Source organism: Suncus etruscus, chromosome 5 (genome assembly GCF_024139225.1).
Source record: "Suncus etruscus isolate mSunEtr1 chromosome 5, mSunEtr1.pri.cur, whole genome shotgun sequence".
Taxonomy (NCBI): Eukaryota; Metazoa; Chordata; class Mammalia; order Eulipotyphla; family Soricidae; genus Suncus; species Suncus etruscus.
The window spans coordinates 109,193,013-109,262,701 of NC_064852.1; the positions used below are offsets into that span (position 1 = coordinate 109,193,013).

Sequence of the window (69,689 nt, forward strand, 5' to 3'; positions counted from 1 at the left end):
AGCCTGCAATGGCAGCTGGTTGACTGCATGTGCCAGGCACCAGTCCTGAGCTCAGGGCAGGCCAAAAGGGCACAGGGTTGAATGTGAAGCCAGAGTGCTGCCCAGCAAGAAGGGGCCCTGGCTGGCCCTGTACAGTCACCCAGCACAGGTGGTCCACCATACCCCTTAACCTCCACCTGCCTCTCTTCCCCCAGTATCTCCTCTCCCTCCACCCTCACCTCGTGCCCTAGCTCCTCCCTCCACCTCCCACTCCTGGACCCACAGGAGCTGGAGGAAGAGGAGGCGGAGTGGGGCGTGTCTATGAGACAGCGGGACTTTCCTTTCCACTTGTCACATCTGCTGCTTGGTGGAGAAGGCTGGCTGCGCTCTGGGCATGGGGACCCCATGGCTGCCCTGGCCCTTGCTCTGGGCCCTGCTGCAGCTGGGCTGGAGGCCAGGATGGCTCCTAGGTACGTGAAATAATACATCAGACCTGCTGGTGGGGAGGGACTCTAGGCCCCACAGCTCAGCACCGCCCTGATCGGTACTGTGGGGGTCCAGACTGGGGAATCTGGAGAATGCTGGTCTGGGCATAGAGGGCCCTGAACCTCGACCTCTAGAGCCTGTATGGGGGCCTGGGGTATGGTCTTTCAGCTGACTTATTTCTGGGCAGCCCAATGTATCAGACAGTCCTGCCACCCTGTGTGCCTGGGATCTCTATGCTAGCCCCCAGTTGCTGCAGGCATCTTGTACCTCAGCATCTCTAGCGGGTAGCAAATCCTTCAATTAGAGGAAAACGGGTAACACAAGCAGTTAAATATGAAATATGAAATAATGAAACCGCACACAGAGTATGTGGGGTCAACACATCTTCTGGCAGAAGTGGGACATGTTTAATTTTTTTGAGCAGGGAGATTTATAGGGGTAAAACTAGCCATAGGTGTAAAGAAAAATAACTATAATCACAAAGCAAACAACACTAACAATACCTAAAGTATGGGTGTGACTGTAAAAATTCTAGGTTACAAAGGAGAAGGTTACAACTCAAGGCAACTCTTTGCAAGTTTACTTTAAATGCAAAATTAGGATTAGGAGGGAGTAGAAAATATCTAAGAACTTGATCTTTACTGGACTGGACTCTATTGTTTTAGAGGTTAAGTAAAGGGAGGAGCCAAATTCCGAAAAAATGAGTTTTCCTATTTCTAAAGGAGAGTCAATAGTCAATAGCCAGGATCTGCATTCTGACTTCACCCTTGATTACCAGAAACTGCAGCTGCAAGGACATATTATCTTTGCTTTAGGTGCTAAATGTTATCCAGAAAGGGGGTTCTCTTAGTATCTTTGATGCTGGAATTTCTGAGCCAAATTATTTGATAGAGGCCATAATTTTGCCAGATATTTACAAAGAAGAGATAGCCAAATACTGACTGAAAATGTTATGCCAAGCATCTCTTTGGAAATTCCTCAACCATCCATGCAGGGGAAAAGGCATCCAACGCGGGCCTTTTGAGGAACCCCATGGGGGTTATTTTAGTTTTCCCCACCAGAAAATCTGAGGATACATTTGGTGGGCTGAGCCCCCCTAAAAGTTTATGTATGCCGTGGCACCCAGGTACACTCAGCCTGGATGGGCCCTGGTGGAGACCCTCCACTGGGGGGACCCTGTGGCATTTGGTCAGTCTGATGGTCAGGAAATAGAGTTCCTCCTGAGTGCCTTGCTAGCATGCGCTTACAGACCCAGGTAAGGTTGAAGGACTCTCTTTCAGGACAGTTGACCTTCAGAACAGCTTCAGAAACTTATAGTGAGGACTAGAGATGGGCCCAGCCATGACAAACACCTCCTGGGAAGCCTTATTGGGGTTTAATGCCCAAAGGCCATCTCAGGGACTTCTCTCAGAGGAGGGAGGGAACTCAGAACTGGAGACAGTGGGCAGTACTCCCAGCTGTAATTATGAGTGTCCTTGGGGGTGTGGAGGCCAGGCAGTGGGTGCTGAGCACTGTGGGAGGAGTGTATCCTCCATAAGGAGCAAGATTCAGGCCAAAGCATCAAAGAAGACTCCCAACATTCCAGATGCATTACCTTGTACTTCTGTGTGCCTCGGTTTTCCCATCTATAACAGTGCCACCCCTGCCTTCCCCCACCTCCCTTTGTGACACCTCCTTTGGATTGATTTCCATTGGATCACCTATCTCAACACCTGTTTTGTTTTGTTTCTTTTTTCACAATTTTCAGAAATGGTCTAAACCCTATTTACCTCTGTAGAGAGAAGAGGTGAGGGAGGTGCCAGGAGTCCCCGTCAGCTCACTGGCACAGCTCCCATCTTCTGCAAGTGTGAGGAAACTCTCTAGACCCAACAGGAGTGTAGCAGAAGCCCAAGACACCTGCATTTTCTGCCTCAGTTTCCTGGGCTGCATTTCCTGAGCTTCAGACAGGGTATCTGTGAGTGGCACTGGTGGCTGGGCAGTGGCCTCTGCTGTCCTGCTGACTGCTGCCTTGGGGTCTCCTCCCTGATGCCACAGAGCCACCACTTGAGGCTGCTACAAGCTTCAGCATTTGTCTTCACTCACTCTCTGCACTGTTGTGATCCAAAGGGTCCCCACAACCACTTGCAGGCCACTGTCCTCAAGCCATGCTCTGGAGCAGCCCCATCCTGGAGCAGTTCCTGCAGCCTGATGTTCAAAAGGAGCCTGAAAGGTGGCCCCACCATTAGTGTGTTTGAGATTGATGCGCAGAACAGGGACATGCTGTGACATCGCTGTCGATGAGGATGAGTAAATGCCTGATGAGTAAACATCCAAGAGGTGGGGCCCCTGCAGGCTCCCAAAGCATGCTCAGCAAGGCTCTGTCTCAACTGCTCCCCTGTCCTGCTCCTGCACGACACCTACAGGCTGTTGTGACCTGGCCAGTCTCCCCAATCCTGGGAAACCAAGTATAGCAACCCATACAGGAAGGGATCAGGGTACCTGTAGGGCAAGGGGCTACTAAGCCTTTTCACGCACAGGTGGGAAGAGTCCGGCATTTGGCTGCCCGCAGGAGTCCCCACCTCACCTTCATGTGGTGGACTGCTAAGTGTCCAGAGGGTCCCTGGGCCCTGAACCTTGGTTAAGCCTCTCAAACCCTGGGGTTCTGGTGCACTGTGTCTCTAGGGAGGCAGCTACCCAAGGGACAGAAAACATGCAAGTCAAGTCTGGACCTTGAGACCCCATAGACCTCACCCTGACCAGCCTAGCAGCTGCACCCAGCCCAGGCCCCTTAGCATGCACAACAAGGTCAGGTCCTTCAGCCACTGGGCAGGAGAAGTCAAGCAGTCTAGGTATGGCAGAGAGCAGGGGAGAACCAGCTAGTACCTTGTTTCTGAGATATGTGAGATGGCCACATCAACAGGCTGGGTACCCATTCTCATCCACTGGTTCCCTTTCATCTGGAAACTATAGGGCCAGACACAAGGCACAGAACTTGTCCAGGTCAGTATCACTGTATGGGAGATCTCTGAGATCATCTACAGGTCTACAGGTGACAGAGTTGCAGAACTCTCTGCAGGAAGCTGCTGTGTTCAAGGAGCTGGACAGTGGGACTGAGCTGGGGTCAGCTGCAGGTCCAGAAAGCTGGACACAGGCTGAAGAATTTGAGTGCTTGTTAGCCAATGTGGCCGCAAAGCTTTGAGTTGTGTGGTTCAGAGACCCCAGCGTGACCTGTGCCCTTCTGCCTCTCAGATACCCCAGACAGAAACCCAGTCCAGCTCTCAGTGCCTGAGGGAGCAAATGCCTCCTTCACCTGCTCCTTCCCAAAGTCCATGTCCCTGACATTCAACTGGTACCGCATGGGCCCTGGAAACCACTCTGAGAAGCTGGTGGCATTCCCCAAGGACCCACAACTTGACAGCAGGCGCTGGCACATCATACCCACCTTCTCGGCCACCACCCAGGACTTCTACATGCACCTCTTCAGTGCCTGGCAAAATGACAGCGGCCACTACGTCTGTGCGGCCATCAACTTTGCCCCTGATATCCACGTCTCTGAGAGCTATAGACAGCTCAATGTCACAGGTGGGTCCTGGGCCAGCAGCGATGACATCAGGGACCAAGATAGGACACAGGTCAGGGACCAGGAAAGGGGCCAGAACAGGGACCAGGTTGGGGACTAGGAAAGGGATCAGTACAGGGACCAGGACAGAGATGAGGACAGAGACCAGAACAAGGACACAGGCTACAACTTCCCTCCATTGTCCCATGTCTGGGTCCCCATATTTTTCACCCCCAGAGAGAGTCCTGATGCTGCCTACTGAGCACCCCAACCCCTCGCCCAGACCCACAGGCCAGGCCCAGAGCCTGGTGGTCAGTGTCACAAGTGCACTGGGGGCCTTCCTGTTCCTGCTGCTGCTGACCTGGATCCTGGCTACCACCTTTCTCCAGACCACTCAAGGTAACACAGCCAACCAACCCTCAAACCCTTCTACACCCCAGGACCCACAAGGGACATCCTGTCCCTCCAATCAGGTGGCTATGTCCTCTCTCCCATATGTAAGAAAAGGGGAAGTGATGGTCTCAGGTCACAGAAAGTCCCCTCCCCCAAGTTGTCACCCTGTGCTATATGTTGTCCCAAACCTCACACCACACTTCAACCACAACTACAGCCTCGGTGGGCTCGTGGTCACAGACAGGGCCATGTAGGGACACACTCTGACCACCTTAGGTCACATGGAAGTATAACCCAACCACACAGACCATGTAGACAAATTTACCTTGACAACAGAGACCATATAAACAAACATCCTGACCATCACAGACCATGTGAACATATACACACACCCAGTCATGTTGGGTCACATGGACATACACAGGTTCAGACCCAACCAGAACACTTTCCATTCAGTTTCTCACATGGGTCCATGGCTGGAGCAGGAATAGTTCAGAGAGAGATCCCAGGCATGATGACACCAGTTTGCTAGACAGTCTGCAGCTGGTCTTCCAGCAGATGGAGATCATAGCTAGTGCCATGGCATCAGGTGAGTGGGAGACAGTCTGGCCTCCAATGGAACACTGGGAAGCCTGCCTGGGACTGCTCAGCACCAAGCTTGTTTCTCTGCAGGATGCTGTGCCGGTAGAAGTCAGGACACATCGCTGGTAAGTGTTCACCAACTGGGCAGTGGGCAGCCAGCTGTACTATCCTTCCTGGTGTGGACACTAGGAAAGGGGAGTGGAGTATGGCCACCAACTGATACTTCCTCCATCCCCCAAAGAAGGAGGACGACCCAGTGGCCCCTGTGTTCACTGTGGACTATGGGCAGCTGGACTTCGAGTTGAGAGAGAAGACCCCAGAGCCCCCTGTGCCCTCTGTCCCCGAGCCCACGGAGTATGCCACCATCGTCTTCACTCAGGACACACCAGGCTGCCCCGGCCGCAGGGCTTCGGCAGATGGCCTACAGAGATTCCGGGCACTGCCGCCTGAAGACGGACACTGCTCATGGCCACTTTGACCTACCACGAAAGCCCAAGGTTGGCTTCCCTCCAGGTCAGGCAAGTGTAAGTGTGGGTTTAACCCTTCACAGTGGCCACTCACACACATCCAGGTGTGCCCCAGCGGGTGCCACTGCTCAGGTGATGGAGCATCCCAAAGGCCACCCTGAAGGGCTCCCTCAGCAGGGCCTGGAGGCCCAAGATGGGACACAGGGACTGTGGAATCTTTCCGTCAGAGACCAGGGAGGGACTTGCAGAGAAGGCACTAAAGCACAAGATGCTCCCAGAACTGAGGCCAGTGCATAGATTGGATGGAAGGGTCACAGGGAGCTGGTGGGTGTCCAGGGCCATCATGAAGCTGGGGAAACTGAGGCAAAGAAGGGCTAAGGCAGGTGAGGTCCTCCTTACTTGTCAGCTCTTGGAACTCCCTCTTGGTGCTCCTATGGTCCTTGCACTCTGCCCTTGGCCATCTACACACAGCCAGGACAGTGTCCTTGTGGTGCTGGCCCTAGCCCATGCTGCCTCATTAAAAAATGACCAGCTCTGAGGAAAAATGCCTCCAGATCTCAGTATGCCTGGCCCATCGGTCCCCATATGACAGTTGTCCACACAGGAAACCCTCCAGACTGGTGCCCACAGGCACTTGCATCTCCAGCGATATCCAGGGTTGTCGTGACCTGAGAGTCCCTCCTGGCAGCATAGGTGAGTGGTTGCTGGAAGCAGGAGCAGCATCGGTTGGTGGATGCTGTCCTTTTTCCTGAAGCAGCACTGTAGAGTGGATGGGCCTCAGTGGATTTCACTGGTTGCAAGCCAATCCTCTAGTCTGTCCTTGGGCCTCATCCAGGCTTCCTGAGGCTGAGCACACTTAGCCTAGGCTTGCTCTGGACCCTATCCTGGTGTGGGTTATGCTGAGGCTCCTCTTGAGAAGCCAGGCAGGGTCACACACCAGTGAGGTGCTGCAGGGAAGTGTCTGTGCCCAGAAACCCTGATATTCCTGCGGCAAAGTTCCCACAGACCGAGAGACTGGGGTCAGATGGCAGAAACAAATTTACCTCCAAAAAGTATAGGGCTGCAGTGATAGCACAGCAGGAGGGCATTTGCCTTGCATACAGCAAACCCAGGATGGGCCCAGTTTAGATCCTCAGCATCCCATAGGGCCCAGAGCCTGCTAGGAACGATTTCTGAGAGTAGAGTCAGTAGTAGTAACCCCTAAACACCATCAGGTGTGGCCCAAAAATTAAAAACACAAAGTGCAGGTGGTCCAGTGGGGAGGCAATGTGGCCATTCTGTCATGTTTCTGAGGAGCACAGTGGCTATGTGGATGTGGGAGCATGAGTGGGTGCAGCATACTGAGTTCCCTCCCAGCAGCACTCACATTTCCACCAAGGGCAAGTCCCTCAAATCCCAGGTGCCACAGAGGTCAGCTGAGCAGGCAGACAAACTGACGGTTCTGAAAACAGGTTGGCCACTCCCAGGAGAGTGAAGATCCCAGGCGGCTCTATCACGCACTTTAAAAGAGACACTGAGATGCACACACTTAAGCCACATTGCCAATAGCCAAGCCATATCCTGTACAGTGGGCAAGTGTAGCGTGGAAGGCAGCATTCGAGCAGTTTTCCCCAGAGGCCAGAAATGGGGATGGCACAGGGCTATGCTTGTAGAAACACACACACAAACATATATGCACACACATGCCCACACATGTGCATGTATATGTGTGGGCACAGCTCAGTCCTCAGCCGGTTGGTGGTGGTTTTGATCAGATAAAATGCATCTCAGATGGGGCTGACTGCCTAAGCAATCCCTTGATATAGGGTGAAGGATTCAACCAGTAGGAACTGGGGATCTGTTAGTAACCCAGTTATCTTCTGACTCATAAACCCGTGTGGAACAGCACCCCTGGCCTGGCAAAGACCTGCCAGAGCAGGTGCACTGAGCTTTTGACTAATCAAACAAGGTACTGAGGCTGCCCATGGCTATGTGCTACTCATCTGTCCATGCCAAGCCCTGCCAAGACACTGCTATCTGCTGGACAGGCAGCACAGTACAAGGAGGCTCCCATACCCTCTTCCAGTAGGCAGCGACCAGCCCAATGACAGAGCAATTTAAATACTGAAAATCACAAGATGGAATGGTTGTGCTGCTCTGGTAGTCTCCAACCCTGCATGTTACCATGACAACCAGCCAAGAGCTCAGAGTGGACACTGGGAAGCTGCAAGTCCACCCCCACCCAGCCCTTCCTGGCTGGGAGCTACCCTAGGGTGTCAGCAGTAAGCACCAGCCATCTCAGCACTGTTGGCTAGCCGCACCCCTCCCCCCAACTGTGAGGCACAGCCTGCATCACACACTCACAGGCACAGGTAGGCTGGTCCCCACACCTGGCCCACAGCTGCATCCTGGCCTGCACAGACAGCAAGAGAGGCAGAGTCGGCCACACATGCCCAGCACCAACCCTCCCAGGACCCCCACTCTCCTCGGGGACACCCCATTCCTCCTCGGACCCCCCACTCCTTCACAGACCCACATTCTTCCCCAGGACCTAACATTTCTTCCAGGACCCCAATTCTGCCCCCAGAATCTATCTCCATTTCTCTCAGGATCCTCCATTCCTCCCCCAGGACCCCACATTGCTCCCCAAGAACCCACATTCCTTTCAGAGCCTGAATTCAGTCCCCAGAAACTCATTCCTCCCCCAAGAACTCCCATTCCTCTCCAGAACCCTCCACTCCTCCCAGGACCTCTCATTACTCCCCCAGGACCCCCATTACTCCCCCCAGGACCCCGCATTCCTCCCCAGACCCTCATTCCTCTCCCAGGACACCCCCCATTCCTACCCAGAACCTCCCATGGAGCTCTCTGAGCAAGGGGACTCGGTTGGCTCATGTGTCTGTGCTCTCGTGCTCTCAGCGATGTCCGAGCCAAGCCTTAGTGCACTTCATTCCTTGTGCAAGCAACATTAGTCAGTGCACAGATACCTGGTGTGCAAGTGGTGGCCTGTGCCCGGCCTCCCTCTGGATGCCCTCCTCTCAGCATCTGGCTCCCCACATGCAATCTCACACCTGTGCCTGGGCCCTGCTGTTTCCTGGACTCTGTTTTTCTCAGAGCTTTTAGGTACAGCTCAGCATCACCTAGTTGGAATCTCATCTCAAAGCCCATTTTATTTTAAGCTTTTTTTTTTTTTTTTTTTTTTTTTTTTTGGTTTTTGGTTTCTGGGTCACACCCAGCAGTGCTCAGGGGTTACTCCTGGTTCTAGGCTCAGGAATCGCTCCCGGCAGGCTTGGGGGACCATATGGGATGCCAGGATTCAAACCACCGTTCCTCTGCATGTAAGGCAAACGCCACACCTCCATGCTATCTCTCCGGCCCTCAAAGTCCATTTTATCTCCAATCACCACTGGGGCATGGGGAAGGGTCTGGTATCACCCCAACTACAACTGGAGCTCAGTAGTGAATCTCCACAAGGTGACCTCACTGGGAGGCTGAGACACCTCTTGGGTGGACACTGAAATGGCACCGTCACCTTATGTGGTCAGATTGGAAGTCACCACGGGCCCCAAGGGAACTCCTCAAATCTGAATCATAACTAGTGCAACAAGGAGCCTCCATCAGCCACTTGGCCCCTGCCTGAAGTTGACCAATGGGAGCTCAGGGGACACCATGAGAGGTGACCAGAGAGAGGTACCAGGCTGTAGTGAACATGACATTAATTTTATTTTGGGGGTCACAGCATGTGGTGATCAGGGTCTACTCCTGGCTCTGTGCTCAGAGGCCCATATGCAGTGTTGAGGATCAATGTGGGGTAGGCTGCTTGCAGGGCAAGTGTTTCTTCACTTGAGGGCAGGTCTCTCTGCCCTCAACAGACTCTGTCGACGTCACCTCCAGAGGGACTGGGGGTTAGAGCTACAGGACCACAATTCAATGCTGACTCAGTGGTGTTGGGGTCTGAGGATTGAGCCCCCACATGCACATCTCACCCCTTAATTTCCCTTACTCTTTGCTACATCTCCCAAATTGTCTAACCCTGCTGCAGAAAGTGAGTGCTCCCCAGATCAGATCAGATCAGATCAGATCAGATCAGATCAGAGGGTTCCTATTCTCACCCAATCACCTACTCACCCAATAGCCCTGGAGCAAGGAGTTAGAAAAGGCCCGACACTGCCCCAGGTCTGAGAGAAAAGCAACAAGGGGCCTGCCTGGATCCACGCTGGGTTCTGGGCTCTGCCCACCCCTAGTTCTCTCCTGGTGATGACCCCTGCTCTGCCCAGGCCCACATCTGGGGCCATCAGGAGGGCTGGCAGTGGCCTCCAGGCTTGTCCTTGCCCTGGGGTGGTGGGGGCCCAACATGCTGCAGCAGCTGCTGCAGAGAGAAGAGACAGAAGGAAATCTCCTCGTAGGAGAGCCTGGCTCCACTCTCAAACATGCAGGCAAAGACCAGATCCCCCTGCGGCCAAGGCCCCAGGCAGGCCAGGTCAGAGTAGCCGCTGGGACCCTGGAAGATCACCCAGGGCTCCGTCCACCTCTGTGGGTCCAGGGGGGACCGGTTCAGGTACACGCCCATGTGTAGTCGAGCCCTACGTCCCACGGGGTGGGAATACAGAAGCCATGTGTCCCTGCCAAGACTGGCAGGTACCTCCCTCACACTGGGCCCATCCCCCATATGGCTGTCTCCAGCACTCCCTTCAGGGGGCCTTTGCACTCCTGGACAGAGAGAAGCAGGAAGGCCCCTGGTGCCCACAGCAGATCCCTCACTTGGGGGCCTGCTGTAGGAAGGGGCAGAAAAGCCCACAATGCTGCCCTGGCAGCCCCGTGCGGTCTCAGCCAGGCTGGGCACCAGCTCCCCAGGCAGAAAGGAGGCACCCTCATCGGTGCTGAGTGCCTGCACACGGCTGCCCAGGGGGCTCCGGGCGTTGCAGTATAGTACACCATTCACTGCTGCCAGCTGGCACTCGCCAGAGCGCAAGTTGGGCACCAGGCCCCCACAGTGCCAGGTGCGGCCATGGTCATCACTGTAGAAGGTGAAGGAGTGAGGGCTGGTCCTGCAGATGCGGCCAAAGCACTCGCGCCGGTTCACTCGGTAGGTGTAGGCTGGCACCAACAGGCGGCCTGAGAGCAGCTGCACACCATGGCCTGGGCCCACAGCAAATGTGGCCCACTCTGCAGGGAGGAGGACACTCACTAGGACAGCCAGGATCCCCGGTTCCACAGAGCAGAACAGGTAAATCTAGCATTCATGGGAGCCTCTTGGGCAGTGCTCAAGTGGCAGTGGGTGGCTGTCCCAGTGGACGGACATGTAAGACTATGTGAGACTTGTGAGATTGTCCCACAGCCCCATGTTAGACAGAGCAGAGGCCCAGAGGGGTAAGGCATTTACCAGGATGCAACCAGGATGGACCCAGTTTGACTTCTGGTATCCCGTATGATCCCCCGAGCATGCCAGAAGTGATTACTGAGCACAGAGTGAGGAGTAATCCCTGAGCATTTCTGGGTGCGGCCCCAAAATCAATCAATCAATCAATCAATCAATCAATAAATAAATAAACTGTTCAAAAAGTTTAGAGAGAGGAGACCCAGGGTGAAAAGGAGGTGGGACCCTTGGACAGGTTCCACTCAACCTATCCTTTCCAGTCAGTCCCCACCCCCCAGGGCACCCCACTTACCCGCCTGGGCACTGCCCACTGCCTCCTCTGTGAGGTCACGCACTTGGCCCCAGCTATGACCCCCATCATGGCTGGTCACACAGCAGAGACGAGCTGCATTTCGGCCTGTAGCAATCTGTGTGGCCTCAGGCGTGTGGCCCCAAACGGCGATGAAAAAGAGGAAGATGGTGGCCGTGTGTGCATCACGTACAGGACAGGGATTCATGGATCGATGACCTTCCAGAGCTGCTGTGCTCAGCACATGCAGAGGGCCCCACTGCAAGGAGGGGCCAAGGGGAGCCAACCTGAGGAGCCTGCCATGGCCAGTCCACTGCCAAGTTCTCCTCCTCTCCCCCCACTCACCTGCACAGACCCCCTGCTCACCTCCATAAACCCTCCCACTTACCTGCACAAATCCCCCAACCTCCACAGAGCCCCCTTAACCTCCACAAACCCACCACTCACCTGCACAGAGCTGCCCACTCTCGTGCCCCAGCGCTGTACCAGGAGGTGGGCATGCGAGTCGTCAGGGCTGAGGCGCTGCTCTGCGAAGGCCAGCAGGGCAGGTCCAGGAGGCACAGGCAGTAGTGCGGGCACACGGTACGTCAGGCCTGTCCTCTCACGCTGGAACAGCACAGTGCGCACAGGGGTCCCCATGCTCTGAAACAGAGCTGGGCTACATGGCCTGCAGGCAGGGAAGTTGCTCCCTCCTCAAGCACACACATTCACCTTGCTGCAGCCCACCAGCCACTTTCCACAGAAAGTGAACCCTAGGCCAGGCCCAGGAACTCCATCCCAGTCCTCCCCCAAAAGTCTTCCTTTCTTTATCCTCTCAACACAGCACACAAAACAGGATGATCCAGCTAGTGCCTGGTCAGAACCCCTAACCCTGCCAGGCCAAGTAAGTGGGTGAGCTTCCAAGGGGAATCCTGCTGGCCCCACATAGAGGTCTGAAGACCACAGGATACACAGGCATGAAAACATGAGGTATGCGCACACACACTCATACATATTGACAACATTCACGCACACTTGCACACTCAGACACACTTGTACTCATACACTTGCAAACTCGGTCACACTCCAACACACTCATACACTCACACTTGCATATTCACACACCCACACATTGTACAAGACACATTCACAGACTTGTACATAGACAGACACACACTGTACTCATATACTTGCATACTCAGTCAGACACATTCACGCACTCACACACTCATATACTTACACTCACACACTCACATTCACACACTTGTACAAGATGCATCTGCATACCTGTATACACTCAGAAACACATTTACACACACTCCTGCAAAGCTGTACACTCACTTAAACACCCTTGCTCACATGAACACAATTGTTCACGCACACACACACTTCCTTGGGACAGTGTCCAGCTGCCTTTACCACCTTCAGACCTTAAATCCTAGGTTCTTTCCGGGCATTGCCAAGAAAGGTGGAAGTTCATCTGCAGAATTCATGAGGGCCCCAGGTTTGCCTCTTGGATACCATATTTGCCCTGCACTTGGCAGAAAGGATTCTGACCCTCAGACCCAGTGCAACGTCTGTGAGGTCAGGGATCCTTGACTTGCTCATTGGCTATCTGAGCACAGCTGGGAGGCCTGGAGGTATCTGACAACTGTGCCCAAAAGAACCATGACCAGAGCAAGCCAGAGGGTCAATTAGGCCCCCAGGGCTAAGAACAGGGCCCTCCCTCCTATCCCATTGTCCTGCCTGGAAGAAAAGACACAGTGGGCTCAAGGTCCATCTGCACAGACAGTGGTGAGCCCCGAAAAAACACTGAGCCTAGCACTGTAGGGCAGGAGCTCTATGAACAGGCTCTCCATATGCAGAGCTCATAGGATAAAGCCCAGGGCCAGCACATGGGGATAACAGGACGTACAGCAGAATGTTGGGGCACAGTGCAGTCAGACACACACATGGTCCATGGAGGGGCCCCAGCCCCCTCAGCCTTGCTGAGATGCAGGAGGGCATCTTACTCCCCAGTCTGACACCCCAAGACAGACACCCCCTCACCCACCCCCACCAGGACCCTGGCCTGCCCACCACCTGCCTCGGAACTCAGAACAGCTGCTGTCCCCAGGGAGCTGTGCCCTGTCTCTTTACTCACTCAAAGGGCCACTGTGCTTGGGAGCAGGTGCAGCACCATGTGCCCTGCTGGGTACTGAAACATGTTCACTCTGCACTGGGTTTCTCCCAGGGTTGCCCTGGGATCACAGGAGCATGCAGGCAGAACAGGGGACAAGCCCAGCCCCAGTCCAGAGACAAATCCACAGGCTCCTTTCAGGCACGGAAGGGCAGGACTGTCGGAAACTTGGGTGCCTCAGCCAGGCTCAGACTTCTGCAAAGCTTCATGCCCAGGACCCCACAAGAGGAGAAACAGGGTCCATGGAGAGCTGGCTTGGCTACTGATCATTTCAGCACCTCCCAGGTGCATGAAGCCAGGCCGGGAGCCTCTTCAGTCTCACATCACAGAAAAGACAGAACTGGGGAGATGACGGCAGGGAACCAGCCCAGAAAACATGGACTCCTGGCCCTGGGCTTGCGCTTGCTCTACCTACACAGAGGTCTTTCTGGGTACTCACCACCCAAAGGACAAGCACTGAGGGGCAGCCACAGTGCAGGGATGCTTGCTCCATCACCAGGGGGTCTCCACTGCTCAAAGACCAAGCCCTGAGCATTGCCACAGCCCAAGTGAGGCTGCTGGGACAGGAACAAGAGACCCTAAGCTCTGTGTAAGACCATCCTCTCAAGGACCTACTTTTTTTTGGAACCTTCTGCAGGAGGAACCTGAGGAACCTGGAGGTGAACACTTACCTCAGCCCCAGGGACAACGGGAAGCGCAAGAGCTGGTTAGACTCCCCAGGCCAGCTGCAGGCTATGGATGTGGATGTGGATGTGGACAGAGGACTCCTCAGGCCAGCTGAGTTGGCTGCAAGGCGACTGCAGGAGCATCTGCTTGTCTGGCACAGTGTGGGCGATGTGGGTGGTGTGGGGAGCAGACAAGGGTGCACTGTATTGGGGGCCAGGCAGGCCAGCAGCCAGACCCTCCCATCACTCCTATCAGTGATTGGAGACAGCAGAAGAGGCCCCAAGTAGCAGACACCCCTGCTGCTTGTAATCTTCATCCAGGACCTTGGGACCAGGGGATCCCCAAAACAATGCTGAGCAGGGGGCTGGCCACTGTCCCAAGGTCTCAGCTGACCTCTGGTGTACCTGCCCACAGCTCTTCCAGGACCCTTCCAATTCCCCCCGAGAGCCAGGATGATCACCCACAGTTGGCTGGCCATTCAAGCTCAGGTCAGGAGGTCAGCATCTGTATAGACCCCTCAGCCCCCCACCAGACCCCACAAGCAGTCCCTCACCTTTGATTCACCTCCTTGTAAGTACTCACTGCCATGACCACAGCCAACAAGGACATGGTCTGGGTACCTAGTGCCCATGACCGCAGACCACATGGACATGGCCTCCAGTGTGCAGGTGTCCACCTCCAAGGTCATGGCCTCTGTGGACCACAGTGAAAGAGAACAGCCCAAGGTTTCCTTTGTCAGTTGTCAATGTAACATCTTAAGCTACCTTAAAAGCTCCCCCAGCGCCACCTACATGCTATGAAGTCCACAGCCTTGGGGCCTGAGGGGTCACCTGCCCATCCCTGCCCACCCAGAGGAGCTAGCCCATTAGGGCAGGAAAAGCAGGACAGAGCTCACAGGAGGCTGTGCCCAATGTTACTCTATCCCCTCTGTGGGCCCTAAGCTGCTGGGCACACAGGGAGGTCCCTGAAATGGCAGTGCCCAGAGACAAGGCCAGGAGTCTATTGTGAAAAAAATGGGTGGGTGAGTGGGACAGGAGCTGATTTCCACCCCAGGACACCTGCCCAGTCCATGCAGAAGAACCCTCTCTTCCTGGTCATTAGCCTGAGCTCACCACAGTCGTACCAAGCTGTGCACTGAGCACCAAGCCAGTATCTCTGAGCCCTCATCACTGGTCAGAAACCCGGAGTGGGCTGGACCATCTTACCAAGGTGTGGGCCATATGGCCACAGCCTTGTCTAAGGCAGAGCAAGAGTCCAGTTGTGAAATAAGTGGAGACAGCCGGAGACAATCTCCCACCCCCAGGTCTGGCCTCTGCACTCAGGTGGTCTCCCTGCTCCCCTTGTCTGAACCCCTCAGAGCTCCTCCTGGATCTGACCCTGGCTGACTGTTCCATCTGAACTCTTTCTCACTCCCCTGAGAGGCGGAGGAAGTAGGACCAGCTCTGGGGTTCTTTCGGACTGAGGCTGACACACAAGAACGGGACCAGAAGCACTGGACCATCAGCCTACTGCAACCTTTGAACTGAGTGAGAGCAGCGATTTATTGTCTTTCATGGCCATACATTTGCTAGCCAGCCCTAAGCAGCCAGTCACACCATCAGCTCCTCCCAGAACCACCAATAGGAATGCCTAGTGCCTGCATGCGGCACAGACATAAGGTGAACCTTCCAATTCACCTCGGCCCATTTCTCTTCTCCGTCCCTGAATCCTGGTGGTAGATCCCAGTGGGGTGCTCTGGTAAAATACTGGTCTCACGAATTCCACCTGTCCTAAAGGCTCTGAAGCAAACCTCCCAGGCAGAGGGCCTGCTCTCCGGGCATTCCTTGGCCCCAGCTCACAGGCTTCAGCCGCCGCTGGTAAACTCGGAGACTCGGCCTCACAGCAGAGCGACAGAGCGGCTGGGCACCCTGGCTGTTCTGAAGAGCAGCACCAAGCAAGGAGCCTGTGCCTGGCAGGGCCAGCTATGCCGACAACTCACACCCCTGCCTATCTCCAGCCGCATCCCAGCTCTCAGACTAGATTACCTAAGTCCTGCTGAGGCCACAGAGTCTGCTTGGGAACCAGTGGGTGGGTCTCATCACAGGGGTCTGCTCTGAAGGGCTTGGTCCCTCCACCTCATCCCCAGGAATGACAGGGGAAGGGTGGAGCTGGAACAGGGGCCTCTATACAAGGAGGTCCACCCGCTTGCGAGGTTTTTGCGGAAACTGCAGGCTGTACAGATGGGCCATGTACTGGAGCTCGGGCATGGCCATCCTCTGACACAGGAGCTGCGTGGCGTTGTCCAGGTCGGACCGGAGGCTGAAGCCCAGGATGTGGGCGTCGCCCGACTGGTAGGGGCGCAGGTGCCAGTCGGTTGTTTGCGTCCAGTTCGGGGATGCGCCTCCGAGCAGGCACCGCTCTGAGAGCTCGCTCCGGCGCGCCCGGAGCCGCTGCACGTCGCGCCGCAGCCGCTTGGGGCCCAGCTCGGCCAGCGCGCGCGCCCAGAAGGTGCGGTTGAAGTGCTGGTACAGGCGCCAGTCGAGCGCGCACCAGCGCCGCGCACGCTCGCGGGTCTCGGGCGACAGGCGGGCGACGGAGCCGCGGCTGCGCGCGTTGACTCGGAACGACACCACGTCGTCCAGCCGCCAGCGCAGGAGGTGCCGCAGCAGGACCATGGACTCGTCGAAGTGCTCGGAGATGAGCACCAGTTGGAAGCGCCGCTCCACCTCGGCCAGGTGCGCCCCCACGTAGCCCTCCTGCTGCGCGGGGCCATTGGGGTCAAAACCCAAGTCGAACCACATATTGTTTCGCGCGTGTGCGTTGAGCAGCCCAGCACTGGCGTTGTAGAAGGTGTGCGGCGCCTCCAGGAAGGCGTCCAGGCTGGCCACCTGCTGAAAGGCCGGCACGGCTCGGTGATAGTAGGTGAAGGAGGATTCGAGCTGGGACACGGGGTTCCTGAGGATGGTGAAGTAGAAAGCGTCCTGGTGCATCACCCTCTGCACCTGTTTGGAGGCAAGTTGAAGAGAGCAGGTGAGCCTGCAGACAGCGGTGGTCTCCTTTTTTCTCTTGCCCCCACCACCCTGCAGTACCCTGGGTCTTGCCTTCTGCCTCCTCCCAGTTTCTCTCCATCTGCCACAGCTCGGCACCTGTCCAGGGCACCATTCTCTAGCCCAGAGATCGTGAACCTAGGAACCGGCCTTCTCCTGTGTACTAGATGAAGAGCATCACAGCCAAAGGACCAACGATGCCAAATGTGTCTTGGCTGGGACAATGGGTGGCATCGGGACCTAAGGTGGGAGGAGGAAAGACAAGTGCCAAACCCAATGGCAGATAGATGAAGGGATCCCAAAGGGTGCTGCTGTCCTCAGCAGCCCCGTGCCAGTCCCTGCACACCTCCCAGCCTTGTCTGGGTCTCCAGCGTCTCCATGGTGCTTTCCAAAGCCCTAGGCTGTGAGGATGGTCCCCGCCTACCCTGAAAAGTAGGGACCTTTAGTGGCTGGAGCAATAGAGCATTAGTCTTGCACAGGGTTGACCTGCATTCAATCCCTACCATCATACATGGTCCCCCTAGCACCGCCAGGAGTATTTCTGAGTAAAGAGTCAAGAGTAATTCCTCAGCTCCACCGGATGGGCCCAAAAACAACAACAAAAAAATAGGACACCCCAACCTCTGCCCGGGGCATCGCCCCACCCCTTCACTCCTGGAGGCTTGGCCTTTTGGGGTAACCCCGCCCCATTGTGTGACCCGCCCCTCCATCAAAGCTCTACCCCATTGTGTGGCTTCACCCCTCAAGTGGGGCTGATTGAGGCCCCGCCCCTCTGGTGGAGTCTTGCCCTGTGCCCTCCATCCATCAAAGCTCCGCCTTGTTGTGTGGCTTCGCCCCTTGCATAGCCCCACCACCACCCACTCCGACCAACCACCCTCCATCCTGCCCTACACCAACTCTCTCCAGCTGATAGTCCACCCACCTCTGACTGGTAAAAGCGCAGGTGGTTGCACATGATGTTGAAGCGCCGGTGGGACTTCGTGTCCTCCACATAGCGTGCTAGGAAGAGATAAGGGTAGCCCAGGTGGTAGTTCGAGCCAGCAGGTAGGGCCACAGACAGGTTGTGTGTCTCAGCGAATCTGTAGAGCACATTGAGTACCGAGCTGCTGGCTGTCTTGTGCGTCTTGAGGAACATGACATTGGTGATAGGCAGACCCTGGTCCTCATCGTCGAGTAGGCTAGAGCAGAGCACAGCCAGAGTCAGCACAGGGGTACCCAGAGAGACCCCAACCTACTCCCCACGCCACGTAACCCCTCAACAGAGTAACCTAACAATCAGCAACACCAGGACCTGTCCTGTCACTGCGTGACACTGCATGAGTGCTCTCAGAGCACCACTATGGTACCTGCCCTCAACCCTGGCTCCTGCTCTGAGAACTGGGCCACACCCAGGCATTTCTCTGCTGACTCTTCACACGGCACCTGGCACCCACATGAGTGGCCCTCTGAGCCACAGAGGGCACCCATCTGGCTGTGGCCTCTGCCAGGAGACCTGTTTCCCACATGAGAGTCCTGGCCCAGCACAGAGGATGGTGAGGTCCAGAGACCTTTCTAGCTCCCCACCTATGGGTCCAAGCAGAGATGACTGAAGAGCAGGGCTTCCCTGGGTGAAACCACGTCACAGAGTTGATGCTGTGACCTCCCAGACCCTCAGGCAACTGGAGAAGTCACCTTCTCTGCCCTAACAGTCTCCCCACTGAGCCCTTCACAAACCCCTTGCCCATGTGGCAGGGCTCCCAGACTCCACTGAGTCCCCAGGGGGAAAGGCCCATCTCCTGTTACAACATAGACAGGCTCTGTCCCCCGGCCAGAAGACCACCCACAGCTGGTCTGGGAGAGTTCAACCCCCTGCCCAGACTTACGGCATGAGTAGTCCCATGTCCATTTGCAGGAAACAGGCCAGCAGGAGGATGGTCAGGGCCAGGAGGCCAGCCCAGAAGCACCTGCAGGCAGGGAGCAATCAGCAAGTGGATGCAGGACACCCCAGGGAGATTTCCTAGCTCTCAGATTTGTGGACACCCAAAGGAGCCACCTGCCCCTCCCTGCATAGGCTCACTGCAGGGGTCCTGAGACAGGGACAGAAACTTGTGTGGGTCACCCCACATTCCCAGCACTGCATGGGCTCACCCTAAATGTTCCCTGCAGCATGCAAAGGCATCAAGTGGTGATGGGCTTAATACAAGGACATGTTCTCTGTCTAAGTGACCCACTGCCCTGAGGACAGACTATCTGACATTCCTCGAAAGGCTCTGCCTTCGCAAATAGCATGTCAAATAGCATGTCCAGGGGCCGGGCGGTGGCGCTAAAGGTAAGGTGTCTGCCTTGCCAGCGCTAGCCTAGGACGGACCGCGGTTCGATCCCCCAGTGTCCCATAAGGTCCCCCAAGCCAGGAGCGACTTCTGAGCGCATAGCCAGGAGTAACCCCTGAGCGTCAAAGGGGTGTGGCCCAAAAACCAAAAAAAAAAATAAATAAATAAATAGCATGTCCGGGTGTTGGTGTGGCCAGGCTGCAGGTATCAAGAGGGGGGAGTGCTTGAGGGCCCCTCTCAGCCTGGGGGTGTCTTGCACACTCCAACAATGCCCTCTGGGAACTGCTCCAGAAGCTAGTTTTATAGGAGAGTTCAGCAGTTTTGCCACTTTGAAAGATACAGTTGGGATTATTCCCAGATCAGTGCTGGAAACCAAGTGGTTCTGGGACTGGAACCTGTTTGCAAAGCAGACAGGGCCCTGTATGCAAAGCAGCACTGGACCTTTGAGTATCTCCTCAGATTTTGGTAACTTTGAATGGGTGAATTACACATTTTAAAGCTATTTTTGAAAATTATAAATTGAAAGTAAGATTTAAAGTTGAGGAGCTGAAGGGACAGTACAGCAGGAGAACACTTGCCTTGTAAGCGGCTGACCTAGGCATCCCATCTGGCCCTTGCCATCCCCACAGGAGTGATCCCTGTGATCCCTGAAGAACCTCCTGAATACAACTGGATGTGGCCCCAAAACAAAACAAACAAAAATATTAACCAGTTGAACTAAAATAGTTTGCAGGATTAAGTTATAAGGGAAAGGAAGCCCCAGCACTGTAAACTGGGTTGGCCTCAAGGCTCTGTGCCCTTCTGCATCTGGGCAAGGCCAGGGGGCTATGCTCCCTTCCTTCCTCAATTCTCCCACTCCTTGGCAGTGACTCACCCTAGGAGAAATCCCAAAGGGCCTCACACTTCTGTGTTTCCCAGGACCGCCCACCTCCTGGGACTGGCTGGATGCAAGGCAGCTCTCTGATGATTGGAGTGGGGGGACGCTCTGGGTCAGGCCCTGCTTCTAAGCTCATGGTACAGGGGCCCCTGGCCAACAGCAGACTCTGTTCAGTTCTGGAAAGGGTTGGGTGGGAGCCAGTAAGGCATTTCCTGTAATGAAAGAGTTCCAATATTCGCTTACAATTACAGGAAAGCAATCAAGGATATTAGAGAATGGGCCATGAGGTTGATAATACAGATATGTAGCATTAAGGTAAATAAAGATAGCAGTGATAGGCCTTCTCACCCTTGGGTTCCTCTGAGCAGCAGAGGAACCTTCATATCCAGGGCCACACTCCAGTGTGAAGACACAGGCTCAGAGGCCCAGCTGAACTGTGGGCGTGTTGGACAAAACAAGGCATTCCCTCCTCGACCTGCCCATATGGCTAGAGCCAGGTCGAGGGGTGGGGGTGGGTTAGGGGGCTCAAACAGGGAACAGTGCATCAAGCTCAGGGTGGGGACAAGGGACCTGGCAGCTCCTAAAGCCTCCGGGGATCCAGTAGCCAATGTAGCCCCCTGAGGACAATGCAAGGTGGGGCTCTCTCATGCTGCCCTAGCCTTGGCTCCAGCCCTGGTGCTGTGTGGCTGTCCCACACCAGATTGACAAGCAGCCTGGAGTTATCGGGCCTATGGGCAAGGCTACAGCCCCTCACACATCTGTGAGGGGTGAGGCTGGCATGGTGGACAAAGGGTCTGGGAATGTTTGAAGAAGCTGAGCTCTGGGCGAGGAGGCTTAGCTCTTTTCTCCTGTACAGAAGGGTTCCATCCTTTCCATTGCAAGGCCAGAGAGGTGATGGAAGCGGGTGTCTGACACCCTTGCTCAAACCGTGGGAGGGGACCAGGATTGGGTGTCAGCTGGACAGGCTGCCAGAGCACATGGGTGAGAAGTTTTGACACTGGCATATTCACAGGTCAAAACTACTGAGGTCTCATTCATGGGGCAGCAGGGTGGAGGTTGCAGGGCATAGCATTCCTGCAAGAAATGGACACTGAATCCAAAGATGCTCCAAAGTCCTGATGAGAAGGCGTACTGGATGAGTTTCCCAATTTTGTCCCTGTATCCTTTGTTCCTGGCCTCCTCTTAGAAACTTGGTTTCTGGGGCTGGAGTGTAGGGTGTTTGCCTTACATGCAGCTGATCCAGGACAGACCTGGGTTCGATCCAGGGTCTCATATGGTCCCCCAAGCCAGGAGCAATTTCTGAGAGCATAGCCAGGAGTAATCTCTGAGCATCACCAGGTGTGGCTCAAAAACAAGCAAGCATAAAAGAGAAAGAAACTTGGTTTCAATTTCAGCTCTCAGATTTGTGCAGATTCAGGGACCTTTGTAGGTCAGGCAGGTAGCAGAGAGGCTGGTTTCCCAGGAGAGAGCCTTCCTGCCCAGTCTCGGGGCCAGCACTGAGGAATCCCAGGCTCAACAGTGCCCCCAGTGAGCCAATGCTCCCAGTGCGTGTTGAGCTCTAGAAGGAGCAGCTAAAGGTAGATTGGACAAACGTAAAGAGAGATGACAGGAGTGTGATGGGGGTACTAGCTCTGACCAGCCCTCTTCCTACTTGCTTCCCATAGTTGGGTGTGAGACCAGGGGGTTCAGGCACAAGGGTTTACTAAGAGGCTTTAAGACTTGGTTTCAGCCACACCCCCATGGTCCCCAGCTTACCCTTCAGTATTAGGAAACTACGCCACACACAAACTCGACACATCAAACATACCTGCCAGAAGCCACAATGGCTCCCAGGGTCTGACTTCCTCCCCTCCAAAGTCAGGGCCCCAAGCAGTGACCCCAGTTCAGCCTCATGCCACTTCAGTGTGACGATAGTGTCCATAGGGAAGGGATTCCAACTGCCTCCCACCTCTCAGAAGTACATGGGCTAGGGGCCGGGCGGTGGCGCTGGAGGTAAGGTGCCTGCCTTGCCTGCGCTAGCCTAGGACGGACCGCGGTTCGATCCCCCGGCGTCCCATATGGTCCCCCAAGAAGCCAGGAGCAACTTCTGAGCGCATAGCCAGGAGTAACCCCTGAGCGTCACAGGGTGTGGCCCAAAAACCAAAAAAAAAAAAAAAAAGAAGTACATGGGCTTCTGCTAGACTGTCCTCACCTATCAGGGCTACAACACTAGCCTCTTCCCAGACAGTGAAATGCAAAGTTGCTCGTCATCACTTATTCAGATGTAGGCATAAGAGCCACCAGCTCCCTCTGCTTACAGAAGTGCCACTCTGTCCCATAGGGCTGGTCGCCGACATTGGGGACTGAACCAGCCCCCAACCCAGCTTCCTGTAAGGATGTTGGTCAGTGCCCAGCTGGGCAGCTAAAGGTCCAGGCTGCTGAGCATAGGACAGGAGAGTCCGCCCTGGACTGGAGCTCCAGTCCAGGAAAGTCCACAGCTCAGCACTTCTACTGACAATTGGGTCGCTGCCAGGTATCCCCTGGGTACCCATGCCCAGCTCACCTCTGCGCGCTCCACAGCATGCTGGCAGGTGATCTGCAGCTGCAGACTCCAGCCCTCTGTAGCTCTCTGGTGACCGCAAGCTACAGACACTGGGCTGGATGTGGATCTGGGCAGAACCCAACTCCCAGAAACTCACTTGCAGCTCAGGTATAAAGCCACGCCCTGGCTCTTTTAGCCTTAACATCTTGCCCAGGCCTCCCCTAAGGCTCCTTGGCAAGGCCTGGTCTTTTCCACTGAGGCCTCAGGGTGCCTCTCAAAGCTTCCCAGCTGGAAGCCTAGAACCCACACATGTTCCGAGCAGGTAGATGAAGGCATGACTCCCCACAAGATCAATGGAAGAGGATGGGCAGGTTTGGTGTAGCAAAACTCATTTCTCCAGGGAGAAAGTCTGCACACAGAATACTGTGACCCCCAGACCCTCCCATCCCACACAGTCTGTGTGCCAGCAAACTCTCACCCAGAGCACTTGTGTACCCCTCATCCTCACTCCAGCTTCCATGTATCCCACATCCTCACATCCCAGCTCCCTGTGGACCGCACATCCTCATCCCAGCTCCCTATGGACCCCCACATCCTCTTATTGCCCGGCCCTCACAGATCTACAGCAGAATCATCCATCCCAGTTCAGCCTCCCCACTGGTCAGCCAGAAGGGTGGGGATGGAGGCCCCATTTGGTGCACAGAGATCTTGGTCAGCTAGTCTGGTCCTGCCCTTGCCCTTTGTCTGAGAGCAGCTTGCAGCTCCTGTCTGGTGACAGCATTTTTGGGTGTGGGCTCAGAGATGACCACATGCCCAGGACACCCTCAGTCCACAGGCCAGAGAGAAGGAGGTTCCAAGAGCATAAGGGGGCAGAGTCCACTCGATGCTTCACCTGATGGAACAATTCCAGGACACAGGGCCCAGGTGGTCATTCAGATCCAGACTCTGTCAAAGAGGCTGACAGGACAGAGATAGTCACCCCCAAAACCACCCGTCACTTCAGGCCTGGGCCATCTGGGTGCTTCTGCTTCCACCTGCTGCCTCCGCAGCCAAGTGACCCCAGGAGGTTCTAGCCAGGCTCTGATGGAGCTGGGGTTCCCTCTATTTCCAGGGTCATCTGGGCCAGATGCAGCCTCTGCGGGTTCCACAAGACCAGGTAATTCCACAACCCACCTTTGTGGGCCTTGGGTACAGCCCTGTACAATGGATGCAACCATCAGGCAGCTCTGCACCAGGTGCTTTGGCTGCATTTGCAGCCATGCAGATGCAGTAATGGGATGGCCCAGGGTAGTGGGCAGGGGCCCTGAGGCCATATGTAGTCACTGCTTATGGCCAGGGCAGATGCCACCAGCACAGAGCGGTAGCAAGACAAGGTCTCAGGGTGAGAAAGGGTCATCGGGGCACAGAGGCCCAGTAGCACAGCTGAGGGTCAGCGGGGGACCAGTTCAGATCAACCATGTGGAAGACAAAAGAACAGGGTGGCAGAGCAGAAAGTGCCATGAAGCTGGGGTGGCCTCACCTGTGCAAAGCATAACTAAGGTGGAGACCCCAACAGGTGTGCGAGGACACAGGCAGGACCCCCAGGTCACAGGCAGGATTCTGGCCCTCCACAAACAGCAAACAGGAGTGTCTTTCCTGACACCTGGCTAAACCCTACTGAGTTCAGCCGCTTGGCTTGGCCCCTCCAGCCCCCTCACCTACCCCACAGACTCCATCTAGAATCTAGATGGAAGATCCCAGTGCCTTCCCTTCCCTGCCTTGTGGAACCTCTAAAACTGGTGTAGGTGGGGCCATTCAGGACTGTGTCCCAGAAGTGCCCACCTGGGTGGCTGGTGGCCTCAGTCTCGATCACCACTAAACCCTTTGGGAAAGTATCCTCCTGGGTTCCTGTACTGGGTCAGCCTGTCCAGGAGGAGCTGTGAGGGCCCCTGGACCTCTCCTAAGGGCCTGAAATCAAGCCAGCAGAGTGCCCCAGCTGAGTACCGAGAAGACCCAGCACAGCATGGGGGGACCCAAGCAGCACCCTGCCCTCTTCATTGTGGTAAGTCCGACCCTGGCCCTCTCTGCTTACCTCTGGCCCCCACGGCTCATGGTACAGCAAGGGCTGCAGTGGGCAGCTGTCCATGACACACCCGCACCTCGCATTCCAGAGGGAACTGTGGGGGCACCGCTCCAGCTTTAAAGGGGACGCACCCATCTCGGCCCATCTTCAAGCCTGAAGTCAACCCAGTTTCTGCACTTACTGAGGCCCATGGCACCCCACAAGCACACCCTGTCTCACACACATGCCACTGAGCCACATCCCTCCTGGCCCTGCGCCAAAGCTGGAGCTCAGCTCCCAGAGCCTAAAGAAGAGCAGACAGAGATGGGGGACCTGGTACCCTTCTGGGAGACTGTGGGTGGGGTGGCCAGTGCCAGGGGATCCAATCAAACCCATGAGCCTGCTCAAGCACACAGGCCCCAGGACCAGGCAAGGTGCAGGCCTGTCAGCTGAGCAGGAGAGCAAGACCAGGCCACCTGCTTCTGGACAGAAGGAACCAGGCAGGGCCCAGGCTACTCCATGGGTCTGTTCCTACTCTGGGCCATGCTGGCCTGGTTGTGCTGAGGAGGGACAGGGAGGGATAGTCACATATTCCCTCCTCCTTTCAGTTTTGGAGACAGGAAGACACTGCACTCTGCAGGGCTCCTTGGGGGAACCACAAACGCTGCCAACGACCAGCCTCAGGCCTCAGGGCCTCCAAATCCCTGCTCTCTAGCTGACCTGGAGCCAGAGCCCTTTAATGTTCAGCACTGCTCTGATGCCCCAGGGTCCAGGGCTCCTTGGGCCTTGAATTTCTCTGAGCAAACCATACTGAAGTCTCTGGGGGTGTCTCTATTATTTTTTTTCTTTTGGTTTTGGGCCACACCCAGTGATGCTCAGGGGTTACTCACCTGGCTATGTGCTCAGAAATCACTCCTGGCTTGGGGGACCATATGGGACTCCCAGGATTCGAACCACGGTCAGTCCTAGGTTAGTGTGTGCAAGGCAAACACCCTACCCCTTGCACCACCACTCCAGCCCCTAGGGGTGTCTCTAGATGTGTTTTGTGGGCCTGAAGAACATAACAAAGTGAATCCTGCAGAGAGAGGATCAGTACATGCTTCTGGAGAAAAGTGTGTCGCCTCTGTGGATTAATTTTTCAGCATCACTGCTCTGTGGAAGGCCCAAAAGGCCTGTTTCACTCTGTGCTGGCACCAGAGAGGACGAGCTATGATTGGACCAGCAGGGACAGGCCTCAAGACAGGATTCGAGTGTCAGACTGTGTGATAGAACCAGAGGACTATGAGGCAGAACAGCATTGGGTGAAACATGGCTTAGACCCTCCCTCTGAGCTGAGTCCAGACACTCCCCAGGACTGTTCTGCCTGTTCCTCATTCTTATGTGTACCTGGGGAGCTGGGGCAGCCTTGTCCCCACAACCTGTGGCAGGGCCCAGCTCCCCCAGTCAGCCCTGCTGGGGTGGCCTCCCTCAGTGGGCCCCACCAGAGCTAAGCCCTCCTGTGGACCTGCACAGGTTCTTATTACATAACCCATCTCACATGGCAGCTTAGAGGGTTCAGACAAAGCTCCTGAACTTGTCTTAATCCCACTTGATGGCCTCCACCTCCCACTCATTCAGACTATCCTGCCAGAAACCTCCCAGGTGTGTGTGTGTGTGTGTGTGTGTGTGTGTGTGTGTCTGTCTGTCTGTCTGTCTGTCTGTCTGTCTGTCTGTCTGACTAGGGGGCAGGGCTTGGAGAAGCTAGAGCTTTGTATGTTTGGTAACCACGTATGGTCTTGGTTGCCTGCAAATCTTTAGCATCTGAATGCTGAGCTAGACTTGACCACTATGCTCCGGCCCAGGCTCTGTGCCAGATTTTCCTGCAAGTCCCAACAGGTTTTTCTGGATGTATGGGGACCAAGGCACACACCTGTCTGTGCCCCACAAACACCACCTGTGCCTGGGTCCTTGCCACAGGATACCACCACTGGGGCCCTTTGGGAGCCAGTGAGGGCCTCTTTTCAGAACAGCAGTCGCCCTTCACAATGGCAGATCCACACCTGCTTCCGGTCTGGTTTGCCAGACTCTCCACACAGATAGCCCTGCAGAGGAACTGCAGTTCCACCAGTGCTCCTCCCAGAAAGCAGAAGGCCAGCTGCCCACACGTCCTCCTGCCACGTCTCACACACCGCACCCTTCGCCAAGAGGTACCAGCAACCCCCTGACCAGTCACTGATACACCTGCAGAGGGAGCACGCCTGAGATACTCATTTGCCTGAGTGTACCTATGCAAACACCTAGATACACATGTTTGCCTGAGTGCACTGTGTGCCTGTATGTGTCTGTATGTATGCCTATGTACTGTATCAGTGTTATTGTATCTTTAAGGGATGATAATGTGACATATAAAATGGGCCCCTGCAACTCTCAATGATCTGGAAATAGACCCGGGTATAAAGAGGGAAAGTCTGATGGTTGGTCGGAGGTCCCAGAAGGAGATGGGGGGAGAGCCAGCTGGTCTTGGTCTCTCTCTCTCTCTCTCTCTCTCTCTCTCTCTCTCTCTCTCTCTCTCTCTCTCTCTCTCTCTCTCTCTATTTCCCTCTCTCCTTTGCTCTCTTTCCCTCTCCTTCACTCTCCCTCTCTCACTAAATGTAGCAGTTTGGCGCCAGAGCTCCAGACCATCCCAGCTCTCTCTCCCACTCTCTCTGGCTCTCTGCCCCAACAAACACTAAAGGCTATTTTTTTTCCTGTTTCATAACACACCTGTGCACCTGTGTGCCTGTGTTTGTGCCTATGTGTGCATCTGTGCATGCACCCATATGCATGTGTGTGCCTTTGTGCTCCTGTATACCTGTACCTATGTGCCTATGCATGCAACTATATGTTGCAGTACGCTGATACCCACAAACTCAAGAGGCAATGATGAAATTATCCTGGAGAAGCAGAGGCTACAATTCCAGACCTGGAGCCATGAGCTGCCTCTTCCCAAGTCTTTTCTTTTCTTTTTGTTTTGTTTTGGGTTCACACACAGTGGTGGTCAGGGGTTATGCCTGGATCTGTGCTCAGAAATCGCTCTTGGCAGGCTCAAGGGACCATATGAGAAACCAGGGAGCAAAGCTGGGTCAGTCTCAGGTCGGCCATGTGCTATTGCTATGGCCCCACCTATTTCTTTTCTTTTTTTTTTTTTTTTGTTTGCTTGTTTTGGGGCCACCCTAGCAGCATTTGGTTTACTCATGGCACTGTGCTCAGGAATCATTCCTGGTGGGCTCAGGGAACCATATGGGATGCGAGGGATCGAACCAGGGTCAGTCACATGCAAGGCAAACGCCCTACCTGCTGTTTCCCAGATCTTTTCTTGTGCTCTCAACAAAGGCTTCGTGCATGTAAACCCTGAGCATTTCTCCCAGGAATTTCACATAAGGCAAACAAGATAGAACATACATTGGTAAAGTGAACTTTTTTTGAATTACCAACAAAAGTTCTTGTGGAAACTTTTCAAGGGTGTCATAATAGTTGGGGCTGGAGAGATAGCATGGAGGTAAGGCATGCCTTGCATGCAAAAGGACGGCGGTTCAAATCTCGGCATCCCGTATGGTCCCCGAACCTGCCAGGAGCGATTTCTGAACATAGAGCCAGGAGGAACCCCTGAGCGCTGCCGGGTGTGACCCAAAAACCAAAAAAAAAAAAAAAAGGTGACATTGCTGGGGCTGGAGAGATAGCATGGCGGTAAGGCATTTGTCTTTAATGCGGAAGGATGGTGGTTCGAATCCCAGCATCCCAATCAGCAATTTCTGAGCATAGAGCCCGGAGTAACCCCGAGCACTGCCAGGTGTGACCCAAAACCAAAAAAAAAAAAAAAAAAAGAGCTCCTAATAGGATATTGCAGGAGAGCTTGGCAGTACTGCCAGGCCTGTCGTCCTCAAGGCCTCTGTGTGCAGGGGCTTTGGTAGATGCTGAGTGTCCCCTCCTTAACTCCTTCATCTCCCCTTTTCTGTTTTAAATAGACTAGAACATTATAGCAAAAACAGCAGAGTGGAGCCAATCATTTGCTCAGTTTTTGTTGCTCTTCTCTAGACTAAGCAAAGCAATGAAACTATACGGAGAACAGTATCAAAACTGTTTCCATCGGGGCCGGGAAGGTGGCGCTAGAGGTAAGATGTCTGCCTTGCAAGCGCTAGCATAGGACGGACCCCGGTTCGATCCCCTGGCGTCCCATATGGTCCCCCCAAGCCAGGAGCAATTTCTGAGCACAGAGCCAGGGGTAACCCCTGAGCGTCAAACAGGTGTGCCCCCTCCCCCCCCCCCAAAAAAAAAACCTGTTTCCATCATCCCACACTATGTTCCATTAAAGGGTTAATGCTTGAGAATCTGCATAAAGCCTTCCCATAAAAGAGTGCTAGTAAAGGTGTGCACTGAGTGTAAATTCGGGCTGTCTGGCCTTGCAAGTCCAGGGTATCACATGTAATGCTGCCGTGGTGGAGCAGGGGTCTCTGCTCTTGCTCCATCGTCAAGATGAAGGATAAAGACACAGATGTGGGAACACTGTGGGAACACTTTCATAGGATGTCATTGTGCATTGAGTTCTGTCATATCCCTACACCCCTTTTAGATGCAGAGGCCCATCTCCAAATATGATGCCCTCCTAATACCACTGAGGATGGGGCGGCGTGTCCTCAGCACGGCATACAAAACTTTCCTGCTTTGCTAAGGATACTTAGAATGTTATTCTTACCTGCCACCATGTGTCGACCCTTCACGCTGATTGCAGGCAGAGTCCACAGGATTCCCATCTATCATCCCATGGGAATTCATAATAAAAGCCTGCATTGGACTCAGCACATGCATTCGTCATATGGGTCGGTCGGTATTTGGCATGAAGACGAAGGGGGTGACAAGACGGTAAGATTTTGTTCGTGACTACTAAAGGCGATACCATCTAGCATGGGTGCGCATCAAGGTGTTCTCAACTCTTTCCCAGCAGTAGATAATCTCATTCCTATCACTTGCGTCTTCAGGCACCACTGTACATCTCTAAGCTTGTGTGCCTGTGAAAGCACCTATATGCCTGTACAGACCTATATCTATGCATCTGTATATGTGCCTATTTCTGTGTGAACTTGTGTACAGTGTACAGATCTGCACAGAATTGCCTGGCTACATACAGTGCCCTTCATGCACCTTGTAGTATGTATGTGTGTACCTTGCATGTGGCGTGTGTGCCTTGCTTGTGTTCTGTCCATGTATTGCTTGTTGGACTTTACACTGTGCTGATTGTATACCTGGGTGTTTGGGTGGGCTGTCAAGCCCAGGGATACATTCACAAGTCAGTGGGCTCCACTTTATATTCCAACTCTTAGTGTTGGCTTGTCTTCTGGTCACTCCTCCCTATGACCCTGCATTACAGGCCACCTGCTCAACAGACCATAGCCAATCCAGAAATGCCTCATAATCAGCTTTTCAGTACCTCTCATAGGCCTTTCCCTCCCCAATATAAGTGTCTCAGGTCAGCATCTGCTCCTCAGGGGCCTCATGTGACTGATCAGTGGCATTGTCCATCTAGGCCGCACCTGCCCTTGCCTCAACACTACAGGTAGCCAGGCAAGGTAAGTCCCTCAGAGCTCCAAGCCACAGGGTAGGGGATGTGTCAGGAGACAGGAACAATGGTCACTTTGTCCCTACTGAGGTCAGGCTCAGGTCACTGTAGGAAGTTCAGTTGGTGCTCAGGGACTGTAACCCTGGGCCTCAGGAGGGGCTTTCAGAGATTATTTTTCTGGGGCCTGGAGATACTTCAGGATTCAGCAGAGCCTCAGGTATGATCACCAGAACTCATAGTCCGAACTGATGCCAGAGATGACCCCTAAAATAGATCTGTCATACTAGTAACAACACAAAAAGCACTATAAGTAATTTTCATTTTTACTAGAAGTTCTTACCAGAACGAATACCAGTTCCAGACTGTGCCACGACCCAGAAGACCCCGGGCTCACGGATGAGCAGGAAGAACAGAGACAAGGGCACTGAAGATCCAGAGCCTCTTCACAGCCAACAGCACCATGCCAGAAAAGAACGTGTCAATTCTCCTGAACTGCATGACACCAGGCCACCTGGAATCCCGAGTAAGGAACAGCAAACTCACAAAGGCTGCTCTCTGATGGGGGGGTGAGTGGGGGATTGGAGGACGGGCCAGAGCTATGGCTGAGAGCCGGTCCCCAGACCCCTGGGCTGTTGTGTCCCCACACAGAGCAGGTTATGGCCTGACCACATCAAGGAGGTGCAAAGGGGCAAGGGTGCTCCCCCTGCTGACCGGTCATATCAGGCCCTGGCGGGCAGTGTCTTATAGGGGTTCAGGATGCCCTTGGGATCCAGGAGGGCCTTGAGCTGCTGCATGAGCCGCACAGCCGCCGGGGGCTTGCTGTAGCCCAGCATGTCCTTCTTCTTGAAGCCCAGCCCGTGCTCAGCGCTGACGCTGCCCCGCTGTCTCGCTGTCCACTCGTACACGTAGGGTTCCAGGGCACCCAGTAGTGTTGCACTGAAGGCCTCAGCTGTTACATTGAGATGCAAGTTGCCATCCCCTGAGATAAGGACCCCAAGTCAGTCTGGGCTGGGCCCATGACCCTCCTCCCCAGCTCCCCACTCTGCATGTAGTTGGGGTCAGCTCCCTTCTGTCCTCCAGCCTGGGGGATGCATGTCCATGCCAATGAGCAGGCAGTGTACATCCAAGTATTTGTATTGTATACACATATATTGTATATGTGCATATTTTAATGCACACACAGTGTGCATCTGTTCGGTTGTGTACAGCAATGCATTGTTACATGTATGCATGTTGTTTCATGCACTGTATTCATCTGTAAGTGCATGCTCTGTGATGCATGTGTGAAGGATGTGCAAGCATCCATGTGTGTACATTAGTGTACATCTGTTAGTGTACAACTGTCAGACACTAACATCTGTTAGTGTTCAGTAGGTAAGGTGCATACTCTTGTGATGCATGTGTCAATGTGTAGTACACGTCTATGTCATGTTTCTGTATGTAGGACACTGCATGCATATATGGTGTACATGTGTTTATATCAATGATCAATCAGGGTGCATCTTTGTCAGGAATGTGCGGTGCATGCTTCTGTGTGCATACCATGTTTGCATGTCCTTGTGTAGAATATGCCCATATGTGCAATACAATGTGCTTCTGTATGTGCATGTGTGTAGGTCACTGCATGTATGCAATGGACCTGAGATAAAGCATCAGCAAGATGATGTTCACTCCGTCTATACCTCTTTCTCTCTCTCTCTCTTGAACCTGGAGTTACAGACCTCCACAGATTGGTCCCAGAGCTATGGGCAGACTTCAGGAGATGTGCAAATATAAATGCAAAGATGTTTCTACCTCTCCCTCTCTGGCCTCTCCCTCACCCCACACTCTCCTGAACCACTCTGGGTCACTTAATTCTGCTGTCCCTAGTGGACACAAGCAGCCGGCGCCTGGTCCTTGCACTGACCACTTGGCATTTTCAAGCATCTGAATCTATTTTTTTTTATTTTGGGGTCAAACCCAGCAGTGCTCAGGGATTCCTCCTCGCTCTATGCTCAGAAATCGCTCCTGGCAGGCTCGGTGACCATATGAGATGCCGGCATGAAGGCAAACACCCTACCTCCATGCTATCTCTCTGGCCCACGCATCTGAATCTATTTAATTATAGATAACTAGACCCATGGTGGAAAGTGACCAAGCAAACCAGGCTAGTTCTAGGACAGAATGCCGGACCACCTGCGCAGTGCAGGGCAGTGGACATGGTGCAGTCAGGACCTCCAAAGGAGGGTAGGGTAGGGTCCAAGAGGTAAGACCTGACTCACGCTGCTCTTGAGCAGGTGCAGCGTCTGCTGCAGGAACAAAGTCATGGCCCTCCCAATGTGGTCAGGACGAGCCATGCCCATTGACAGGTGCCCCTGGGGCTCCCCCAGTGAGGGGCCAGGGAGAGGCCGCAGATGCCCACATGGACTCATGATGTGCCGGAAAGGGCCCATGTGGCCCTATGAGACCAGAACCTTGTCTCTGGGGCTGGCACAGGGCATTGCTTCACAGACCAGTACCCCAGGCACGAGGCAGAAGTGCAGGTGCCCAGAGGCATGGGGGGTGGTATGGGCAGAATCCCCTCTTCCTTGGTCCTCGGAGCTCTGAAGCCTTCAGCCGACTGGGTGAGGCCCATCAACTCTGCTCAGAGCATCACCTGAAACACCTCCCAGAAAAGTCCACAATCACTGGCCCCTGTTGGTCCCATGCCAACCAAGCAAGTCACTAGGACAAGCTGTAACCCTCTGGAGGGCCTGGGACTAGCAACTAGGACAGCTGAACAGGGAGCATGGGGGCTGCAGGGCATGTACAGCACAGTGGGAAGAGGCAACCTCCTGGAGTCAGGCCTGGGCAGATGGGAGGTGGATTCACAGGGTTGACAGGCAGACACAGGCTGTCTGTCTGTGCCAAAAGTACTTTCCAGACACCCAAGCCCCCTCGTCACTCTGTATTCACAGGCCTCTCACTGTCTGGACATGTGTCAGTGCCGTATTTGGCCACGGGGGCAAGGCAGGCACATAGTGTGTGGGGCTGACACAGCAAAGGGCGGCTCACGGAAATGGAAGAGAGAACAGAAAAAGATGCATCTCCAGCACCTGATCTGGCAGGAGTCCTGGGGCAGCCAGGTCTCAGCAAGAGCAAGACAGGCACCAGTGGGAACTGGGATGCTCCAGCCCTCGAGAACCTGGCAACCTACCTGAAGGGAGTAAGGATAAGGGACAGGGGAAGAGCCCTGTCCTACAGTCCCCTCTGTCCCACAGTCCCTGTGCACTTGGGTCTGCACTTGCCATGGTGTCGAGATGGCCACGCCACCCGCATCAAGCCCTCAGCAGGACAGTCACAGGGAGCCCAACAAGCCAGGTCCATCCATGTCTGGGAATCTGGATGGGGTGGCCACATGGGTCCAAGAGTAGGGACAGGGGTCTTGGGCACTGTCAGGGACAGAGAGGGGGTCCCAGATACAGTCAGGGATAGAGAGGGAATCCCAGATATAGTCCTAATTGAGCAATGTCCTGCAGAAGCCCAGCAGCATCTAAGGGTCCAATGGGAAGAACCAGTATCCTGACCCCATGGTCCACCTTCACCTGAGATGAAGGCAGGAAAACAGGCTCACAGAGAGGAAGGGAAATGGAAGCTTGGAGAAGCCACATGTGGGAGCACCACCTCATCTCATGTGCGGACACCCGGAGAGCACCATCACATGTGCAGAGACACCTGGGAGCACTACCTTGTGTGCAGACACCCAAGGAGCACCACCTTGTGTACAATGATGCAACTGACCCGAGAACTCGAGCGTGAGGCTGGGCTGCAGGAGAGGACAGGCCCAGAGCTGCCTGCCTGGTTCTAGGGACTTAGGGAAGGTCCAAAACCCCATTCCGCTCTGCTGCCCCAACCAGGCATTGTGCTTTCTGCTGCCCATCGGCCCAGTCCAACATGCCTGCCTAGCCTCCTCCAGAACCAAGCTTCCAAAGCCCTGCAGATTCCCATGCAGGTGCTCTCAGTGGGCATACCTGCCCTCACCACATAATGTCTGTACTGTGCGAGAACCTTCCCTGCCTTTCTCCAGGTAAATACAACCTCAGTCTTTGTCATAGGAGAACCTCCCCTGGATCTCTCTCAGGTCTCAGCACAGCTCCGATGGCCAGAATTCACATCAATGGCTCTGTTAGAGAATACTGAGGAACTCTCCCCTGTACTAACAGCTGCTATGAGCTCTAAACATTGTCCTGTTCAGCAGGGTATGACCATAGAGTAGCCAGTCTCTAGGCTCTCCCACCTTGTCAGCACTGGAGACACACACCCTGCCACCACCCCCTTTCTCTGGGTATGTGGCTTCAATGCCGACACTTTTGCTTCTTTATGTTTGGGGGGTCACACCTGCTGGTGCGGGAACTACTCCTGAGTCCATGTGGTGTGGAGACGGGACACAGGGCATCCATCATACATACCAGGCAAGCCTCTACCCTGAGTGACATCTCTGGCCCCAATCCTGCATGTAACAAAGGTCACACTATCTGTCACCAGAGCCTGGGCTGGGTGATCAGACATACCCTTAAATTCCCACAATACAGACACTCAGAGCTCCCAATCTGTGGCAAAGCCCCCTCCCTATTTCTTTAGGCCCCTGATCCCATTTTTATAGAGAGGCAAAGAGAGGCACCAGGACAGGAGGCCAGAGCCTTTGGAAACACCTGGGAGCAGGGCTGAGGCAACCTTCCAAAGGCACCAGGATGAGCTGAGTGAACAAACTACTCACCAAGGTCAGCCTGTGCTGATGACCTGAGTTAGCTTAGGCCAGTCACCAGCTAACCTAGCCAATGAACCAGGTTGACTGTGACACCAGAGCAATTAGCTAAGCAAGGGAAGCCCACATGAATTAATCAGGAGAAACTCACCAACCCAGGATAGCCCAGCTAGGTAAACTAGTCACCCATACTATGAGAGTAGGACAAACCCCTAACTAACGAATGTGAACCCATACTCATTAACCAGGGGAACCCATGCTGATTAACAAGGGTTAACTGTGCTAGTTCCCAGGGCAGACCCTTGCTAGCTACTAGGACTACCTAGACTCGGCCTGTGCTATAAAGCCCCGCAAACCCTCCCAAACTTATTCCCAAGACAGGCGGCCACCAGCTCACCCAAGTGGCCATAGCCCACGACATGGCGGGCACAGGAGCCCAGGCGGGCACGTAGCTCAGGGACCAGGTCGTAGAGCTGCTCCACAGGCAGGGAGATGTCATACTTGTAGACACAGCCATCCCGGCTCAATGCCTCCGTGATGCGTTCCCGCAGGGCCCACAGTGTCTGCCGGGACAGCAGGCCATGTTAGTAACACCCCAGGCCTGATGGGGGACAGGACCCAGGGAGGATGGACAGCAGCAGAGATGGCCTGGGGAAGACACTGAGGCAGGGCCAATAGGCAGGACTCCCTGCTAATGTCACCCTGGTCAGCAGCAGAGAGCAGGAAGATCCTTCACCCCACCACTACGGACCTGTGTTGGAGTATCTCTGTCATTCCCCTAGCTGGGCTCTCCTTGCCCTCCACTTGTGCGCACAGGCCCAATTTTCACTGTCCCCATGCCCTGACATCACTATGATCACCTGCACCATTTCCTCAGGTCCCTTTCTTCCACACACCATTCTGCCTGACGCTACCCTGCTCCCGGGTCACAGTCCAATCTGGACCCAGTCACAGATGCCCATCCTTCCCGCGTAGGTCCCCACCCTATCCTCCTCACCCCTATTGTTCCTGCCCAAAGTCCCCCCCCCACCCCCACCCCACCCCGCATCCTTCCACTGTGGGAGTCAGTCAGAATGGACTCCCCTGCCTCTGCCTGCACATTCATGTTAATAACACTCTAGACAAGGAGCCTGTTCCATTCTCCTCTCACCTAGATGGTACCTCCCCACAACAGGACACGTACCCGAATCTTTCTCTCATCGGTGGCCACTGTGCCATCTGTCAGCAAGCCAGAGCCCAGGGCATGCTCCAAGAAGTTCGTCAACTTCTCAGTGTCGTGGCCTGCACTGGAGCCCGAGGTCTCGACGAGGATGTAGAAAGGACTTTCTGAGGAAGAGGCACAAAACAGAGGGGCATTTCCAGGGTTTCTCTGTGGCCAAGATCCTAGGAGCCCTGTAAGGGACTCAAGTGGAATTTCAATGCTCACTGGGTTGTCAGTGTCTAGGAAAGACAGCACTCCCAGGGATCCACATGCTCCCTGTGGGCACCTGTGGAGTCTCAGGCTTCAAGTGGTTATGAAGAAAGTGATGCCCAGCACAATGAGCTCTGGGGCAGCCCTAGCATTGTTGGCTCAGAGACAGCAAGTTGGCTCTGTAGGCTGTGACACGTAGACAAGGCCTGCCTCACACAACAGCCAGCTTACACGGTTGGACATGGCCTGCCTCATACAACAGCCCTGTTCTCTTTGAAACCCCATACAATTTCTTCCAGAAAATGCTACAAAGCCACAGAGAGAAGCAAATATCTGTGCAGGTGTCCTGGGGAACAGAAACTCATCCACAAATCTGAGGATCCTTCCAGGGAGCCTTGGAAAGCAAAACAAGGTGCAGTCTAAAGCTCACCTTTAAAGCTCACCCTACCATCAGAGGCCCAAGACAGGATGACTCCATAAACAAGACAGAAGCACTCAGGGTGAAACAGTCCCGGAACCATCCCATCTCACTTCTTTCTCCCTCCAGGGAAACTGACTCTGGCTGTGGGAGCTGGAAGTCATTACAAACTAGACACAGTGACTGTGTCCCCACATCCAGAAGCTGAAGCACTCCTAGACCCCACATAGCTGCAGAGGCAGCTCTCGAGGGAAGAGGAAAGAAGACATAGGGCTGTCCTAAACTAGGGCTAGAAGATGGACTCAGCCATTGGCCAGCCCAGACCCCTGATCTCAGCCTCCACCTGGTAGCTGAGTGGGAGATGCCTGGTCCCATCCAGCCTGCTGTGGCTCAGGAAAGGCCTGACCAGGCCCTATCCAGCCCCCTCAGACAATGGCAGCATTTGAAGATAAGCTGCAAAGAAAAGCTGCACCCAGAAGTGAGCATGGTCTTGCTGAGTCTCAGTACCAACAGGAATGTCTCCTGGTGTTCTGTCCACTTGAGCTGAGGTTGACAGCCTCACCTTGGGCTAAAGAGCATCACCATGGACCTGACAACAGATGGGACAGAGGCCACACCTTGCACAGGGCAGGCGAGGTGGAGGTGGCGGGTGACCAGCTGCATGCACTCAGCATCTAGGAACTCGAAGGCAGACAGGATCTCGCCCAGCATGGCTTTGCAGGTGCTGAACGTCTTCAGAACCTCTGCGAAGCTGGGACAACCTGCAGGCACAATGCAGATACCTTCAGGCAGGCCCCACCCTGGCTAGCAACACCAACTTCCCAGGGGGACTCTCAAGGGGCTCAGCGGGGACAGGCACAGGAGGGGCCAAAAACAGGCAAGCTAGATGTAGACACAGGGCCAGAGGGGCTTCTCTGCTGCCTCTGCCTTGGCTTCAGAGCTGAGTGGACATCCACCCTTGGCTGACACATAAGAAAGGGCAAGGACTCCACCCAGGACTGGGGCAGGTAGGGGACCAGTGGGTGTTTGCAGACCTTGAGAGCCCAAGCAGAAGAGGATCTGTGGGCACAGAGCCAAGAGCCAGGCTGCAGCTGAGCCTCTGCGCGAGACCAGGGCCCAGGCTGAGGGCAGGAGGAGGCAGGCAGGAGGGTCCCTTCCTCAAGGAGGAAGGGAGAATGGACAGCATGAGACTAGAGGACCTGACTGCATTACCCCAAGGGCAAGAAACAAAATTCTGCAGAGGTGATGTAGGTTCAGGACCAAGGGCAGACATCAAGCCAGGGTCAGATTCAGAAATGCCAGACAAAGGTTTCACCATAAGGTGCTGAGAACCTGGAGACCAAGCAAGGAACTCACTGAGCACAGGGGAGACCGGGCGCCCAAGTGCATCCAAGACACAGATGCAGAGAATCCTGTCCTGGTTCTCAGGGGAGACTGAAACTAAGTGAAAGGAGGAAGAGGGATGGGTGGGGGGTACTCCTGGAGAGGAGAAGGCAGAGGAGAGGAGACAGGAGGCAGAGGAGAGAGGAAAGAAGGGTAAAAGAGCGAGGGGGGTAATGGAGGGGAGAGGGAAGGAGGATGAAGAAGGGCAAAGGGAAGAATCACAGAGAGATGATCACAGAGGATGATCACAGGGGAACGACCACAGAGGGTGAGAATCTTCTCTACAGCCACAAGAGCTAGTGGACATTGGGATATGGCACAGAGGGCACAGAGAACCAGTCATCAAGGGCAAGTGCATGACCAATGGTGACCGAGGAGAAGTTGGATGAAAGCTCAACCATATGGCTGAGCTGAAGGGAGAGCCCAGCCACAGTGAAGTCGTGGACAGACGGTGGGAGCGTGCCAGTGTCCAGTCACTGAACAGGGCAGCAGAAAGGCCATAAGAGCCACACAGAGGCAGCTCCCAACTGTCCCCTTGGCCAACATTGGGGAGGTAGCTGCCTGCCCTCACAGCCCAGAAGTGGCCCCATTGACACAATGACTATTCTCCCCAAGACTCCACCCACCCCGAGCCAAGAGCTCAGAAACTTCAGTGGCTTGTCCTCAGGCCCACAGCTTGGCCTGCCCAGCAGCAGTCAGTTGTCAGCCAGGTCTGAGACCCACCAAGAAAGGCCACATTCACAGCCTTGGGCTTGGGCGGGCAGCTGATAGACACAGCAGTGACGACCCCAAGGGTGCCTTCCGAGCCAATGAAGAGCTGCTTCAGGTCGTAGCCAGTGTTGTCCTTGCGCATGGAGCTTAGGCAGTCCAGCACTGTACCATCAGCCAGCACCTGCACACAGCCAGCACTCATCAGGGATGGAGTGGCCCCAGGGAGGGTCAGACCACCACCCTCAGAGCGCCAAATCGACATCAGGACGCCACCAGGAAGGGACTCTGCACAGCTGGTCCACAGTGGGGGTGAGGCCTGGGTGTGTTAAGGAGTACAGGATATGGAGCAGGGAGCACTGGGCAGGAAGAGGCCCGCCCAGCAGAGAGAGTGCTGGGAGACTTTGAAGGAGACAGTAACGGACAGTGGAAGGGACAGTTCTGGGACTGTCCTATGGATCCTCATGACCAGGAGCCCTTGACCTGAATGTGACAGCTGCTGTAGACACAGCCCTGGCAGGGGAGAGTGACCAACAGGTCTACAGGACGCAGAACCAGGAGCTCTGACTGGGCAGCTGCTGGACCAGCAGAAGGTCAGAGACCAGGACTGGGTCTCTGCCCAGAACACTCTGAGATGAATCACAGGGCCCAGCTGGTCAGGAAATGGGGCTGCAGCCTGGCCAGACTCTAACTTCTCCTCTGGTTCCAAGAAAATGAGTCAGGACCCTCTGCTGGTGACAGCACCTGCCAGGACCTCCTGGGCCAGAGAGCAGCCATCAGTACTGGGCAGGAACCGAGTCTCTCCCTGGGACATGCGATGTGGCATGTGGAAGCACCTCCCAGCATCACTGATGGGTGAGCAGAGGGCAAGGAGGGGGCTGAGCCTCCCTCATCCAGCTCCATAGGAAAACAGAGGCAGCAGCCCCGAGACACGCTCACCACTTCCAGGCCCAGCACTGTCCCCCGAAGTGAGCCATAGCGTAGGAACCGCAAGCCGCCGGCGTTGGTCGCCACATTGCCACCAATGTGGCAGCTGCCCTTGGCTCCCAAGTCCAAGGGCATGACAAAGCCACGCTCCTCCACGTAGCTGCTCAGCTCCTGCAGCACACAGCCTGCCTGGCACACCAGGACCCCTGCCAGGCAGAGCATAAGACATGAGCACGAACAATCAGTGCAGGCCCCAGGTCCAATGCTGGAAGACTCCCTGAGCCTCACACTAGGAAAGAAAAGCAGCCAAGAAAAAGGCCATATGTGCATACACATGTGACCGTGCACACATGCAGAAAAGACCACCACAAGGCAACATTCTCAGACAGAAGATGGTGCCTCGAGCACATGTCTGTCTGGCCACTTTGGATATAAAAAGGGTGGAAGCAGGACGTTGCCCGAGCTCCCCATTCCAATGACCCCAGACATGCTGAGCTATAAGTCCCTCCACCTTCCTTGGACAGGGCCCCCAGCACTGTGCTAGCCCAGATATACAGCACAGTGCAGCAGGGCTCACCGGATACATCATAGAAGCCAATGACTCGGTTCATGAGGGCAGTGGACAGGATGATCTCGTCGAACACAGGGACGCTGCCGCCAACCATGCCAGTGTTGCCCCCTTGTGGACTCACGGCCAGGTTCCTCTCATGACAGTAACTGGCACAAAGAAGAGACAACCGCGAAGGTCTCTCTCTCTCTTCTACACCCCCACAGCGGTATGGCTGCTTGAGGAGAACCAGGCCTAGCCCCCATCTCCTCTTCCTGCCCCAGGTCAGATGTGCATGGTTACAGCTCAGGAGGAGGAGAGTGCTCAGTCCTACTCTCAGTGATCCTGTCCACAGTCCTCATGGCCACCCTTCTGAACCATGAGGCACCTGGTGCCTGATCACAGCCCAACACTGCTAACCTCATGCCAGGGGAAAAGGTTTGGGCAAAGGAGTTGCCCCCTTGTGGCAAATGACGGTCCCGGGACAGCCAGGATCAGCAGGGACCCAGGCTCAGGCAAGACCCCTCAGGCACCCAGGACAGGGCACCCCGCACACTGTCTGTCACTAGCCATGGAATGGCAGGAACGACCTATGAGCACTGAGCCAGGCCCTGGTACTTCCGAATGGGAGTGACCGTGCCCACAGAACACACTCCACTCCACAGCGGCAGTGAAAGGCAGAGGCAATATTTAGGGACTGAAAACTTATATGCATCTCTGCTCGTATTGTCCTAATCCCACAGTCTCAGGATACCCCAAGCCCCAGATCTCCAAGGATAAACTACCTCCCTCCCTTTTGCCTAAGAGGGGGCTCCATGCATACAAAGTAGCCTGCCCCATGTGAAGCCTTGGTACCCTGAGGTCCTGGGTTCAGGTGCAGCAGAGACAGCCCCTGCCTGCCACCCAGCATTGACTCTGTGGTGTGCCCACAGCATGTGCAGTATAGGAAGCAGGGTGCAGTACCTGAGGATGTGAGAAACCTCCTCTGTGGAGCACGGCCTCAGTAGCACCTGGCTGCAGCCTGCAAAGGAGAGAGCATGAGGCTGGCCATGGAGAGAGTCTGGCCTAGAGGCCTCCAGGGAAGGGCCTCTCCCTGGTCTGGCTTCCCAAGGCAGCTGCTGCACTTCCTCCTCAGAGGTTCCTCTGCTCCGAGGAGGTGGAGGCCCTGTGGATAGGTGGGTTCCCTGGTTTGACCTGGCTGAGAGCTTCCTTCCCTTCCTCTGCTACTGTCCTGGTGCACAGAGCTCACATGCCCATGAAGTCAGACCACAGGGCCATGGAAGTACAGTGTAAAATCACCCCATGCACCGTATCTCCAACCTCAGGTGAACGAGTCTGAATCAGAGTCACACGTGAAATAATCCAAACCAGACTGAGGATAAAATACTGGTAGTCTTCTACCTAGTATAAAGCCAAAGCTGCCTGGTTTTTCATTGAGTACAGGGACCACCCCTGGGTGGGACAGTAAAGCCACCCAGGTTTACAAGTAAGACAATCTCTGTTTTGAGGTAAATTCAAGTTGTAAACAAACATACTAAGAAACCAGGGATGATCTTTGTTTTGGATAAAATAAGGTATAACCCAACAGTACAGCATGTGTCTGCTGAGCCACCCTCAGCCTGGCTGGCTCATCGCTCAGTTAATCTTTACTATGCTGATTTCTCTACTACCCAGTACCCACACTCCGCCTCCCCCCACCATCAAGCAGGTGTCTCCTCTGCACCCCATGTCAGCACCCCCATGCCAGCTTTACCCAAGCTCCCTCTGCACAGACACATGCAGCTGGGTTCCCCACTCACCTCGGACAGACCTCAGCCAGTCCACGTTTGAAGCCTCCAGCTGCTCCGGGTCTGTGACCACTCGGCCAGGAATGATGCGTTCAAAGGTAGCCAGATCTTGTGCAGTCACTGTGGAGAATGGCAGCCGCTGCACCAGGTAGCGCTCTTGGGTCAGGGCCACCTCAGGGACGCTGGGTGGTGGGGATGAGCTGGCCCTGCGTACAGGGGGGCAGGAGCTCTCAACTCTCCCAGGGCTGCCCAGCACAAGTGCTCTGGGCCTCCACTGCACCGAAGGCTGAGGAGTGCTAGCCACCTGCCGCCAGATGAACTGCCCAGTCCATCTGGGCACCAGACAGGACATCATTGCTCCGGCCTGGAAAGCAACTTCAGTGACTTCAGAGGCCCCTTGACAGTGAACTTCAGCAAAGCCTAAAGCCAAGAAATGTGAACATGGGAATTTCTCTGGGCACTGCCACGCCTGTCAGACCTACCTGGGCCATCGAGAGACAACTGGCAGCTCAGAAACCTCCCTCAACCTCTGAATATAGACACCACCAGAACTCACAGATCTATTTCCTTTTTTAAAAAAAATAAATGGTTATTGGCCAGAGCGATAGCATAGTGGGTAGGGCGTTTGCCTTGCACGCAGCCTAGCATGTTTCGATCCCTAGCATCCTATATGGTGAGCCAAACCTGGCAGAAGTAACCCCTAAACGCTGCCGGGTTTGGCCCAAAACACCAAAAAAAATATTTTTTTCTTCTTTCTGGACTCTGTCCTCCTGTAGTTCCCCACATGAAGTTTGTCCCAGGGCCTGAGAAATTGTGCAGAAGGTAGGGCACTTGCTTTGCAGGTGATAGACCTGGGTTTGGTCCCTGATATTCTATATGTTCCCCAAGGCCCAGCTGGGAGTGCTCCCTGAGCACCACTGGTTGCAGCCCCCAAACAAAAGCACGCCACGGTCGTCTCCTGAAATTCCTTGCCGTGAGAACCAAGACCTGAGAGAGATTAGGCCGAGGTCTTTGCATTGTACCCAGACTGGGATCCCCGGCCCCCCAGAGGCGGCCCCGGACTCAGCCACCTCCGCTCTCGGGTCCAGCCCGAGCCCGAACTAAGCCCGAGCGGGCGGGTGCTGTTGGCAAGTCAGGTGCGTCCCCACGCAGGGCAGGAGTCGGGAAGGGCTCGGGCCGCGCACGGGACGTGGCAGGGTGGCGAGGGGCCCGCGATGCCCCTCGAGTAGCGCCCTGGACACGAACTTGCGCCTGAGCCCCGGGACCCTCCCGGCGCTCGCACCGACGGAACCCGTCGTTCCAGCGCACGACTCAAGCCCCCGCACCCGGAACCACCGCCGCCGCCGCCGCCGCCGCCGCCGCCGCCGCCGCCGCCGCCGCCACGCACCGCCGAGGGGGTGGGGCCGAGGAGCCGAGCATGCGCACTGGGGTGCTGCCGAGGTCACGCCCCTTCCAGTCCCGGGGCATCATTGCCTTGGGATGCGCCCAGAGTCCCGGGCCACGCCCACCACCCAGGCCCCGCCCCTCGTCCCAGGGCTGTCCCAGGGCTCTGCCCGGGCCAGCCACGGCCTCAGTCCAGCCCTGGGCCAGACCCGGAAGGCGGGATTCCAAGGCACCTTCCCTCTATCCCACATTGGTCAGCCCACCAACCTCAGCAGCAGCCTCAGCGCAGCCAACCTGGTGGACACTGGCCACTACTACTAAGAGACCTAAACTTAGCCAGTGGCCAGTTGGTGGCCAGTGAGCTCCCATCCCCACAGCAGGCCCACTGCTGACAGCTCTGCTCTGCAGTGCTCAGAACTAGGACAACACACAGGGACAGAGGAACCAGATACAGACACACAGAGACAAGACACGGGAACCAACTGACTGCTGATCGTGATTTCCTGCACCCTGGGAAGAAACAGTGCACAGTGACCAAGCCTGTCCCCTGAAGTAAAACTAGTTTCCTGGTCCCACTCAGACCTGACAGACGTCTAGTCTTGGTGTGCATGGACGGGGACCACCTGAAGTCAGTACTGTGCTGTCTTTCCTCCAGCGTCACCCCCATTGGCAGCTGGGGGTATGTGCTGGTGTCATGAAGTCAGGCCCTGGCACCTCTCGGGACCCCATGAAGCCTCCCAGCCACTGTCCTGCTGTCCTGCTCAGACCCTCCTTCACCCACAGTAGCTGGTCTGGGGATCCCCACATCCCACAACCCAGGTTAGGCAGTCACACCCAGAGTTGCATCACTCCCAAAAGGATCCATCAAGGTTTGTGCCAAAAAATATTTTATTTATTAAACAATATATCCATCATCTATAACATGATCCAAAAATACAGATATACATCTTTGACATGAACTATTAAAAAGATTTACAGTATCTTTCCTTTACAAAGGGAACACAGAGGAATTCCTTGGAAACATGACAGGACATTCATGTTAAAGCTGAATCATCATTTTGGGTGAAACGTGAAGGGCCATGTCACAGAACAACGCCAAAGAGGACAATGGAGACAGAACCCTGAAGGAGGTTACCCCGGGCCTCCTGCACGTCCTCTAGGCACTAGGCAAGACCACTATTCACTGGCCACACAGAAAACCCTTCAAAGCCCAGCACAGAGCACCTGCCCTGGGGCTGCAAGCTGCCAGCCAGCAGCTGGGCACTGAGCCCTTGTCTGCAGGCCTCCAGGCATGGTGCCCATGAGCAATGGGCAAGGTGGTGGAGATAAGGATAGTCACAGCAGAATGAGGTGGGCAGCAGTGCGACCAGCTCCCCAAAGGGAAAAGTAGGCAGTCTCTGGGCCTGCTGAGGGCCTCGCCGCTGTCCTTCCCCTCTGGAAGCCCTGGAGTCCCTCTGCCCCTGCTCAGACACAGCTGGGCACACTCTGAGATGAAACCTGGACACACACCAGAGGCTCCAGCTCAGGACAACCCCAAGGATGCCGCCCAAAGTACAAGCCAGGGGCACTATCCTTCAACTGGCAGAGGGACCCACCACAGGAAAGGCTCTCAGCTAGGACCAAGATACTTGCAGGGATGGTCGCATATGCCTGTTTGTCCCCCCTCTCAATGACCTGCATGGATGTCCCCATGAGTCCATCTCTGTTCCCCCCCACAGCTCCCTGTAAGGACTGTCCCCATGCACCCATCTGTGCCTGTCCCCCCCCATGATCACCTGCAGAGACTGTCCCCATGCACCCATCTGTGCCTGTTCCCCCACCCCCGTCACCTGCAGGTTATGTCCCCATGCGCCCGACTGTCCCACCCCTTCACCTCCTTGTGTGTCCCACTGTCCCCAGCCCCGCAACATGCCATTCTGGAACACTACTAACCAGCACAAGTAGTCCCTGTAAAGCATATATAGACAAGGGCAAGAGTCCCTGAGGACAGACAGGCTCACGCAGCAGTGCCCTCTTCACTGGCACCTAGCGGCACCGAGCAATGGTGCCAGGGTACAGCCACGCACCTCCTTGAGAATAGACCACTGTACCACACTTGTCCTCCCTAATCAACACCACCCCGTTTGCCCCAGTCTTCCAGTGCCCACATCTCCAACAGGAACTGACTGGCACTCATGTTTCCCAGCAGCCTGGGCCCTGCCCAAGTCCAGCAGGCCCCTCTGCCCAACTGCAGCACACAGTGACCAGATCCCACCTTCCTCCTGGTTGTCACTGCCTCCCTGTGAAAGATGGTGCAGGGAAAACTCAGCTCCCAGGAGGCCTGACACCTTTCTAGACTCTCAACAAGACCTATCCATTGGGTCTGACTGATGCTGTGGGCCTCGAGTCCAGGAATCCTCTGGGCACAACAGCCCAATGTCTCTCACAAGCTCATGAAGCCCACCCTGTACTGCCCTGTGCAGAGGGGCCAAGTGCAGATGCTCTGAGCAGGAGACACACTCGGAGCCCATCCTGAATTCTAGGGAAGGTAGAGGAGGCCAAGCAGCCCTGGAGAGCAGTGTCCGGTGCCTCTGGAGACCGAGCAGACAGTGGTTGGGTACTGATGCCACTGCACACATAGGCAGGTGTGGTCTGGGAAGCACCGAGCCCCTTCAGGCTCCCAGTTCCTGCAAAGAATGGCAGCAGGCCAGATTGGATATCAGGAGACCCGGGAGAGCTACATGGTGCAGACAGGGATCACATGGGCTTGTGTTTGTTCTAGAGAATTTCCAGAATTACAACTAGCCACTGAATCACTAAGTATCATCTGAAAAAAAGGTAGTTTAACATGAAGGTGAGATATTGCAACAAAAAGGGAAGGAATATATTAACTTGCTCTTCAATGCAGGAAACACGCTGTCTCCTCCTTATTTCTTCTTCCTCCTTTCCTGAACACACCTCGGACAGAACCTATCACAAGAGAGCAGGACTCAGACACCTGCATCCGGCCCAAGCAAGGGACCAGCCCATCTCCCCACGGCCCAGGAGGGGGGGTGTCACAGAGTTGGGAACACTGCTATGGCAGATACGCCTCAGTAGCTCATCTCCCAGGCCCTAATGTTCTTATCCAAGTGGACATTATCAGAGTCAAGGGTGTGCTCTGGTAGCCACATGATAACAGTGTTGGCAGGAATCATCTCACATGCTCCCCTGCGACAACAGCATCAAAGCCTTTAGGAGTGGGACCACGATAAAGCAGGTAGTGACATGGGCCAGGTGACAAGACCAATGGGAGGAGTGCTTGCCTTGCACACTGCTGACCTGGGTTCTATCCCCAGCACCCTATACAGTTCTCCAACACTGCCAGGATAAATCCCTGAGCACAGTCTCAATCCCAAGTTGTGGCCAAAAGAAAAAGAAATTAAACATAAAAGCAGGTGTCAGCTGACAGACCCAGTGTCCCAACATGTGCTGGTGGACAGAGGCAGTTTAGCCAGGAATAAGGGTCATACCCTTAGTGTCCCTGCATTCACAAGCTCCAGAGTAAGCCCTAAACACCACCAGTGTGACCCAAAAAACAAAAAGTGAAAAAGGCCACCTTAGGGTTCTCAAATAGTCCCTGTCTAGGTCCAACTGACCACAGCCAGTCTGCTGCTGCAGGCCAGCCTGGGCTGCTCAATCTGACTCTGTACCTCAGGGCAGCCCCAACCCTGTCAGACTACAGACGAGACAAACAGCCTCCCCAAGGATCCCATGGGTCCCTGAGCAGAATGGTCTGGCCACCACGGGAGCCTGCCAGACTCCCACACTGACCATTTTCCTTTGGGCTTCGTGGTCAGGTCCACACAGGCGAAGTGAAACCATTCAATTGGGCACTGCAAAACAAAAGACAGTCAGCACTGGGCCCAGGTTCTTCTCCAGGGTCCCTAGAGCTGAGTCCTCCCACCTGAGTGTCCCAGATCTAGGTCCTCTCAAGTGTCCCAGACCCAGATCCTCCCACTTAAAAGTGTCCCCAGACCCAGATCCTCCCACCCGAATGTCCCAAGAGCCGGGCCTGTCCTGACACTCACGTCCGGGTTATCGCAGCCAATCATCTCCCCGTAGGACACCTGGTGGCACAGGCAGTAGGTGGGTTCGTTGGGGTCCACGGGCATGTCCAGCACGTCCGAGGGGTGCACAGAGAGGAGCGTGTCAGAGAACTCAGACCTGTGGGGAAGAGGGCAGAGTGGAGGACAGGCTCGGACACTGGGGCCACTCCTGGCTCCCCAACTTGACCCAGATAGTTCTTCACCAGCTACATTCATAAAGCTCCACCACCCCAAAGCCCCTGGCTGTATAGCTCTGGAACACTGACTTCTCAGCCCCATGCCATCCCGTCTCCACGATGTTTACTGCCTCCTCACCTGGGAGAACAGCTGGAATCACCAGGGACATCGGTGCTCACCTGGGTCCCAAGTCCCTCTAGCCCAAGGTGGGGTGACAGGGGCTTCCTATGGTTTCTACCCAAGGTACTACTTCTACTACAGCCAAGAGAGCTCAGTGCCAGCCCCTGGCATATGGCATCTGCCACCAGGCAGTGTCAGGAACCCATTCCACACCAGAACTCCAACACACTGCTCAGGAATTCAGGGAACCCAGCAAGGGCAGCTGTGCCCACACCCTGGTCGGGGAGACAATCATTCCCCGGTATCACAATACAAGGTGGGCAAGGCCAGGGCAACAGGTACCGCACCTCCTCACACACAAGCATGTACTCAAAGACATGTCACATCTCTCACACATGCATACACTCACTCATACACATATTGATCCACCATATACACTCACATACATTCATTCACACACATGCACTCACACAGACTGCATCCCTCAAACATGTACTCTCACACGCAAACTCATATAGCATACTGACATATATACTTATATGCATATATACTTACATATAAGGCACTCCTCACATATGAACACACACACACACTTGCACTTGCACACATAAAGTCATACACTGAAACAGATGTGCTCATATGCACACAAAATCACACACATGTGCTCACTTTCTCATACAATGCATTCACACATACACTCACACTGTAATCCTGCACTCAGATACACATATGCACTCATATTCCCATGCATTATCACACACGCATACTCATAAACAAAGCAGACTGAACACGCCTGGCACAGCTCAGTACAGCCCCTCACGTGCATACACACTCGCACACACAGTCCAGCAGTTCACAGAAACAGGGTCAGGATGGTGGGTTTTGCGCCACTCTGAGCCCAGGCACCTGTGCCCAAACCTGAGTCCTGCCCTGCCCTGAGCTAGACCCCGGAACAGTGCCAACACCAAATGAGCCTCGACAGAGCCAGCAACACAACATTCCCAGTCCCTCCTCCACAGTAAGGGGGAAAGGAAGCAGTACCCAAAGGCCAGGTACTCAGCTCTCACTTAGCAAGGGGAGTGCTGGAATGAGGCAGAAACAGGTCTCAGGAAAGGAAATGCCTCCTCAGCTCAGAAATCAGGTGATGCAGCCTCAAGTCAGACTGACCAACACAGAGCAGGGAAGGTGGGAAGGGAAGAAATGCTCAGCAGGGTGGAAGTCAGGCTTTGCACGAAGGAGGCTTGAGTTTGAGCCCCGGGACCATGGAGGCCCACACACACAGCCAGATGTGGACCAAAAACAAAACCCACACAAACTCCAGGGCCAGAGACCCTGCAAGACACTGTAGTGCATTTTCAGCTGAAGTCTGGGCTTGATCCTAGCTGCCACCACACTCGGTCTACAGAGCACCACCGGGAGCAGCCCACAATCCAAGTGCCCGCAGCAGTCAGTATGGAGCAGGGCTGCAGCACACCCATGCCACAGATAGATGCCAGGTCTCCAGACCCACAGGGCCAGGAAAGGGCTTCAGCAAGGGCTCCAGGCCTTCCCACTCTGCCCCACTCTAGCCCCAGCTGCAGCAAAGATGAAAGGAGGAAGGAGGAGGAGGAGGAGTAAGAGAAGGAATGAAGAAAGGAGGAAGGAGGAAAAGATGGAAGGGGAAAGAGGGAAGAAGGAGGGGCCAGAGAGATAGCATAGTGGCGTTTGCCTTGCAAGTAGCCGTCCCAGGACCAAAGGTGGTTGGTTCAAATCCCGGCATCCCATATGGTCCCCCGTGCCTGCCAGGAGCTATTCCTGAGCAGATAGCCAAAAACCAAAAACCAAAAACAAAAAACAAAAAAAACAAAAAAAAAAAAAAAGAGGGAAGAAGGAGGAAGGAGAAAGGAAATGAAAGGAGGAGGAAGAAGAGGGAAGAAACAGGGTAATGGAAGAAGGTGGAAGATAGTGGAAGGAAGAAGGAGAAAGGGGAAGGAAAAGGAAAGAAGGAAAAGGAAAGAAGGAAGGAGGGAAAAGGGGAAGGAGAAGAATAAAATGGAAGGGAAAGAGGAAAGAGGAAAGAGGAGGAGGAAGAAGAAAAAGGAGGAGGGAGGAGGAAAGAAAAGAAGTGACTACTGTCCAGGCCTGTCAGTGACCACAATCACACATGGACACTCCTCAGAGTCAAATGTCTTCAAGTGACCACTGAACACACAGGACACTCACAGCCGAGTGACCGCTGAACACACAAGGCACTCAGAGCTGATGACAAACTCCATGAGTGAAAACCATTACAGAATCTCACCCAACACCAATTGGTTCAGTAACTCCTCAGATAATGTGAGATCACAATTTTCTAGAGGTGAAAAGAACAAATAAGTGTTCTCTTACTGAACGTACTTTTTTTTTTTTTGGTTTTGGGGTCACACCCAGCGCGCAGGGGTTACTCCTGGCAGGCTCGGGGGATCTATATGGGGTGCCGGGATACAAACCACCAACTTTCTGCATGAGAGGCAAACGCCTTACCTCCATGCTATCTTTCCGGGCACCACTTTTTTTTAAATAAAGTTTTTTCGTTGACGCTCAGGGGTTACTCTTGGCTATAGGCTAGAAATTGCTCCTGGCTTGGGGGGACCATATGGGATGCAGGGGGATCGAACCAACGGTCCATCCTAGGCTAGCACTTGCAAAGTAGAGATGCCTTTACCTCTAGCGCCACCACTCCAGCCCCTAAATAAAGTATTTTATAAAATGGTTACCTGGGAGAAAAAAAATGGTTACCTGGAAAAACAAATCCCAAATGACTTAAATACAAAAACACATACTTCTTTTTAAGCTACAAATCAAAGAAAAAAGTGTGACCGGAGCAACAGTACAGCAGGGAGGGTGTTGGCCATGAACATGGCTGACCCAGCTTTGATCCCCAGAATCCCATATGGTCCCCTAAGCCCCACCAGGAGTGATCCCTGAGCACAAAGCAAAGAGCAAGACCTGAGTACTGCCAGGTGTGATCCAAATAACAAACCCAAAAAACATAAAGTAATATGAATGGGATAAAAAATAAAATAAAACATCAAACTTTGAGATGCAGGTTAACCAGTCACAAGAAAAAAACTTTACAGGGGCCGGTGAGACAGCACAGCAATAGGGCATTTGCCTTAGACGCAGGACGGTGTTTCGAATCCTCACATCCCATATGGTCCCCCAAGCCTGCCAGGAGCAATTTATGAGCGTAGAGCCAGGAGGAACCCGAGCGCCACCAGGTGTGACCCAAAAACCAAAGAAAAAAAGAAAAACTTTACAGCTTTATAAGCTTCTGTTAGAAAAACAGAAATGGAGATCATGGATCTAAATAATCTACCTGCATCTTAAAGGCCATTTACACTAAAAGAATAAACTCAAGTAGAAGAAAATGAAAAACAAAACAAAACAAAACAAGAATAGAGTTAAGGGCTGGAGCAATAGCAGAGCAGTAGGGTGTTTGTCTTGCACACGGCTGACCCAGGACAGAACCTAGGTTTAATCCCAAATGGTCTCCCAAGCCTGCAAGGAGTGATTTCTGAGCGCAGAGCCAGAAATAACTCCTGAGCGCCGCCAGGTGAGACCCCAAACCAAAAAGTATAAAATAAAATAAAATTAAATTAAAATAAAATAATAAAATAAAATAAAATAAAATGACAGAAGAAAAGTAGAAAATAGATAAAACCATAAAAATCAAGGGACCCAGAGGTAGACACAATGTGAGTTTCAATTCCTGACATCTGGACCCTGGGGATAGGCTGTCCCATACTCAAAGACAAACAGGACATGGTACAGGACATGGACTGGCATGTCTTGGCCCCACAGCACTGAGCACACTCTGAGCTCAGTGGCTGCAACTTCTTCACAAAATCTGTCCAGAACGAGCCCGAAGGGAATGTTTGGGACACCCCAAGGGATGCATCCCAGGGAGAGATAGAGGGAGCCAGCAAGACAGGATACACAACCAAGGCACACACCAAGTGACTTTACACGCAGGACTGAGCCCAAACTTCTGCTTCTCCACAGCTGACTCCCCTGACCTCAAAGTGCAAGCTTGCACCCACAGAAAGCCTGGCTGGATTCCCTTGCGTCTAGAATGACTCTCGGGTGCAATGGGGTCTGCCATGGGGTCGGGGGAGCAGATGGGTCTTGGAGTGAAGCAGCTCACATTCAGCAGTGCATACACAGAATACTTGGAATCACACAGCGTAGCAACAAAGGGGACAGAAACACTGATGTGAGAATAGACCATGGCTAGCCACCAAGGAACTGCCTAGATGACACGTACTGGCTGGCTAAGGGCTGGGACAGTCCCTGGGATCCCTTCCCACTCAGTACCCGGAAGGCACAAGGCCCTCCCCCACCTACTGCAGGTGTCCACTGCTTCCCGGCCTCCAAGACCCAGACGCGGACTCAGGGAAAACAAGACAAGCATCTCTTACCCTCCTTTGTGTTTCTTCTTCTTCGGGGTGTCTTCTTCCGAGGTCCTACGGCCACGGCCCCGAGATCCTCTTTTTTCTTTCTGACCACGACCTTCTAGAAGACAGAGAGCACCCAGTTACCTGTACGGGACCCACAGGGCTCAGGGCCACAGGAGACATGTCAGAGTCATGGAACCCATGAGCAAAGCCCTCAGGGCTGGGACCCCTGACACGGTGACAGCACAAATGTCTTCAAACCCGATGGGGATCAGCAACATACAGGAGGAAAACCCAGACTTGCTTTTTAAGCCTCGTGTCCCTGGACTCTCAAAGTCACTGCCTTCCATCTTGTCCTTGAGATCGGCTTCAAAGCGGGCCAGGTCGGCATCCAGCCTCCGGATGTGCTTATCCACCTGCATGAAGATGGCAGACCTGACCTCGGGAAGAGCAGACGGGCAGTGACCCCGCAGCCACAAGCCACTGCACCTCGTCTCCCACACATGGCAGTCAGGGGCCGACAGCAAGCAGGCAATGAGGGAATGCAGGTGAGCCTGGGGCTCTGAGTCTGAACCATCCATCCTTACCGAGCCTGAGAAGGCAGCTGTGGGGTCAGAGCCAAGCACAGCAAGGACGGTGCTAACTGGCATGTGGCAGACCAGGCTCAAACCCTGGCATCACATATGAAACAGGGCCCATCAGGAGTGATTTAGAGGGCAGAGCCAAGAGTAAAACAATCCTGAGCACTTCCAGGTGTGGGCCAAAGCCCAAAAACAAAATGGGGGGTGAGCTGACATTGAAACACTGACTGCACCATGCCCAGGTAGGGCAGCAACGGTATCAACTTGCTCAGGGCCAGCAGCTGGTACATGGGAGCACCATGGCCTGTGAACACCAGGATCACAGAGGCACCATGCCTTCTGTGAGCACCATGCCCTGTGAGCACCAAAACCACAGGAGTACCACATTGTGTGAGTACCACGTCCTCTGTGAACACCAGGAACACCATGCTCTCTATGAGCACTAGGACCATGCCCTCTGTGAACACCAGGAATATGTGGGAGCACTATGTTAGCACCCAGGAATATGTGGGAGCACTATATGTTAGCACCAAAACCACAGGAGCACCATGCCTGTGAGCACCATGACCACGAGAGCGCCATGCCCTGTGAACACCAGGACAGGAATACTACACCCTTGTGCCCAGTGAGGATCACTGCTGTCCTACATGATGCTATGTCTGCCCTTCAGTGAACTATCTGGCTGGCTGGACATTACCGCCTGAAGCAGGTGAGTTCTTCCGGGGTACTTTTCACAATGCTTCATTCAGGTTTCTAAGTAATAATTATTTCCTTGGTCCAAAGAGAGATAAAGGGGACCGGAACAATAGCACGGCAGGGAGGGCATCTGCCTTGCATGCAGTCAACCCAAATTTGATCCCTGGCATCCCATATGGTCCCCCGAGCCTGCCAGGAATGATTTCTCAGCAGACCAGAAGTAATCTCTGAGCACTGCCAGGTATGGCAACCCACCCCCCCAAAATAAAATAAAGTAAAAACAAAGGAGTTTGCCTGCATATGGCTCATGCCAGACTCCAACCATAGCAACACAGTCCTCCCAAACTGTGGGAGCAACTAAGCAGGACAGGAGTAGCCCCCAAACATTAGCTCCTCCCCCTCATACATACCACACACAATTACTGTTTTCTTCAGGTATCGGGAAGTGTGGGCAAGGGTAGCCTACAGGAACCTACCTGTACCTACAGCTACCCCTGTGCTGCTGGCTCAGGAGCCAGTAGACAGATCAAACTCCAGGTAACCCATGATCAGGGAGGGGCTTTGAGGGGCTGGAGCTCTGTTGTTTTTTGTTGTTATTATTGTTTTGGTTTTTGGGCCACACCTGGTGACGCTTCAGGGTTGCTCCTGGTTATGCGCTCAGAAATAGCTCCTGGCTTGGGGGACCTTATGGCACGCCGGGGGATAGAATCTTGGTCCATCCTAGGTTAGCACTTGCAAGTCAAATGCCCTACCGCTTGTGCCACCGCTCTGGCCCCTACTGTTTTAATATACATTAACGAGTCTTATAGTTGGTGTGGGGATGGTAAGGCCTTTCTCAGCTCAGCCGGCTCCTGAAGCCCCTATGGCCTGATAGGTCTGAAGGTTGCAAACGGCAGAGACATGAAAGCAGTCACATGAAGTTCCACGAGTCAGCCAGCTTTATTTCATAGTCCTAACTACCATGTACATTTCCTCACATGACTTCTATGCTAAGCCTTTTCCTAGAAGCTACTTCTCTGTTCCTTCTCTGGCTCTCTCTGCCTCTGTCTCCCTTTCAGTTGCTTCTCAGGCTTCCTTACTGACTGACTCCCTTTACTACCTGCCCATTCCAGGTGTGGGTGGTTCTGATCATTCAGGTAGGATAAGTAAGTTGGGGGAGGGGGATTCCCACAGAGCAGGAATCCTGGACTCAACTAGGACTGCACAGTCCCAAGTACTACCAAGGATGACCCAACAACAAAACACACAAGCAATGGAGCTGGAACAAGGTCTCAATGGAGCCCACAGGCCAGCTGGGTGCCCACCATGCTCACCATCTCGTAGGTCTGCATGGCCAGCTGCACCTTGTCGTCACTGTACTCCCTGCACTTGCTGTAGGCACTCTGGATCTTCTGCAGGTGCTCCACACGCTGCTCAGCGGACAAAGCCTTCACCGTGGAGATGTACTCTGCGGCCAGCAGGTCGATCTCCGCCTTCTTATCTGAGGCAAAGGAGGAAGGCTCGTCCCTGAGGTGCTCCAGTGAAGTCCTCAAGGCACCCCGCTAAAATGTAAGGGCAGGGCCAGGCAGCTGCACTCTCAGGTGCTCTCAGGCAGGCCTTCCCATGACAGGTAACACTTGGTCAGGTAGCCTTGGTCACACCTCAGAACTGGGTTCACATGAGACAGTACCCAGCACATGCCCATCCACAGAGGGGGGCATCCAAGCCACAACTGCCCCAGGACACTGTCTCAGGCAAGGCAACTCAAAGATCCCAGAGGGCCTGCACAAGGCAGACAGAGCGGCAGCATCCAGAAGCCCTGAGGGGGACTAAGACCACCTGACAGCCACACCCCAGGGTCAGGGGCAGATCTGGGTTTACTGAATGACCACAAAAAGACCCATAGGCGCAGTCACACAGGCAGAAAAAACACTTCAGAGATTATGCCCACTGGAGAAAGTGACCTTTCCACGTCTTTTTGGGAACCAGAGGGAAGATTCTTTGAAAATATCTGGTGGTAGGGGACAAACAAAGGTGGAGGGAAGGGGACAGTGAGGAAAGGATTGGCATAGAGATGCTTATATGTCTGAAACCCAATCACGAATAACTTTGTAATTTCATGGTGGCTAAAGCAAATCTGAGAAATGTTTTAAGTGGGGCTGGAGAGATAGAATGGAAGTAGGACATTTGCCTTGCATGCGAGAGGGTGGTTTAAATCTCAGCATCCCATATGGTCCCCCGAGCCTGCCAGGAGCAATTTCTGAGCATAGAGCCAGGAGTAACCCCTGAGCGCTGCCAGGTATGACCCAAAAACAAAACAAAACAAAACAAAATGTGTTAAGTGGAGGGGTTGAGTGACAGTAGGGCGTTTGCCTTGCTTGTGGCCTACCTGGGACAGACCCGGAATCAATCCCCGGCATCCCATATGGTCCCCCAAGCCTACCAGGAGCGATTTCTGAGCACTGAGCCAGGAGTAACTCCCGAGTGCCATCAGGTGTGGCCCAAAAACATTGTTTTAAGTGGGGTCAGAGCAATAGCACAGCAGATAGGGCGTATGCCTTAAACATGAGTGACCCAGGTTCAATGCTGCAGCCTGTTGTGGTCCAAAAAAACAAACAAACAAACAAAAAGAAATAAGGGGCCAGAACGATAGTACAGCCTGAGGGCATTTGCCTTGCACAAGGTCGGCAAGCTAAGAACAGACCAGGGTTCGATCCCCCAGCATCCCATATTTCTGAGTGTAGAGCCAGGAGTAACCCCTGAGAGCCAGTGGTATGGCCCAAAAACAAAAACAAAAAAAGGTTTGGGGCCAGAGCAGTGGCACAAGCGGTAGGGCTAACCTAGGATTGACTGGGGTTTGATCCCCAGGTATCCCATATGGTTCCCCCAAGCCAGGAGTGATTTCTGAGCACAAAGCCAGGAGTAACCCCTGAGCATCACTGGGTGTGGCCCATAAAGAAAAGAAAAAAAAAGTTTCAAGTGTTTCAAGGAGCTAACAAGCAGATAAGGAGCTAACCTTATACATGGTTGACCAAGTACAATATGGTCCCCTAAGCACTGCCAGGAGTGAACCCAGAATAACAAGTGTGGGAAGAAAAGAAAGGAGAGAGAGGAAGGTAGGAAGGCAGTGAAGAAGGGAAGTAAATAAAAAGGGGGGAGAGAAGGAGGAAGAAAGGACAGAGGAAAAACAGGAAGGTGGAAGGAGGGACAAAGGGATTAAAAGAAGGTGGGAGGGAGGAAGGTGGAGGAAAGAGAGGAAAGAGATATCTCGAGGCAGAAAGTAGGTGCTGAAGGCCACACTCCAGAAGGAGAGGTAAGGACAGAGCCCAGAACAGGGCCCCTGATGCGATCCACTGAGGATGAGTGGAGGGAACTGGGAAGACATCCAGGGATGCCTGTGCCCACATGGTGCCAGCTGCATCCCCAGCACTGACACCAAACCCAAGGCCCAGCCCAGGCCAGGAGCAGCTGGAGAAGGAAGTCAGATCTTTTTTTTTTTTTTTTGGGGGGGGTGTCACACCAGCAGCGCTCAGGGGTTACTCCTGTACTCCTGGCTCCACGCTCAGAAATCACTCCTGGCAGGCTTGGGGGACCATATGGGATACCGGGATTCGAACCAGTGACCTTCTGCATGAAAGGCAAAAGCCTTACCTCCATGCTATCTCACCGGTCCCAGTAAGTCAGATCTTTTCACGAAAGAGAAGTAAAGAAATGACAGAAGCCAAACAGAGATAGCACAGGGGTACGGCACACAGCCAACCGAGGACAAATGGTGGATGATTCAAATCCCAGCACCCCATATGGTCCCCTGAGCTAGCAGGAGCAATTTCTGAGTGCAAAGCCAGGAGTAACCCAAGTGCGCAGGGTGTGACCCAAAAAACGGAAAAGATAACAAAAACAGGGCCGAGCTATAGCACAGTGGAAAAGCACTAATCTTGCACATGCCGACTGGTTTTCATCCCTGATGTCCCATCCCATAAAGTCCCCTGAGCCCACCAAGAGTGATTCCTGAATGCAGAGCCAGGAAATAGGCCCTATGCACAGCCAGGTGTGGCTCCAGAACAAAAATAAAACAAAAGTAACAAAAACAGGAACCAGAGAGCTATTAGAGCATTTGCCTTACACAGGCCAATCCAGGTTGGATCCCTGGCACCACATAGTCCCCCAGTCCTTCCAAGGTGATCCCTGAGCACAGAATAAGCCTTTAGTACAGCTGGGTGTGGCCTAAAAGTAATCATGACAATAACAATGTCAAAAACATATTGGATAATATCCAAGTGGGAAAACTCTAACTATCTATAGACTGGAGAGAGTTTAGCGGGTGGAATCCAGGCCTGCATACTGAAGGCCCTGGAGCCAGCCCTGCATCTCAGCTCAGCACCTTGAAGGAATGAGGCAGCCCTGAGCACTGCCCAGCATGGCCCTGAACAACCTACATGCCTTTATTCACTTGAGAATGCAAGCTTCTCCAGAAAGGAAAAGGTGTGAGTCTTTGGACTGCCAGGAGGGTGATAGCACAGTGTGTGACTGAAACTGAGATGTTGCAGCCCGCTACACCCCAGGTCCCCGAAGCACACCTTCAGTCCGCTGGTCCAGCTCCCGCATCAACTGGAAGTTCCTCTGCAGCTCACAGGGAAGGTTCTCAATGCCTGCAAGAAGGAGAACATCACTCAGGAGGGAGACCCACCAGGGCCAGAGGGAAGGTGGCCCAGGAGACCTAGCACCAAACACCCAGTGCAGATTACTGGAACCACACCCCAGGGTGGAGCTGATGCAGCATGCAGGGCCCTGAACAAGGCTGGGACACAGGATGCCCCCCGGGCTTCACCTGAATTCAAGTTACAGTGAGACAAGGCCAGTCGAGGCCCACATACTTACCTGCACCTGGCACCCCAACCAGTGGCCCCCCTGCCCTCACACACACAGCCACCGACCACCAGATCTCACCTGTTCCCAGCCCAGCTACCATACCCTGGAATCTCTTGGCACCCAAAATGAAAGCAGGCCCCACCCACCCAGCAGGGCAAGGCTGTCTGCTCGCTCCTGGCACAACAGGTGCCAAGCCTGCCCCGGGGTGCCCGTGACTGTCAACCAGCCGCACGTGCCTTGACGTCTGATGGCAGCACCCGGACCCCTGACTGTCTTAGGCAGTCAGGAGAGCAGACCAGCGACACCACAATCGGAGAGACCACCACAGCCAAAATGAGCTCAACCGAATCCATCTCAACCCTGTGCCATCATCACCCTACACCTGCAACGTTCCCAGCCGTTCAGGCCGTCCCTCCGAGCTCCCCACCGCCCCGAAGGCCTTCATAACCCGTACTGGTGCCAGAAAACTCCTACAGTCCTATGCCCCAGCGTCGCCTCCCCTACAGCCATTCAGGAACGGAGGAGCCGCCTTCACAGGTGTCAGAACAGAAACCCAAGAGTCCCCAGCCCAACCACAAGGATTAGCAAATTCGTGCAGGGCCGGGCCACCAAGAGGAGGGACGGGGTGGTTTACACCAAGTCAAAAGCCATTTAAGGCACGGGAAGGGAAGAAAAGGGACGGGACGGGAAAGGCGAGGGACTAGGGTACTGAGGGTGCAGAGAACGCAGGGGAAGGCCGAGCAGTAGGAACAGGCGTACAGAAGGGTGGAGCCAGGGACCCGGTCGTACGAGCAGGGGCGGGCCTGGCAGAAGGGCGGGGCGGGGCCTGGTAGCAAAGAGGCGCGGCTCGGGAGAAAGCCTAGGGCGGGGGGAAGAACAGGCCCGGGGAAGGGGCGTGGCCTCACTGCGACGAGGGGCGTGGCCTGGGAGACGCAGCCAAGGTCGAGGAAAGACAGGTCCCGGCCCGGGGCGGAGCAAGGCGACAGGGCGGGGAAAGGGGAAGATGCAGTGGGGCGGGAATACTGACGGGGGAGGACAGGTTGGTCGGGGCGTGGCCTCGCGCTCCTGGGCGTGGCCAACCGCGGAGGCCCCGCCCCTCCGTGACGCACCTGCAATTGGCGCGGCGGGACCGCCAAGCCCCCCGCCCGCCGCGCCGTCGCACCGACCCCCGCCCCTCCCCCACGGCCCTGGCGCGGAGTCCGCGCGACTCCCCTCCCGCCGCCGCCGCCGCCGCCTCGATCCCCGGGGTCCGCGCGCGGGGCCGGGCTCGAGGCGGCGGCGCCGAGGCGGAGGCGGAGGCGGTCGCGGGCTGCTTACTGTCCAGGTAGTGCTCCAAGTACATGGCGGTCGCCATCTTCGCCACGGCCGCGTTCTGGGTCTGAGCGCGCGGGCGGTGCCGCCGGGCGGAGGGCGGGGCTTACCGCACCATTCAGGAGCCGCGCGAGCTGATTGGCTCGGTCCGGGGGCGTGTCCGCTAGAGACCCGCCCCCGGCTTCCGGCCGTCGGTGGCGGCGCGGCGCGGCGCGGCGTGGCGTGGCGCGGCGTGGCGTGGCGTGGCGCGGTGCGGGCGCGGGTGCGGGTCGGGGTCGTGACATCGGCGACGGACGCGCGGCCGGAGTCGAGCTGCCCGCGTCCCGGGCTTCGCTCTCCCGCTGCCCACGACGGCAGTGGTACCGCGCGTCCTGGCGGAAGCTGAGCGGCGGCCCGGCTCTTCCCGCGCCTCCTCGAAGCGCGCCACCGCGGAGGGTGGCGAGGTGCCCCGGGGGGCGCTGGGGCGGCTTTTGTGCCCGGCTTGGTGACGTCACCGGGCTGTGTCGCCGCCCGACCTTCCTGGCTCTAGTGACCAGACCTCAAGCCCTTGGGGACCCGGGACCCAGCCCCAGAGCTCGCCCCGCAGTCGGTCGTCCTGGACGTGGCCCTGGAGCTGTGGCTTCACGGCTGCTATAGTGTTTAAATAGGCCCCCGGGCCTGAAGAGGCAGCCAGAGCTTAGAAATGGAAATGGGCCAGAGTGTTAGACTGTGGAGAGGCGCTTACCACAGAGCCCACTTAGGAAACCTGGCTTCAGTCCCCAGCACCCCATAATGTTCCCAGAGCGCATCTGGGTGTGATCCCTGAATATGGCCGGCTGTGGCCCCAAACTTTTAAAATAAATATTAAAAAAAAAAGAAAAAAGAAGCAGACTCATTGATTTTGCTAACCTTGGGTTGGATCACAACACCTAAACGAAAAATAAAACGGAAGTTGATGACTTCCCCGTGTCATGCAAGAAGGAATGTTGGGTTTGCACTTGAGGGCTTTTTTCCTTCCTGGTCTGTGAATGCTTGATCGAAGAAGAGCACCAAGTACCTGTAGACAATTGCACATGCTCGACTTTTGGGGCCATGCAATAAGAGTTACACCTGGAGGTGTTCAGGGATACTGAACCCCAACCTCCTTGAGCGAAGCATGTACCAGTCCATTAAGCTGTCTCTAGCCCTGATTTTAGTTAACTTCTTTGAGCAGTTTTAGGTCTATAGCAAAACTTAATACAGATTTCCCAAAAGACATGTAGAGGTTTTCCCTACCATTTATATTGGTTGTTTATTGCCTGCTCCTATCCCCTTCCCATTGTTGGGATTAACTGGGACTGGACTCCTTACTGGCTGCCCCCACACTGTCAGCTGATGCAGTCATCCACCAGTTTGCATGCAAGCCAGTGCTTTGACTGGTGGTTGAGTGCTGGGCCAGTACACAGAAATCTGGGCCAGTGTTTGCTATGGCTAAGGCTACACTCAGGTGAGGCCCAGTTATGCTTGCATGCCCAAGTGCTGCAGCGCGGTTCACACACATCCCCTCCAGAGGTGGCGCTTCTTTTTGTGTTTGTTCATTTTTTGGTACCAAACCCAACTCTCCTCTATCTTAGCTTTATGTTCTGGAATCTCTCCTGAAGAGCAATACACTTAGGGGGCCAAGGATTAAACCTGTGCCAGGGTTGGCCACGTGAAAAGCAAATGCCTTCCCTGCCATACTTTCCAGCAGAAGTGACACTTCCAGATTATACTTGTTGCAAATCAGCCCCTGAAGAGGTTGACTGATGGAGGGATGGAGGATGAGGTCTTTCCCTTCCAACTCGGAGCACGCCTCTGCCACCCTGTTCAACTGGCGGTTCTGAGGTGAAGGGCAGGTAAACAGTTCACAGACAGTCAGGCTTGTGGAAATATTAGCTTTATTCAGTGGACAAGACTGAGGTCCAAAGCCTCAGCATCAGTTCCAGCCAAAAGCCCCCAGCCTTCCACAGACCCTTGATTTTATCCCCCAGAATCAGGTACCACCCAATGGTGGGGTCAGATACCACCCAATGGTGGGATCAGATACCACCCAATGGTGGAAGCAGAATCAGGTACCACCCTAGGGTGGGGGCAGAATGCCAGGTCACACCCTAGGGTAGGGCACAATCACCAATCAGGGTAGGGTCAGTAGCATAATAATCCCATAAAATGTTTATATACACAACAATTCCCCCGTTTGTTTTTAGTAAACAAACTATATTGTCTACAATTATTAAAGGAAAAACTAGTCAATAATAAAAGAGGGCTGTTTGCATAAGCGCATCACAGGAAAATGTAAAGAAAAACTTCTAACCTAAACACAGGGTGTCTAAAACCAGAAACATGTATCAAGGAATCAACTACAAGCTCCTGAGAAGATAAATCTAAGACGTATATAGATCCTTCGAAGAAAGGTTGTGTAGCAAGCGAGAAGAAGCACCTTTTCTTTATTTGTTGTTGTTGTTGGTTTTTGGTATTAGGTTTTTCGGTCACACCTGGCAGCACTCAGGAGTTACTCCTGGCTCCACGCTCAGAAATCGCTCCTGGCAGATACCGGGATTTGAACCAATGACCTGCTTGAAAGGCCTTATCTTCATGCTATCTCTCGGGACCCATTTTCATTCAAGTCTAGGTAGACCAGAAAGCCCATCTTTGAGGGCATTGAATTAGGCCCTTATTTTAGAGGAAGAAGCATATACCCCCTGCACAGTGGGGGTGCCACTGCAATGATATCAATAGGCTTCTGAACTTAATCCAAGTTCTTAATCCAGGCTGAAGTCCATATGATGTCCGAAATTGATGTACAAATACAGTTGATTATTATAGATGGGAGCTTAAGTCACAAACCAAAACAAAATTTTTAAGGCAGAGACCCTCCCTGTGTAAATAAACAACTTGAGGATCCATCCAAAATGGATGGACCCTCATATAAACCTAGTATTTTGCCTATGATGCGCCCATGCAAAAAACCCTGAGAACAGACAAAAATATCATTTAGGAAATTATAGACAACAATAAAACTAAAATAGAAAAACATTAATTACAATAGTCAAAAGAAGTGTAGTACCAAATATAAATTCAAAGGATTACAATTATAAGAAAAATACAAAAGGTGAAATTTCTACAGATTCCAGTATCAATCTGTAAAGATGAGGGGTCTGGAACTCCAAAAAGACTGGCAAAAGACACTTGATGGGTCTGGAAAAGTGGGTTGAAGCCTGGTACAGAAGATAACATCAAGCTGAATGAAGAAGGAAGGCCAGTACAGTCATCCATGTGTTGGGGCATCCCCAAGTGTTACATCATTACCATCATGAATTGATTGGGCTTCTACATTTCCTTTGGATTGGTGCAATCTTGGGGTAGCCATTGTAGAAATGGTCAACAATAGCACTGTGTATGTGGATGGAAAACCAGAAATTTAGATAGCACAGTTTAACTGGGATCCAGAGACTGTGGGTCTTATCCATGGATCTTTTCTCTGGGGTTATATTGTGACACAAATTCCAGGTGGCTTCATTTCCAACAAGTTTGCAGCAAACATGGTACAAAACTCCAACAGTCATGGATTTCTTCCTCAGGCCGAGATCAGGAGGCTTGTAGTTGTGGGTGAAGGAGATGAGTTGCACATGTGAAGGGAATCCTGAAAATTAAAGTTTAAGGACTAGGAGGAGAGAAGGAAGGATAAGGAAGACTAAATTGGGGAAGATAAAGTTAAGAAAAAGGGAACTATATAAAAAATATGCAAAACAGATAGACATTGAACAAGACATACACATACAGACTTCACAAAAAATATGGCCATAACACTCACTCATTCTAAAAAATATTTGTTGGAAAGGATCCAAAATAGAGCAAAAGAAAAAAGAATTCAGCTGAATCAACTAAAAGCACTTTAAAATGTAATAGCTGGCAACTGTTTAGATGAATCATTTCAAATTCAAAAAAAATTTTTTTAATGGCAGTGCAGAGCAAATCTGAAAGAGAATTTCATGCATAATACAAACATGGAAAACTCTACTATAAGTGTATAACAGTATACAAAATTATTGTATAACAGTAACTCTATGATAGTCAATCATAGGTGGGAAGCACTGTGAAGAAAGTCCACCTAAAAATTATCATTATGTCAGCATCTTAAAACCTAAATTGAGGGAAATAAAGCAATGATGTTAAAATAAAAATTAAAAGTCGTTAAATGAGTATATCTAGAAAGAAAAACAACAATATGATGAGAAATTTTTCTTTCAGTTGAACCTTGACTAAATTAAATTGTAAGATTTCATGATTAACTGAGACCTAGAACAATAATGAAATTAAGACATAAATCCACCATATAAGGAAACACATTGGGGGCCCACGATTTTTAATCCTATTCATTGATCATGCTTGTGGAAAGAATCATAGAGCATTAATAGTAACCGATAAGGAAGTGAAATGATTATCTGGTGTTCATTGTAGATCTTTAAGAAGTATAAAACAGGATGTATGCTGCTGTGGATTTCACCTATGTATTATGGACTTTTTTGATCTTCTTGTCATCAAAATTGATCCAGTGTTGTTTTGCAGCAATTTTACAGTATGAAGTACAGTGTCCAGAGTCAACTTTACCATAATGGTTTGACACTGATGATAAGTTGTATTTCTTAATCTTGCTTTTATTCTCTGAAGTGAATTTTACTAAATTGAGGTCTTCCAAAGGAAAATCCACATAAGTGTGCAATTTTTTTTATTTGTTTGCCATCAAAAGCAAAACATTTCAAGTTTATTATAAGTATTGGTGGCAGTTTACATAAATACGTTTTCTTTGAAAAATCTCTTCTAGTTTTGCAGCTGTTGCACTGAACTTTGTTGTCATTCTTTAACTCTTCTTATTTAAAAATTCAGAGAGGCATTTATCTGTAGATGTAACAGCCAGAGACAAATGAACAAATGTCTCATAAACCTCATACTTTTGGTGGCATGTGAGACTGTAGCAGGACAGCCCCTGAAGAGGTTGACTGATGGAGGGATGGAGAATGAGGCCCTTTTCTTCCAGCTCGTAGCACGTGTCTGCCACCCTGTCTAGCCCACGGTTCTGAGGTGAAACGGCGGGTAAACAGCTCGCAGACAATCAGGCTCGTGGAAATATTTGCTTTATTTGGATGGACAAAACTGAAGTCCAAAGACTCCGATTCAGTTCCAGCCAGCAAAAGCCTCTCGCCTTCCACAGACCCTTGCTCTTATAGTCCAGAGTCAGGTCCCACCCAATGGTGGGATCAGATACCAACCAATGGTGGAAGCAGAATCAGGTCCTACCCTAGGGTGGGGGCAGAATGCCAGGTCACACCCTAGGGTAGGGCACAATCACCTAATCAGATTAGGGTGAGCAACATAGTAATCCCCCAAAATATTTACATACACAACAATTCCCCCTTTTGTTTTTAGTAAACAAACTTAATTGTTTACAATTAAACTTATTGTCTACAATTATTAAAAGAAAAATTAGTCAATAATAAAAGAGCGGCTGTTTGCATAAGCGCATCACAGGAAAATGTAAAGAAAAACTTCTAACCTAAGCACAGGGTGTCTAAAACCAGAAACATGTATCAAGGAATCAACTACAAGCTCCTGAGAAGATAAATCTAAAACGTACATAGATCTTTCGAAGAGACACCAGAAAGGTTGTGTAGCAGGCAAGAAGAAGCACCTTTTCTTTATTTGTTGTTGTTGTAGGTGGTGGTGGTCGTTTTTGGGTCACACCTGGCAGTGCTCAGGAGTTACTCCTGACTCCACGTTCAGAAATTGCTCCTGGCAGATACCGGCATTTGAACCAATGACCTTCTGCATGAAAGGCCAACGCCTCGCCTCCATGCTATCTCTCCAGCTCCATTTTCATTCAAGTTCAGGTAGACCAGAAAGCCCATCTTTGAGGGCATTGAACTAGGCCTTTATTTCGGAAGAAGTGGCACATACACCCTCTGCACAGTGGGGAGCCACTGCAATGATGATCAATAGGTATCTGAACTTAGTCCAAGTTCTTAATCCGGTCTGAAGTCCATAAGATGTCTGAAATTGATGTCGACTATTTATAGATGGGAGCTTAAGTCACAAACCAAAACAAAATGTTTAAGGCAGAGACCCTCCCTGTGTAAATAAACAACTTGAGGGCCCATCCAAAATGGATGGAACCTTCTATAAACCTAGTATTTTGCCTATGATGCGCCCACGCAAAAAACCCTGAGAACAGACAAAAATATCATTTGGGAAATTATAGACAATAATATATAACTCACAAACCTAAAGTCAAGAAAGCAAAACCTTAATGTAATACAACATCGATTCCTAATATTAAAAACTAAAATAGAAAAACATTAATTACGATAGTCAAAAGAAGCGTAGTACCAAACATAACTTCAAAGGATTACAGTTATAGGAAAAACAACAGATGTAATTTCTACAGAGTTCAATACCAATCTGTAAATATGAGGGGTCTGGAACTCCAAAAAGACCGGCAGAAGACACTTGATGGGTCTGGAAAAGCCGGTTGAAGCCTTGTACAGGAGATAACATCAAGCTGAATGAAGAAGGAAGGCCAGTACAGTCATCCATGTGTTGGGGCATCCCCAAGCGTTACATCATTACATCATAAGTTGGTTGGGCTTCTGTATTTCCTTTGGGATCGGTGCAATCTTGGGGTAGCCATTGTAGAAACGGTCAACAATAGCATTTTGTATGTGGATGGAAAACCAGAAATTCAGATAGCACAGTTTAACTGGGATCCAGAGACTGTGGGTCTTGTCCATGGATCTTTTCTCTGGTGTTACATTGTGATACAAATCCCAGGTGGCTTCATTTCCAACAAGTTTGCAGCATATATGGTGTAAAACTCCAACAGTCATGGATTTCTTCTTCCCGCCGAGATCAGGAAGCTTGTAGTTGTGGGTGAAGGAGATGGGTTGCACATGTGAAATCCTGAAAATTAAAATGTTAAGGACTAGGAAGAGAGAAGGAAGGATAAGGAAGACTAATTTGGGGAAGATAAAGTTAGGAAAAAGGAAACTATATACAAAATATGTAGAACAGACAGACACTAAACAAGACATACACACACAGACTTCACAAAAAATATGGCCATAACACTCACTCATACTAAAAAATATTTGTTGGAAAGGATCCAAAATAGAGCAAAAGAAAAGAGAATTCAGCTGAATCAATTAAAAGCTCCTTAAAATGTAATAGCCGGCAATTGTTTAGATAAATCATTTCAAATTCACAAAAAAAAAAATTTTTTTTTTTTATGGTTTTGCCTAGCAGATCTGAAAGAGAATTTCATGCATAATACAAACATGGACAACTCTACTATACGTGTATATCAGTATATATACAAAGTTATTGTATAACAGTAACTTTATGATAATCAATCATAGGCAAGAAGCACTGTGAAGAAAGTCCACCTAAAATTATCATTATGTAAGCGTCTTAAAACCTAAATTGAGGGAAATAAAGCAATGATGTTAAAATAAAAAGAGTGAAATTCGTTAAATGAGTATACCTAGAAAGAAAAACAACATTAATATGATGAGAAATTTCTCTTTCAGGTGAACCTTGACTAAATTAATTTGTAAAATTTCATGATTAACTGAGACCTAGAGCAATAATGAAATTAAGACATAAATCCATCCTACAAGGAAACACATTGGGGATTCATGATTTTCAATCTATATTCATTGATCATGCCTGTGGAAAGAATCCTAGAGCATTAATAGCAACTGATAAGGAAGTAAAATGATTATCTGGTGTTCATTGTAGATCTCTAAGAAGTATAAAACAGGATGTATGCTGCTGTGGATTTCACCAATGTATTAGGGACTTTTTTGATCTTCTTGTCATCAAAATTGATCCAGTGTTGTTTTGCAGCAATTTTACAGTATGAAGTACAGTGTCCATAGTGAACTTTACCATAATGGTTTGACACCGATGATAAGTTGTATTTCTTAATCTTGCTTTTATTCTCTGAAGTGAATTCCTCTAAATTGAGGTCTTCTAAAGGAAAATCTACATAAGTATGCAATTTTTTTATTTGTTTGCCATCAAAAGCAAAACGTTTCAAGTGTATTATAAGTACTAGTGGCAGTTTCCATAAGTACGTTTTCTTTGAAAAATCCCTTCTATTTTTGCAACTGTTGCACAGAACTTTGTTGTCATTTCTTAATTCTTCTTCTTTAAAAAATTCAGAGAGGCATTCCTGTAATGTACATTTATCTGTAGATGTAACAGCCAAAGACAAATGAACAAATGTCTCATAAACCTCAGACTTTTGGTGGCAAGTGAGACACTGGAGTATAGATTTGAATTGTCCTTGAAAGAGATCATAAATAATAGATTTATGAGCCTTTTGGTGTTCTGGACTAAATTGTTCATAATTTTCATTTCCCATGAGATGTGTAGTTTTGTCTGTCATTAGATTTACAGTAAGCAAGTCCTGATGTAATCCCTCTATTAGGAACATCAGTAGTTCGTGAGGATCCTGCTGATTGTGTCCAGCAAACTGGTCATTAAGTAAACCAATTGTTACTTTGAAGCTTTCAGGGTTAATATATCTATGAAATCCATTTCCCATGGTTTTGATGAGCCGACCAAATTCTTCGGCTAATTTACCTTCATGCCCCATCGGATTTTTCTTGTTAATATCCTTTTTATAATGATCTTTATAAAAATACTGAGTTAAGTCTGAAATATTATACAAGCATTGCAATATTGAGTTCATGTAGCAAGAGTTTCCTATATTTTGGAGCCCAGTTAAGACAGGTTCCTGTCTTTCCTTTTGCATCTCGGAGTGTAAGGGTTTATCACTACCATCAGTCTCACTCATTGTATGGTGTGTGACAGCTAAATCGTTCCCTGCCCCAGAGACCTTAGTAATATTACTGCTGTTAGTGTCTGAAGTATTCTGTTTTTTCTCTGAAGGGGAGTTTGTAGTCTGAACCTGATCATTTGTGCTAGCCCGATTTCTAACAAGACGTAATGGAACCCAAAATTTTTTGGGAGGGTCATCATTTATAGAAACATAGGCATAACCCCTTCCTCTTAGGAGAAGATAGCCAGCTATCCATTTTTCATCCTCCTTGATCCAAATAGGTTTATGGGTTGTTTCTTGTCTCTGAATATCTTCTTTAAAATGTCTTTCTGCTGCAGTGTAGCTTTCCCCTTGGGGTAAGTTAAAGTAATTTAGTGTGATAAGAGTCAAAGACAGCAAATCCGTTGGTGGTAAACCTCTTTTTCTATTTTTTTGCAATTGAGTTTTTAAGGTTCTGTGAGTCCTTTCTACAATGGCCTGTCCCCTACAATTGTAAGGAATTCCTCTGAGATGTCTTATCTGCCATTCCTTACAAAAAAATTCAAAAGTTTTGCTAACATAGGCTGGCCCATTATCAGTTTTTATAGAATATGGAATACCCATCACAGAGAAACATTGTAAAAGAAAACTACAAGCAGCCTTAGATTTTTGAGAAGACATGGGAATTGCCCACATAAACCGAGAATAAGTGTCCACCACAACATGAAGATAAGGTTTCCTTGGAAATAAATCTGTTTGAGTTATATCCATTTGCCAAAGTTCGTTAGACTGTAAGCCTCTTGGGTTTGCTCCTGCTATGTGAGTCTTTTTTGTTAACGGTGCACATACGTTGCAGTTTTCTACAATTTCTCTAGCTTGCCTCCATGGAATTTGGTAATTCACATGTAAACGGCGAGCATTTGTGTGTAGGGCTGAATGTTCCTCTATAGGTGATTTAAATATAGGCATTGCTAGCAAGTCAGCAGTTTTATTTCCTTGAGCCATAGGTCCTGGAAGACCTGAGTGGGCTCTAATATGTGTGATGAAGATGGGCTCAGTTCGTTTTTGAAGAAGCTGCTGTAATTGTTTAAGTAAGTCCTGTATGATCGGGT

At 52.6% G+C, this 69,689-nt stretch overlaps 4 protein-coding genes across 4 annotated transcripts; all 4 read right to left on the reverse strand.

The window, feature by feature from the left end:
- Positions 1-9,434: 9,434 nt before the first annotated feature.
- Positions 9,435-14,306, reverse strand: NEU4 (neuraminidase 4). The gene is made up of 4 exons (XM_049773447.1): positions 13,920-14,306; positions 11,538-11,732; positions 11,094-11,349; positions 9,435-10,590 (listed from the first exon to the last, which is right to left on the reverse strand). Exons 2-4 carry the CDS (start codon positions 11,727-11,729, stop codon positions 9,719-9,721), a joined length of 1,320 nt encoding a protein of 439 aa, XP_049629404.1. The 5' UTR covers positions 11,730-11,732; positions 13,920-14,306; the 3' UTR covers positions 9,435-9,718.
- A 1,708-nt stretch (positions 14,307-16,014) lies between these two features.
- On the reverse strand, positions 16,015-24,844 carry GAL3ST2 (galactose-3-O-sulfotransferase 2). Its single transcript, XM_049772887.1, has 4 exons — positions 24,786-24,844; positions 18,803-18,883; positions 17,863-18,118; positions 16,015-16,895 (listed from the first exon to the last, which is right to left on the reverse strand). Exons 1-4 carry the CDS (start codon positions 24,842-24,844, stop codon positions 16,077-16,079), a joined length of 1,215 nt encoding a protein of 404 aa, XP_049628844.1. The 3' UTR covers positions 16,015-16,076.
- A 5,982-nt stretch (positions 24,845-30,826) lies between these two features.
- D2HGDH (D-2-hydroxyglutarate dehydrogenase) lies at positions 30,827-43,475 on the reverse strand. The gene is made up of 10 exons (XM_049773431.1): positions 43,447-43,475; positions 42,177-42,528; positions 41,341-41,398; positions 40,408-40,547; positions 39,843-40,036; positions 38,919-39,087; positions 37,430-37,573; positions 36,167-36,309; positions 35,381-35,546; positions 30,827-31,239 (listed from the first exon to the last, which is right to left on the reverse strand). Exons 2-10 carry the CDS (start codon positions 42,517-42,519, stop codon positions 30,980-30,982), a joined length of 1,617 nt encoding a protein of 538 aa, XP_049629388.1. The 5' UTR covers positions 42,520-42,528; positions 43,447-43,475; the 3' UTR covers positions 30,827-30,979.
- A 2,454-nt stretch (positions 43,476-45,929) lies between these two features.
- Positions 45,930-59,819, reverse strand: ING5 (inhibitor of growth family member 5). The gene is made up of 8 exons (XM_049773508.1): positions 59,769-59,819; positions 58,160-58,231; positions 54,917-55,083; positions 52,631-52,742; positions 52,351-52,444; positions 47,597-47,732; positions 47,340-47,401; positions 45,930-46,496 (listed from the first exon to the last, which is right to left on the reverse strand). Exons 1-8 carry the CDS (start codon positions 59,803-59,805, stop codon positions 46,454-46,456), a joined length of 723 nt encoding a protein of 240 aa, XP_049629465.1. The 5' UTR covers positions 59,806-59,819; the 3' UTR covers positions 45,930-46,453.
- Between the last annotated feature and the right edge of the window lie 9,870 nt (positions 59,820-69,689).

Coding starts and splice junctions, on each gene's coding strand:
- NEU4 (XM_049773447.1), bottom strand. CDS start 11,729: ATGGGGACCCCTGTGCGCACTGTGCTGTTCCAGCGTGAGAGGACAGGC. Junction 11,350..11,537: donor GAGTGGGCAGCTCTGTGCAG/GTGAGTGGTGGG, acceptor CCCTCCTTGCAG/TGGGGCCCTCTGCATGTGCT. Junction 10,591..11,093: donor AGTGGGCAGTGCCCAGGCGG/GTAAGTGGGGTG, acceptor TCCTCCCTGCAG/AGTGGGCCACATTTGCTGTG.
- GAL3ST2 (XM_049772887.1), bottom strand. CDS start 24,844: ATGGGTGCGTCCCCTTTAAAGCTGGAGCGGTGCCCCCACAGTTCCCTC. Junction 18,884..24,785: donor AGTTCCCTCTGGAATGCGAG/GTGCGGGTGTGT, acceptor CCCTGCCTGCAG/GTGCTTCTGGGCTGGCCTCC. Junction 16,896..17,862: donor TGCGCTTTTACCAGTCAGAG/GTGGGTGGACTA, acceptor GCCTCCAAACAG/GTGCAGAGGGTGATGCACCA.
- D2HGDH (XM_049773431.1), bottom strand. CDS start 42,519: ATGATGTCCTGTCTGGTGCCCAGATGGACTGGGCAGTTCATCTGGCGG. Junction 40,548..41,340: donor GAGGTTTCTCACATCCTCAG/GTACTGCACCCT, acceptor TCTTTGTGCCAG/TTACTGTCATGAGAGGAACC. Junction 35,547..36,166: donor CCGATGAGAGAAAGATTCGG/GTACGTGTCCTG, acceptor CTGTCCCGGCAG/ACACTGTGGGCCCTGCGGGA.
- ING5 (XM_049773508.1), bottom strand. CDS start 59,805: ATGGCGACCGCCATGTACTTGGAGCACTACCTGGACA. Junction 55,084..58,159: donor GCTGGACCAGCGGACTGAAG/GTGTGCTTCGGG, acceptor CCTTTGCCTCAG/ATAAGAAGGCGGAGATCGAC. Junction 46,497..47,339: donor ACGAAGCCCAAAGGAAAATG/GTCAGTGTGGGA, acceptor CTCTTGTGATAG/GTTCTGTCCGAGGTGTGTTC.